At 38.8% G+C, this 72,089-nt stretch overlaps 5 protein-coding genes across 5 annotated transcripts in view; 4 read left to right on the top strand and 1 right to left on the bottom strand.

Annotated features, from left to right (window-relative positions):
- The window catches only part of LOC113023416 (CD209 antigen-like), a 14,640-nt gene extending 13,321 nt beyond the window's left edge, over positions 1-1,319 (top strand). Inside the window, exons 6-8 of the mRNA XM_026169415.1 lie at positions 454-590; positions 717-817; positions 972-1,319. Coding sequence (XP_026025200.1) covers positions 454-590; positions 717-817; positions 972-1,113 — 380 coding nt within the window. The 3' untranslated portion in view covers positions 1,114-1,319. The remainder of the gene's footprint in view (positions 1-453; positions 591-716; positions 818-971) is intronic.
- Positions 1,320-12,885: 11,566 nt separating this feature from the next.
- On the top strand, positions 12,886-16,754 carry LOC113023960 (CD209 antigen-like protein C). The gene is made up of 6 exons (XM_026170461.1): positions 12,886-13,220; positions 13,696-13,797; positions 13,873-14,046; positions 15,273-15,406; positions 15,540-15,640; positions 15,782-16,754. The coding sequence occupies exons 1-6, from the start codon at positions 13,076-13,078 to the stop codon at positions 15,927-15,929; spliced, it is 804 nt and encodes a 267-aa protein (XP_026026246.1). The 5' UTR covers positions 12,886-13,075; the 3' UTR covers positions 15,930-16,754.
- Positions 16,755-22,168: 5,414 nt separating this feature from the next.
- On the top strand, positions 22,169-34,846 carry LOC113023415 (CD209 antigen-like protein E). The gene is made up of 7 exons (XM_026169414.1): positions 22,169-22,196; positions 24,298-24,434; positions 24,537-24,637; positions 24,792-24,921; positions 33,056-33,088; positions 34,353-34,453; positions 34,608-34,846. The coding sequence occupies exons 1-7, from the start codon at positions 22,169-22,171 to the stop codon at positions 34,747-34,749; spliced, it is 672 nt and encodes a 223-aa protein (XP_026025199.1). The 3' UTR covers positions 34,750-34,846.
- An 8,187-nt stretch (positions 34,847-43,033) lies between these two features.
- LOC113023958 (C-type lectin domain family 4 member M-like) lies at positions 43,034-46,558 on the top strand. Its single transcript, XM_026170460.1, has 6 exons — positions 43,034-43,318; positions 43,973-44,074; positions 44,154-44,885; positions 45,768-45,904; positions 46,028-46,128; positions 46,283-46,558. Exons 1-6 carry the CDS (start codon positions 43,174-43,176, stop codon positions 46,422-46,424), a joined length of 1,359 nt encoding a protein of 452 aa, XP_026026245.1. The 5' UTR covers positions 43,034-43,173; the 3' UTR covers positions 46,425-46,558.
- A 6,286-nt stretch (positions 46,559-52,844) lies between these two features.
- Positions 52,845-64,408, bottom strand: LOC113023414 (E3 ubiquitin/ISG15 ligase TRIM25-like). The gene is made up of 4 exons (XM_026169412.1): positions 64,236-64,408; positions 62,730-62,931; positions 60,988-62,636; positions 52,845-54,543 (listed from the first exon to the last, which is right to left on the bottom strand). The coding sequence occupies exons 2-4, from the start codon at positions 62,739-62,741 to the stop codon at positions 52,845-52,847; spliced, it is 3,360 nt and encodes a 1,119-aa protein (XP_026025197.1). The 5' UTR covers positions 62,742-62,931; positions 64,236-64,408.
- Positions 64,409-72,089: the final 7,681 nt, after the last annotated feature.

Below are 72,089 nucleotides of genomic sequence, written 5' to 3'. Positions count from 1 at the left end.
GCATTGACAAGAAACAACCTTCTGATGTTTAACTGGCTTCTCAGCTCCAAAAATAACTCTAGTGTTCTTCATGTTAATAGAAGACATGTTAATACTGTGGTTTTGGTTCAGAGTGTGTTATGCTACAAATTACTGTAACACCATCAAGGATTCAAAACGAGAAGTGGACAGAAGAGAAAAGTTGATTTCTCCCTAACTTAACTTTAATTAACTTTCTCAAGACAGTGACAGTTGCTGACTTGAGCAACATTACCAGACATAAATTATTAAATCCGAGAAGCACTCCCTCTGAGGTCACAAAAATTTAACATTTTTCAAATTTTTTTGTGTTTTGAATTTGTACCACTGATTTCTTCTCCAAAGCAATGGTTTTTAAAGGCTTATGACTGGAGTTGTATGGATGCTACCCGTCCCCCAGTAAACCCAAATTTTTATTCTGATTTTCTTAAACAGCTTATCAACAAAACTGGGCGGCATTCAATGGTAGTTTGTTTCAAGTTTCTTCAGAGAAGAAATCCTGGCAACAAAGCAGACAAGACTGTCTTCAAAAAGGTGCAGACCTGATGATTATTAACAGCCGAGGGGAACAGGTGTGTGTTCAATCACAATACACATGTGAATGAAGCTGCATGAAAACAGAGGATACACTGATGAATCACTTTAAGTTCTGCATGTTTACATTTAGTTTTTCTCTTTCTCTTTCTTTCTAAAAAAAGAACTTTGTGAACCAGCTCAAGATGCGTTTGTGGATTGGACTGACTGACTCAGAGACAGAGGGGACATGGAAATGGGTGGATGGGACTCGCATGACCACAAGGTTGAAATACAAATTAAATTCCTCTCTTGTCCACAAAGTCTTCTTATGTCATTAAGTACATTAACTAACTTATTTTAACTAATATCATGTCACACAAAACCAAAGACTGACTGAATTGTTGAGTTTAACTTTTATAATTTTATTTGTATTTCAGCTACTGGAATAGTGGGGAACCAAATGGTGGCAGAAATGAAAACTGTGGAGAGATTAAAACTTACGACTCAGAAAAAAGCTGGAACGATGAATCATGTTCCAATGAAAAATTCTGGATATGTGAGAAGAGAGTTTCTCCATAACTTAACATCCACGCCCAAAAAATAATGCATAACACAGAGCCATGAGATTAACTCCTGAAATGAAGCAGAACAGAAAGCAGTGGACATTTACAGCGGGTAAAATAAGTATTGAACATGTCACCAATTTTCTGAGTAAACATATTTCTAAAGGTATTATTGAAATAAAATTCTCGCCATATGTCAGTAACAACCCATCCAATCCACACATGCAAGGAAATTAAACCACAGATGTCCATAAATTAATCCATGTTTGATAGCGAAAACTGACACAGGGAAAAAGTATTGAACACATGAAGAAGGTGCAAAAAGTCATGACACCAACTTAAAACTATCAGTAATAAGAAAGCAATCCTGCCACTTAATGCAAATTAATATCACCTGATTCAGTCCCAACTTATGGGCTATAAAAAGGTGATGATGATGATGATGATGATGAAGCCATTTATTTGCCACTTGCAGTTGCCTGCAGCAAGACTTGACCTCTCCTGATCATACATACAATACACAAACATCACGTTGGGTTGACAGGTCAGAACAGGTAGCGTAACGAAAAAACAATGAAATGTACAACACAATAGTGGAATGGAGGAGAGAAAAGGAGAACTCAGACTGAGCTCCTAGTGGGAGATCAGTATAAGAACAGAAAACAAACTCCTCAGCACAAAAAGCACATGAATCTTCACACCATAACACCATGAAAACACATCACAAGCAACAGGGGTGGCTGCATCGAGTGGGGGCAAGCTTTTGGCATATGGAGGGAGGAAGGGGGGTGAGTATATGTCTGTGTCTGTATACGTGTGTGTATGCATGTATATGTGTGTCCTGTGTTCAACTGAGACAGTGTCCCTTCACCCAGATGAGCGAAATTAAACTGTCGTACAGCCGACCCAGGTGGCCTTGAAGGGTGTAGTGTAAAGAGTCGAAAACACAGTCCCGTTATCAGGGAAAGCAGAGGCCTCGGGGGCCTTCAAGCAGCAACGTGGGTAGCCAGATGAGAGAAATGATGGTTGTTTGGGTTTAGTGCGAACGCGCTCCATCCAACTTTAAAGCCGATCTAAATGTCAGTCACTGGTCACCGGGTCTGTCAATTCCCCGTTGAGGAGCTGTGAGCTTCTCCAAGATCCATGTTGCGTTCAATAAGCACAGTCTGAGAACTCACAGCCCTTCCCATCACTTACATCATAGCGGCTAGCCTTGTGGGGTTTTCTTTCTTCAATCTTCGAAAAGCCAGGGCCAGCTCCGATCAGCAAGAACCCAGTTACCATGGTTCTGAATAGGTATAAATCTTCTATGTCCTCAATTGAAAGTCCCACCAGGCACAAACGTCCCTCCGGTACAATCAGGTTGTGAAGAGCTACAGAAAGACCTGAAATTAGCTGATACAATTGTTTCAAAGAAAACAATAAGTGACACATTCAACTGCGATGACCTATATGGATGCTCAGCAGTGGCGGTCCTAGCCTGTTTGGCGCCCCGGGCAAACGTTCCTCTGGCGCTCTGGCGCTCACTTTTTGTGTATAGAATTTCGAAAAAACATCAGTGCAAATTATAAGTTTGTATTATAATGTCTGGTGTTTTCATGTTTGTTGGTTTGTTTTTATTTTGTTTTATTTTGCGAGTTGGTTATTAGATGCCAGAGAATCCCCCGCCGCCCCACCCTCTCCTCCCTGTGCCGCAAGCAGCAGGCGCACCTCACAAACGGAGGGCGCCCTTACTCCCAGCAAATGGGCGATAGAAAACCGATCGGTGCCTATGCCATTTCCAATATGCGCTGGCTGATGTCGGGGCAGCATGAATATGAGCAAATTTATTTTTTTTTGCCGATGCCCATGATGCCGCCCCCCACCACGATGCCACCTCAGGCAACCGCCCGTGTCACCCATATCAAAAACCGCTACTGACGCTCAGCATGCAAGACTCCATTGGTGAAGAAAAAGCAAGTCAAAGTGTGTTTTAAGTTTGCTGAACAACATTTTGACAACTCTGTGAAATATGATGTGAATATAGTCTGGTCAGATGAGAAAAAAACTAAACTCTTTAGATGCCTTAATACAAAGCTTGCTTGGAGGTCAAAAGGCATTGAATATCACCCAAAAAACACCATATCAACAATAAAGTTTGGAAGTGGGTTCATCGTGGTGTGAGGATATTTTTTAACATTCAGCACTGGCACGCTTCATATAACTGAAAGAGGAATAAATAGGAAAAAGTACAGAGAGACCTTTGATTAAGAGAAACTGCTGCTATCTACCGAAGAAATGAGTTTGAACATTCCAATAAGACAATAATGATTTCTCATTATTTAGCATAACCTAATTGATGGGTATCTATGGTTTGCTGTCTTTACATGTGTGGATTGGATGGGTTACAACCAACATGTGGTGAAATTTTCATGTCAATTGCACCTGTAGAAAAATATTTACCTAGAAATGTATTTAATACCTATTTTACCCATTGTATGTGGAAATAAGTGTTTTTGCAATGCAAAGCACATCAAAAGAAATATTGTGCTCAAAATACTCATGTTCATGTTATACAAAAAGATTATGTTGTCATAAGTTTGTATCGGTGTGTGAAATTTAACCTTGAAAACATTAGCAATTTAGACTGTGAGGAAAACATTTACTGAGTCTATCTATCTATCTATCTATCTATCTATCTATCCATCTATCCATCCATCCATCCATCCATCCATCCATCCATCCATCCATCCATCCATCCATCCATCCATCCATCCATCCAGCCAGCCAGCCAGCCAGCCAGCCAGCACATAATAGCAGGGTGCAGGATGCTAGCAGGCAGGGCATACATGGAACGCCATAACCAAGTGGCCGGCATAGTATACAGAAACATCTGTGCCGAGTATGGCCTGGAAGTCCTGAGATCAAAATGGAAGACGCCCCTTAGGGTGGTAGAGAATGACCGAGCTAAGATCCTGTGGGACTTCAAGATACAGATGGACAAACTGGTGGTGGCTAACCAACCGGACATAGTGGTAGTAGACAAACAGAAGAAGGCAGCCGTAGTGATAGATGTAGCGGTTCCAAATGACAGCAACATCAGGAAGAAGGAATACGAGAAGCTTGAGAAATACCAAGGGCTCAGAGAAGAGCTTGAGAAAATGTGGAGGGTGAAGGTGACGGTGGTCTATTAAACCCGATTCTTTGATCCCCATGATAGAACAGAGAAAACCCGACACAGAGTGGTCAAAACATTTATAATTCTTTATTCAATCATCTTCCGGAAGAGAGAGCCCTGCACAGCCCAAAGCTGGTTGCAGAATCTCTAACATTAGAAGCTAAAAATGTGTCTCATATAGGTGTTATTTTGGTACTTTACACGTCACACACAGCCTCAATACAAAAATCTCCTTATATGTTACTAGTTCCTCTTTTTCTGTCAGATTTCCGGTGCAGCTCTGCACTAGACTTCCCCTTTTCTTTACTTCTCCTTTCTAAACTCTATTGCCAGGGCAACTTGTCACCCTCTGACCTAGTTCTTTGTCACCTCTGGGCCTGGTTCATAAAGGCCTAACTGTTTTTTCTCTTGTAGCAAAGGTGCATAATACAAACTGTGGCTAAATATATGCTATCCTTTTACATAAAGTTGATATTCTTTTCACTCGTGACATATGTATTGTTAAATAAGTTTAACCATTTTGTTGTTTGGTATCATGCTAAAGGATATTTCAGCTTGCAGTCTGAAGGAGCCAGGGATCAGACTATTGATCTGCTGTACTGTGTTTTTCTTGCATAAAAAGCTTTGCAATCTAAAAAGTTATAATGTTATTTGTTTAGGTAACAATAATTAAATAAATAAACCTACTGTTAGTTTAGAAAAGACTTCTGTGCCACTTTTCCTAACCTGGAAGCTGAGAGATGGCCTATTCCTGACAGGGAGACAATCCTCTGCACTTTAAATAGATGATACATCCTGCTGGCAGCAATTCCAGAGAGCAATGACCACTTGTAATGATCGTCACATTCTTCATATATCCATGTTGGGCAGAGTGTAAATACGAGGCTGAATGTCCTTTGTACAAGCAACACACTGTGTAGAAAAGTCAGTGTAGAGAAATTCAAGTAGTCAGCCTGTCTCACACTAATCAGAGTGCTCATTATATCACACAGTAATTTGCATTGCTTTCCCCCTATTGCTAAAAAGAATCATGCAGATGTTAAATGGGATAGTTAATCTGTGAGGTTTTGTGACATCACGTGCTCAAGGACACGATAAGCGGTAGCGATCACATCCAATCACTGATACACTTTACATAGAAACTACCACAACTTTTCCCCCTCACGATGCTTATACTCTGCTGTGCCGCCAAGGGCAGCAATCATCAAGGACAAAAAGAGAATCTTTTTTAATCACTGTAGTGATGTGAAAATGAAGCCATGAACCAGTACTGAACCTCCAAAAGTTACTGAAACCCCCCCCCCCCCCCTCGATTCAGAGATGGTCTTTCCCTTTTCACATAAATGGCCTCCTTGACTCCACGCTCAAACCAGCGTTCCTCCCTGTCCAAGATGTGTACATCCTCATCCTTGAAAGAGTGTCCACTGGCCTGTAGGTGTAAATAGACTGCAGAGTCTATTTCAGCCAGGCTGACAAAAAGTCAGAGCTCTTTTGAGTCAACCATCCCTTTAACGTTAACTAGTAATGACTTCATGAACTTCTTCACAAATAAAATTTCTATCATTAGAGAAAAAATTACCAGTAATCATCCCACAGATGTAATATTATCTACAGCTACTTTTTACCATTGATATTAAGTTAGACTCTTTTTCTCCAATTGATCTTTCTGAGTTAACTTCAATAATTACTTCCTCCAAACCATCAACGTGTCTTTTAGACCCCATTCCTACAAAACTGCTCAAAGAAGTCCTGCCATTAATTAATTCTTCGATCTTAAATATGATCAACCTATCTCTAATAATCGGCTATGTACCACAGGCCTTCAAGCTGGCTGTAGTTAAACCTTTACTCAAAAAGCATCTCTAGACCCAGCAGTCTTAGCTAATTATAGGCCAATCTCCAACCTTCCTTTCATATCAAAAATCCTTGAAAGAGTAGTTGTCAAACAGCTAACAGATCATCTGCAGAGGAATGGTTTATTTGAAGAGTTTCAGTCAGGTTTCAGAGCTCATCACAGCACAGAAAGAGCTTTAGTGAAGGTTACAAATGATCTTCTTATGGCCTCTGACAGTGGACTCATCTCTGTGCTTGTCCTGCTAGACCTTAGTGCAGCATTCGATACTGTCGACCATAATATCCTATTAGAGCGATTAGAACATGCTGTAGGTATTTCAGGTACTGCACTGCAGTGGTTTGTATCATATCTATCTAATAGACTCCAATTTGTGCATGTAAATGGAGAGTCCTCTTCACACACTGAGGTTAATTATGGAGTTCCACAGGGTTCAGTGCTAGGACCAATTCTGTTTACATTATACATGCTTCCCTTAGGCAGCATCATTAGAAGACATAGCATACATTTTCACTGCTATGCTGATGACACCCAGCTCTATCTGTCCATGAAGCCAGACAACACACACCAATTAGTTAAACTGCAGGAATGTCTTAAAGACATAAAGACCTGGATGGCCGCTAACTTTCTGCTTCTTAATTCAGATAAAACTGAGGTTATTGTACTCGGCCCTGAAAATCTTAGAAATATGATATCTAACCAGATTCTTACTCTGGATGGCATTACCTTGGCCTCCAGTAACGCTGTGAGGAACCTTGGAGTCATTTTTGACCAGGATATGTCCTTCAAAGCACATATTAAACAAATATGTAAGACTGCTTTCTTCCATTTGCGCAACATCTCTACAGTTAGAAATATCCTGTCTCAGAGTGACGCTGAAAAACTAGTTCATGCATTTATTACTTCCAGGCTGGACTACTGTAATTCATTATTATCAGGAAGTCCAAAAAACGCACTGAAAAGCCTTCAGCTAATCCAAAATGCTGCAGCAAGAGTACTGACAGGGACTAGAAAGAGAGAGCATATTTCTCCTGTTTTGGCTTCCCTTCATTGGCTTCCTGTTAAATCCAGAATTGAATTCAAAATCCTGCTCCTCACATACAAGGTCTTAAATAATCAGGCCCCATCTTATCTTAATGACCTTGTAGTACCATATCACCCTATTAGAGCGCTCCGCTCTCGCTCTGCAGGCCTACTTGTTGTTCCTAGAGTATTTAAAAGTAGAATGGGAGGGAGAGCCTTCAGTTTTCAGGCCCCTCTTCTGTGGAACCAGCTTCCAGTTTGGATTCAGGAGACAGACACTATCTCTACTTTTAAGATTAGGCTTAAAACTTTCCTTTTTGCTAAAGCATATAGGGCTGGACCAGGTGACCCTGAATCCTCCCTTAGTTATGCTGCAATAGACATAGGCTGCCGGGGGATTCCCATGATGCATTGAGTTTTTCCTTTCCAGTCACCTTTCTCACTCACTATGTATTAATAGACCTCTCTGCATTGAATCATATCTGTTATTAACCTCTGTCTCTCTTCCACAGCATGTCTTTTATCCTGTCTTCCTTCTCTCACCCCAACCGGTCGCAGCAGATGGCCGCCCCTCCCTGAGCCTGGTTCTGCCGGAGGTTTCTTCCTGTTAAAAGGGAGTTTTTTCTTCCCACTGTTGCCAAAGTGCTTGCTCATAGGGGGTCATATGATTGTTGGGTTTTTCTCTGTATCTATGAAGCGCCTTGAGGCGACTTATGTTGTGATTTGGCGCTATATAAATAAAATTGAATTGAATTGAATTGAAAGTTTCGGCCTATCTCAGCAATGCAAAGGCCCCGGCATCCAACATCACCATGGAGGAGAGGAAGGCACTCACATCACTTAGTGATGACAACATTATCATCCGTCCAGCACACAAGGGTAAGTGCATAGTTTTGCTAAACCAGAAGGACTATCATGAGAAAATTTTGTCACTACTCAGTGATGAAAATACTTATGAGCCCCTGAAACGAGACCCAGGAAGTGGCTACAGGAAGAGGGTGATAGACTGTCTGAAGCAGTTAGAACAAGACAAGGCTATTGACCGGACCTCATATCACAGGCTGTACCCAGGGGAATCTACACCAAGTATGTATGGTTTACCAAAAATACATAAACAGGGTGCACCTTTAAGACCGATTGTCTGCATGATCAACTCGGTCACCTATAACATCTCCAAGTTTCTGGCTTCGATCCTCAACCCGCTGGTGGGCAGCTCTGAACACCACATCCAGAACACCTTGGATTTTGTTGAGAAGGTGAGAGATGTCATTATGGAGGCAGATGAAACCATGGTCTCGTACGACATTACATCTCTCTTCACTTGCATCCCGGTCACAGAAGCGTTGGAGGTAGTCCGTAAGATATTACAGGATGACACCAACCTCAGCAACAGGACCACTCTCAGCATCCACCAAGTGTGTTTGCTTTTGGAACTGTGTCTTCATTCCACCTACTTCACATACAAGGGTCAGTTCTACAGGCAGAAACAGGGGTGTGCCATGGGCTCCCTAGTTTCACCCATCATGGCCAATTTGTACATGGAAGAAGTGGAAAAGAGGGCTTTGTTATCCTACCCTGGAACACCACCAAGCCATTGGTTCAGATATGTGGATGACACCTGGGTGAAAATCAAATCTCAGGACGTACCACAATTCACGGATCACATTAACGCGGTGGACAGACACATCAAATTCACCAGGGAGGATATGAAAAGTGGCAGGTTAGCCTTCTTAGACTGTGAGATTTCCATCAGTAATGGGGGACATCTAAAAGCTGATGTGTACCATAAACCTACACATACGGATCAGTATTTAAGGTTTGACTCTCATCATCCACTGGAGCACAAACTGGGTGTCATTAGGACGTTACAACACAGAGCGAACACCATCTCCACTGACATAGCGGCCAGGGAGGCAGAAGAACAGCACATCAAGAAGGCCCTGAGTAAATGTGGTTATCCCAGCTGGACTTTTATAAAAGCTGGAAAGGCACCTAAAGAAAGCTCCAGCCGATCCAGGAGAGAAGGACAACCGCTGCCTAAGCGAAAACCTGTAGTGATCCCATATGTGTCAGGAGTATCGGAGCAGTTGAGACGCATTTTTTCTAAACACCGACTCTCTGTGGCTTTTAAACCCCAAAACACGCTGCGCCAAAAACTGGTCCACCCCAAGGATCGGGTCCCCCGACACAAACAGAGTAACATAGTGTACGCTGTTAAGTGCCAGGAGGATTGCCAGGATTTATACATCGGGGAAACCAAACAACCTCTGGCGAAGCGGATGGCACTTTGTTTTTTTGGGACAACACCATCTGTAAGTTGCGTTTGCAGTACTTCAGCATCTAGCTAGCCCTACTGAAGATTAGCGAGCATAAAGGTAGCAATGATTTTTAAGTGGCAGGTAATTTCAAATCCAAAGTTTTTTCAGCTCAGCAAACATCAGCAAACACACAAACTGTTTGTGTGCAGTTTTTGGTCAAGTGTGTTGTTAGCTAAAACTCCAGCTGCTGCAGTTCAAAGAGAGAACAAAGAAAGAGAGCTAACGTCACTCAGAGATGGAGAAAGATAAGAAAGACAGGACAGGAGAGGAAGAAGAGATTTAAAGGTAAGGATTGCTCAATCCTATTTGATAAAGTGGAAATTTAAAGCTTACATGTAAGTCGATGTAAAGCAGACTGTGTTATTTAAAGGTTGCATTAAAATAGCAATACTAATAGGATAAAGAGGTTAGTTTGCTGTAGTGTGATGGATTAAAAATCTTTGTTATTGGTGCACAGGGGCTGTGGTGTTACATGAAGGGTAGCAGACATTAATTTGAATGTTAGCTGATAATGTTTAGTGTCAGTTTTGGCTGGTGGTCATGGGTCACTTCCAATAAAATGGCACGAGGCTGGAGTAAAATACATCCATCAAATGGAAGACTTTATTAAAGAGAATACATGTTGACACATCAACACACAGAAAGAATCCAACCCCCTCAAAAGCAGCTGTCTTCCTTTTATACTCTACCATTCCAGCAAGCATATGGAAAACATAAACCTCCCCATGAGAAAACATCAACGACAATATACCACATGATAGACATATTCCAATGTGTTACAAATTCTATAAATAATTCAATAATATATAAACTTCAATCACTTCTATATAAATTAAAATGCCTTAACCACACTCCCCTAGCCTGGCACATTGGTTTGCTCCAGGAGCTTATAAGATTGAACTGCTTTTACTCTTTTGCTCCACATCCTGCAAAATAAGCCACCGGGAAAGATACGTACTGTTACCACTACAATAATCTATCTAGGACAGCGGTCCCCAACCTTTTTTGCGCCACGGACCGGTTTATGCCCAACAATATTTTCACGGACCGGCCTTTAAGGTGTCGCGGGTAAATACAACCAAATAACACTAGTACCAGTATTGAAAAAAAGAAGATTTATTCATAACACACATGAAAAGACCCAGGAAAACCGAGTTAACGATAAAAACGATAACAAAATAACGCTAAAAACCGATAAAAACCTTGAAAACCATACATTTCACACCCGAGCCTCAACTCTCGCGGACCGGTACCAAACGACTCACGGACCGGTACCGGGGCTGGGGACCGCTGATCTAGGATACTGCACGTGAGAAAAAAAATGATATAATTTCCAAATTTTGACATCTGACGGAGTCTGAGGGAAGGACAGATTTGATACTCTGAAATAAATGTAATTCATGGCAAAACGGTATCAAATAAATTTGTGAGTGTCAGGAGAATCTGAAAACATATTGTCAAAAGGCTTATGTCTCTACATTGCATCATTTGTGATTCGAACACCTGTCCGGGTAGAGACTTCCAGCTCTGATTTTGAGTGACATTTCTTAGCTAGAGTGGTACACTCTTGATTGTATGCAACCCTAGCAATGCATGTATTTTCTAAAGTATAAAAGTTAGAAATAGCAGACTACTGAGCAAGAAAGAGCAGAATAGCAGAATGGTTAAAATAACACAAAATTTGCAGAAGTAGTAATTGTTGGAAAGGCTGTCAGCTGTGTGGGGGCGAGTTGCACATTGAGCACATGTTCCAGTGATCAGAGTTGGAGCTAACACATAGCAAGAGCCACCTGGCAGACTGACTCAGCATGGGATGTCTACACACGGTGTGAGTTGTGTGCGTCGCTAAAGAACTGTGAGTAGACGTGGAGCCATGCCTGGAAAGGACAGTTTTAGTCTTTTATGCCAATTAGACATTTAGTGGATGTAGAAGTGCAATGTGTATCGACCTGTTCGCTATGTGGCTAGTTCATGCTTCTAATGCTACCTGTTATGCTACATACCTGCTAGCTGTAAGCTAAACGATTTGGTGTTTGTGATATATTGTTGTTGGGTGTATTGGCAATCAATGTCATGTACTGTATGGGTTTGGGAGTAGTGTATGAAACTCGTGCATGTAGATGTTCATATAGGAATTCCCATTTGTAGTTCTGGTGAGATTCGAAGAACGCTAATGCATCATAATTCATGACTTAGATGTTTATTACATTCAGTATTCTGTATATGTTCTGTTCACAGACCACACACCCACACCCCTCACCACTCTGTAAGTCTGCGGTTGCATGACTGTGTTGTTGTTGCTGTTAAGCTGAGGACTCACAGTAAAGACGGTATAACCTTTATCTGTGCGTCCTGTGTGTTCTGACCGACACCCCAAGGTGAACACCACTGCTATTCAGCCAACGCCTATACAGTCCTGGGTTCAACCCAAATTAACAAGTAATAGAACAAAACACATACATAAGCAACTGGACGAAAAGAGGAAGAATGCAAATGGACAGAAACAGAACACAATCGTGTGAATTGTTTACAGTAATCACACAATTTAGCTGGGAGACTATAACACATGGGAGACACAGCAAGATAGAGATCACAACACGACACAATGACAAAAAAACTATGAGAAATGCTTTTTGTTTTGTTCATGAATAACACCATGTTGTGACAAAATTCACATTTTTTGAGACAATAAGCAGGCATTTAAGTACAAAGACAAAGCAACAAAACAAGACTGTGATATCTCATAAAGATTGCATTACAGTAAAGTCTTAATGCATGCTCAATCATCCAGGTAAGGAAAGAAGAGTTGATTCTGTTCATCTGGATGTAGCTTTTCAAGTGGGAGAAAAATTTCTTCAGTCATCCAAGTGACTTCTTTAGTCTCAGCTGACTGCAGGTTTCCCCAAGCTTATTAACAGTATATTTGCATAATAACTGAAACTAGCACCACTGGTGAACATTGGGCTGTGAAGTCAGTTTCTTGATTATTAATATGCAAATTGAACATTGATCAAGAACCACTGATCAAAGACCATTGTGCCAAAAATTGGTCCAATCCAAGGATTAGGCCATTCTTTCAATGAGATGGATGCACACATTCTGGACAGGGAGAAACGCTGGTTAAGCGGGGAATCAAAAGTGAAATAGGAAAGAACATCTCTAAATCTAGGAGGGAGCCTGAGGGTACATGTCTTACGATCTCTTGTCATTTTACGATGCTCTAATTGAAGCCATTTCCCAACTTTTTGCATCCCATGTTCCATGGAAAGTATTCACTTTATAAACATATTCTAATATATAATGTTTTAGGATTAATATGCAGTGGCCTTCTCTCCTGTTTTTATTCATACTTATAATGCTTGATATATTTTAAATTCTTTCAAGTAGAAAAAGTGCTGCAGCTAGTACTAAGTGCATATTCAAATACAAAGACAAATGCAGTCATAATCCCAAACACAGCCCTGAGGAGTGCCATCAGATCTCAGTTTCCTGTTAAAAAGAGAACTGCTTGTGTCAGTATATTTTCACACAGTTCAGAGCTACTACACACAACTTCAGAGACTCTTGCAAAGCACTGATCACCTCAGAGACTTAAAGACCCAACTAAACCTCCAATACAGATAAAATCATGGATGAAGTCTATGAGAATGCAGAGGAAGTATTAGGTTGTCGCAGAAAGTCTAAAAGGGAGCATCAAACTGTGGAATACATTTGCATGAATCATGAAGTGATCCAAACCGTACAACGTAAAACAACTGGACCTTCACCCCCAGGTAAAAAACACAAACCTATCTATAGATATTACAATTACGTGTTGCTAAAGTTTTGTGCACAAAACTAAACTAAAAATAAAACAGAGAATTCTATACAAACTGTCTGAAGAAAGTATACATATGCATGCATACATACGTACGTGTACATGTACATAACATTATGGAATTTAATTAAATTTTTTAAAATTTTCTATTTTATCTATTTTGTTACGCGGGCATTTTGCCGTACCACGGGCAGAAATATTGCCGTTAAGTGCCTTCGTAACTTGAATTTTTCGTTAAATGGGGTCTTCGTAAGCCGGGGTTCCACTGTAATGGTATTTGTTTCGCTTCCACCAAGACCCATTCTCAGATGCAATAAGTCTCTCATACTACTTTTTAGATAAAAACAGCAATTGGTGTTATAATAAAATGTATAAGGATATAAAAAAAATTTATGATTAGACATATAACAAATATTTACTTCTACCTGTAGGTCCTGAAATTTTAAAGAAGAGTTCCTGCAGAGCTGCTGTGATTCTTCTGGGTCTGCTGTGTCTTTTCCTCCTGGTTGGACTCATAACTGTGGTTTTTCTTTGTGAGTACAACATGAATGTAAAGCATGCTAAAATCCTCACAGGTGATGTATTTATTTTATGATGATGTCCAACAGTCACCCAAGGCAAATCTCAGTGGGAAATGAAGACAGTGATACTACACAAGCTTTACGACAACGTGACCAGTGAGAGAAACCAGTTACAGACCAGTTTCAACAATCTGGTTAAAGAGAGAGACCAGCTCCAGAAAAGATTGGAAGACATGACCACAAGCAGAGACGACCTTCAATGTAATTATATCTTAATGCTTGATGGCAGATTTACCTCTAAGTCTTTAACACTTTAACAAATGTAGCTTTTTAAAAAGCATGGTGAGGCAAGAATCCTGGTTTTGTGTGGTGTGTGTGAAGTCTTCATGTTCTCCCTATGTTTGCATGGTTTCGCTCATTCTCTAGTGGGTTATGATAATTGGTGAATTCAAAATTCCCCATAAGTGTGAATGTAGTTGCAAATGGTTGTCTGTCTATCTCAGGGGTAGGCAACCTTTCTGATGATGAGTGCCATTTAAAATTTCCTCAGAGGTCAGTGTGCCATATGATTGCATTAGCAATAAATTTAATAACGCTCTATATTAACAGTTACACACTATATAGAACCACTTTATAGAATTATATTTGTTCGCAGATGTTGGCAGCTATCAGCGAATAGTTATCAGCTATTTTGAAACAAAAAAAAGACACTTTTTATCCCTAACAAGAACTCCATAACAGCAAGTGAACTGTACAACAGAAAATACAAATGCTATTTATGGTCTCCTCACAAGAATGATAAGAAAAATAAACTAATCCAATATGGCATGTCTGTTAATACAGAGACACACATGTTATGTGATCTCTGGTTTCCCACTCAGAGACACAGGTCTCCGAGTGTCCAGCATTCAGACGGCTACCTGAGGACATCATGTGAGAGAAAATCTGCTCACACAGATATGTAGAGCCAAATACTGTCAATAAGGCCTCTGCAATGTTCTGAAGACAGTTAAACTTGTCAGGTAGTGATGTCCAGCAGGTGAAACTGCAAGCTCCATGAACACGCACAGCTATGGATTACAGCTGCTTCGATGTTGCATTAACTGGCATTAACTCTGGAGCTTAATGCGAGACAAATCTAGCTGCTCATTAAAGATTTCTGGTTTGATCAGAAACGAAAACATTGGTCCATACACCTGAAAGTCACCCCCCCCCCAAAAAAAAAAAATATATACATACATACATACATACACACATATATATATATGTGTGTATGTATATATATATATATATATATATATATATATATATATTTACTGTATATGTATGTATGTATATACACACACACTTTAACTGAAGTGCTTTGAATTTGTACCACTGATTGCTTCTTCCCATTATGAGCCTTCTTTAAAGGGTCTAACTGCGATTCTATGTATGCTACCTATCACAAAGCAAGCACAAATTATTATTCTGTTTTTCTTCAACAGATCGCCGAGAAAAAGTAATTTTCAGTGATAGTTTGTACCAGGTGTCTTCAGAGAAGAAATCCTGGCAAGAAAGCAGACAAGACTGTCTTCAAAAAGGTGCAGACCTGATGATTATCAACAGCCGAGAGGAACAGGTTTGTGTGTGTTCAAACTTAATACAGATGTGTGTAGAACAAAGAATTAAACACTGAATGAAAACAGCTGATACACTGATGCATCACTTTAAGTTCTGCATGTTTACATTTCATTTCTCTCTTTCTAAAAAAGAACTTTGTGAACGAGTTCAAGAAGAATTTGTGGATTGGACTGACTGACTCAGAGAGAGAGGGGACATGGAAATGGGTGGATGGGACTCAAACGAGCACAAGGTTGAAATAAAAATAAAATCTGTCTCTTGTCCATAAAGTCATTGTGCACTTTAACTAAATTAATTTGGTTAATAGCTTACTGAAAACAAAATACTGACTGAATTGTTGAGTTTAATTCATATAATTTTATCTGTATTACAGCTACTGGAATCAGGGGAATAAAGAGCCAAATGGTGGCACATGGCAAAATTGTGGAGAGATAGATAATTACAATATAGAAGACAGCTGGAATGATGCACCATGTTCCAATAGACAATTCTGGATATGTGAGAAGAGAGTTTCTCCTTAACTTAACATCCACACTCAACAAATACTGCAGAACATGGAGCCATGAGATGACCTCCTGAAATGAAGCTGAACAGAAAGCAGTGGACACTTACAGCGGGAAAAATAAGTATTGAACACGTCACCAATTTTCTGAGTAAACGTATTTCTAAAGGTATTATTGAAATAAAAATCTGTCAGTAACAACCCATCCAATCCACACATGCAAGGAAATCAAACCATAGATGTCTGTAAATTAAGTCATGTCTAATAATGAAAAATTACACAATGAGACAAGTACAGAACCCATGAATTGAACACCAGCTAAACTCTACCAGTAATAAGAAATTAATCCTGCCACTTAGTACAAATTAATATCAACTGGATCAGTCCCAACTGATGGGCTATAAAAAGCTGTGTCATTACCGAGGTTTCACATGAGAAACATCTTATGATGGGTAAAACCCATGAGCTCTCTTGAGAATGTTTCAACATCTCTTCCACTTCTGACTTCTTCATTCTGTACCACATTTCCTCTCTTGGCACCCTAAATATGCTTTCTCTATATCCACAAAGACATTTATGTGGTACTGATCTGGTGGGGGCGTAGTTCATACTTTATCACTGTCCTCATAAATGTCTTGCACATACATCTCTGCCACCCATGAGTTACTTATGTAATACCCCAGTTCCTCTTGTGCCTCTCAGAACAAGTGACAAGTTTTTTTCTCTTGTAGCAAAGGTGCACAACAAAAACTGTGGCTAAATATGTCCTATCATTTAACATGAAGTTTTATTTGATATTCTTTTATTTTACAACCAATGTATTGTTAAATAAGTTAAAGCATTTTGTTGTTTAATATCATGCTAAAGGATATTTTAGCTTGCAGTCTGAGGGGGGCAGGGATCAGACTATTACTCTGCTGTACTCTGTTTTTCTTGTATAAACAGCTTTGCAATCCAAAAATGTGTAATGTTATTTGTTTAGGTAACAATAATTAAATAATTAAACCAACTAATAAATAATTTATTAATGAATAAAAGACGTCTGTGCCACTTTTCTAACCTGGAAGCTGAGGGATGACCTGACAAAGAGACAATCCTCAGCACATTACATAGATGATGCATCCTCCTGGCAGCAATTTCAGAGCAATGACCACTCGTAATGATCTTTATATGCCCTTGTACAAGCAACACACTGTGTAGAAAAGTCAGCGTAGAGAAATTCAGGCAGTCAGCCTGTCTCACACTAATCAGAGAGCTCCTTACATCACACAGTGTGGTTCATTTGCATTGCTTTTTCTCCAACTTAATTTTAATTTAATTTAATTTAATTTAGAAAGAGGGAAAATACATAATGAACATATTAACAAATGTAAATATGCCAGATTATAGCCTTAGGCACATCAATTATATTGCACAATCCCCAATATTATACATGCCCTGACTGTCCTGATATTGATCTGACCCATTACAATACTTGTTTCCCTTTTTGTAATACATTTAACTCTTTTTCATGTCCAATGTAAGGCATGACTAATTAAACATGATTACGTGTTTGTGTGTCCCTCAGCCAACCTTTTAAGTGACTCTTAAAGATGGGGAGACTTGTACTTTCCCTCACTGACAGTGGAAGATGATTCCAGAAGCTCACTCCCTGATATGACAGAGCATTCTGTGAAAAGGAGGTCCGTCTAAATGCCAATTCACAATCACCTTTAATAGTGGCTCGAGTCAATCGAGACCCGGCAACACTGCTAGACTTTTGTTTAATTAGATCACTTATTGTTGGAGGCGCCAGACCATGTATAACTTTGCATATTAGACAGGCAGATTTAAATATTTTGAAATTAGTAAAATTTAGAAACTTGTATTTATCTAAAATTTGAAAATGGTGATATGAGAAAAGTTTCTTATGTAATATTTTCAATGCTCTTTTGTTGCATTATCAGGGACCAAGCAGTAAGGCATAAAGGACACAGGTGTTCAATTTAAAAAAAAAAAGGGGTTTTATTGATCCAAAAATATGAAGATATTTAACAAAGATTAAAAAAACACTTAAACAGGCAGACGAAAATAAAAGAGGTCAACTCAATAAACTAAAATCAAGATAACAATTAACAAAACCTCAAATAAACATAAGACAAACTGCCTTCCCAAAATGATCCACAGGGGAACTTAAATACTGGCTTAGCCAAACCAAATGACACACAAGGGGGGAAACAAAATGGCTGCCATATAACCAACTAATACAAAACAATTAAACAAACTTGAAACACCCCCCAGGCAATGAAGCATGTTGTCAGTGGTACTTCAGCTCTCCCTTTGCCACACTTTTTGCCAGCCAGGAAGGAGAAGCCAAACCCCAGGTAACTCAAACTAAGAAAGATGTATAAATATAACATAAAAAAGAACTTTGACCTTGCAGTGTTACTATGTGTGCACACCATATAAACATTAGAAGGTGTAATGAAAAAATAAAATTATTTAATAAACAAACGATATTGGATAATAAGTAGAATTACATTTAAAGTAGTGACTGCAAAGTAAACTAAAGTGAATCAACTGGTGGTGAGGTGTGGAGCTTACCATGTGTGGCTTGCCATCACTTGCATACTTCGATTGGCCCAATAGCAGCGAGACTAGTATGGGACCAACTTGTAATACAGTATTCAATATGAGCCAGTATCACAGAGTACAGGAATGTAATCGCTGCTGTGTCTGTTCATGATGTGTGGATATGTCTAAAGTTCCGTATGTTAACATTTACACTTTTCACTACATTTTCAACATGTTTTTTTAAAGGGATAATTTCGAGACTAGTAGCACTCCCAAATACTTAAATTCCTCAACATTAATTAGTTCTTGTGCACAAACGACCTTGTGCACAAGGTCCACAAGGTCCATTCATCCAACGTGTGAAACCTGCTGTGAGGCCAATTAAAGTGTGGCCAGAGGGGACAGACGCAGATTTAAAAACACTGGAATATGTTCACCCACACAGACCTGGACCAGTACGCCTCATCTGTACTGGATTACATCTCCAAAACCACAGACAGTGTCACCACCCAGAAACGGATTACCATGTACCCCAACCAGAAGCCTTGGATGAACCGGGATGTTCGTCTCCTCTTGAAGGCCTGCAACACCGCCTTTAGGTCAGGAGATGCACACGCCTACAGTACAGCCAGGTCTAATCTAAAGAAGGGTATCAAAAAAGCCAAACACCATTACAAAAAGAAGGTAGAAAAACACTTCTCCAACTCCAATCCCTGACGCATGTGGCAAGGACTCCAGACCATTACAGACTACAGGACCACCAACCCCTCCCCCACATCCTCTGATGTCTCCTTCCTCAACGAGCTCAACAACTTTTATGCTCGTTTTGAGCGAGGGAATCCCACAACCACAACCAAAGCAGACATGACGCCAGACCAACAACCTCTTACTCTGACTTCAGTTCAGCATTCAATACAATCCTCCCCTCACAACTCATCAGGAAACTGACAGACCTGGGCTTCAGTTCCCTCATGTGCATATGGTTACTGGACTTCCTGACCAACCGCCCCCAACATGTCCGGCTGGATAACCACTGCTCATCTACAATCACAATGAACACCGGTATACCACAAGGCTGTGTGATGATCCCTTTCCTGTACTCCCTCTTCACCCATGACTGCAGACCTGCCGATGGTTCTAACACCATCATTAAGTTTGCAGATGACACCACGGTGATTGGCCTCATCAATGACAACAATGAGGCCGCCTACAGGGAGGAGGTGGATCGTCTGGCTGAGTGGTGTGACACAAACAACCTGCTGCTCAACACCGAGAAGACCAAGGAGCTCATCGACTACAGGAGGAATGCTGACCCACATCCACCCATCTACATTAAGGGGACGGCTGTGGAGCGTGTGAGCAGCTTCAAGTTCCTGGGAGTCCACATCTCCGAGGATCTCATCTGGATGACCAACTGCTCCAAGCTGGTCAAGAAGGCTCACCAGCACCTCTTCTTCTTGAGGACTCTGAGGAAGAACCACCTGTCCTCAGACATCCTGGTGAACTTCTATCGCTGCACCATCGAGAGCATCCTGACCAACTGTATAACAGTTTAGTACCGGGAACTGCTCTGCCTCGGACCGGAAGGCGTTGCAAGGGGTTGTGAAAACTGCCCAGCGCATCGCCAGAGCACCACTTCCTGCCATAAAGGATATCTACAGGAAGCGGTGTCTGAAAAGGGCTGGGAAAATCATCAAAGACCCCAGTCACCCAGCACATGGACTCTTCACCCTCCTGCCCTCTGGGAGGCGCCACAGGAGCCTCCGGACTAAGACCACCAGGTACCAGAACAGCTTCTTCCCCACAGCTGTCAGACTCCTGAACTCTGCCTCCTGACATCTGACCCACGTTAAACACATGGACTGGACATACAAACACCCACAACCACCTACACACACACACATACACACAATAATAACATTCGACCATTCATGTGATTCAGTCAGATAAATAGAATGGTAAATGGCCTGTATTTGTATAGCGCTTTACTAGTTCCTAAGGACCCCAAAGCGCTTTACACATCCAGTCATCCACCCACACACACTGGTGATGGCAAGCTACATTGTAGCCACAGCCACCCTGGGGAGCACTGACAGAAGCGAGGCTGCTGGACACTGGCGCCACCGGGCCCTCTGACCACCACCAGTAGGCAACGGGTGAAGCGTCTTGCCCAAGGACACAACGACCAAGACTGTCCAAGCCGGGGCTCGAACTGCTTTTGATATGCAGTGTTGGGAAGGTTACTTTTAAAATGTATTCCACTACAGATTACAGAATACATGCCCCAAAATGTATTTTGTAATGTATTCCGTTACGTTACTCAATGAGAGTAACGTATTCTGAATACTTTGGATTACTTAATATATTATCATGCTTTTCACAACTACGTGAATTTACTATTGCTGTGTGATTTATTACTGTTACTTAAGGTCCGCGGCTCCGAACCATAGTAAAGGGACCTCTGGCTAATACGTCGGGTTCCCTGTCGGGCTCGTAGCTGAAAAATAGCTTTACTTTGTTGTGTGGGTCAACTTTTCTTGACCCACACAACAAAGTGAGAGGTGAGAGACAGAGAGAGGCGTTGAAAGGCTGCTCCAACAGAACCTATTGTATTGGAGGAAAACACGAACACAGTGTACAGTCGAGTCTTAATAGCCTACTTACAACTGGGCTCATCAGGCACTCTTTTTGGCTGCATTATGATATTTACCTGCTTCCATCTCCCGTTTCTGCTCGATGACAGCTCGTACTTTTCCACTCTCCTTTTTCTCCCTCCTCGCGCTCACAGACACATAACGGGTATGGCAGTCCATTCTCCCTGCAGCACAGACTACACTGCCCGTGAGGCTACATTCTTTAGGGCTATGCCTGTAACACTCTGCCTATTGCCTTCATATTAAATCATTAAAAAAAATATTTCTTCACGTCATTATGAGACACGAGATTGAGATACAGGCATTAGAGCCTCTTAATGCGTGTTTTGTTTGGGTTTCCAAAAATAGAGAGGGCATAGACTAACATATGAAACAGGGAAACACCGCCGTGTAATCCCTGCATTTCAACAAAGTAACAGTATTCTGAATACCACCTTTTTAAACGGTAACTGTAACGAAATAAAGTTACTCATATTTTGTATTTTAAATACGTAACGGTGGTACATGTATTCTGTTACTCCCCAACACTGCCCATGTGTTTCCACTTCCCCTGATCACCTCCTGTCTGTATATAGTCTGTGACTTTTCATTCTTTGTAATGTTGTCTGTTATGTTTTACACCATGTTTCCAGGTTCCCGTGTTTAAAGTCCATTTTTTTTCATGTTTAATTGTAGTTTAACCAGTTTAGGTTAGTGTTTAGTTTCGTATTGGTTCACCTTGCCCTTTGTTTTGCACCTTTTGATCAGCCTTCAATAAACAGCTTGCCTTTTGTTAAGATATAGATTTGCTTCTAAGTGTCTGCATTTGGGTCCTCCTCCTGTCTCCACATGGCCTGCCAGTGCAGACAGTGACAGCACTAGAAGATACAAAACTTTCAGACTGACTCTGCTGGAGGAAACAGGGCCGTAAATTTCTGGGTTTAGAGAAGCTCTCTTTCCCCTTTTCCTTTCTCCCTCCCTATCTCTGTATGCAGGCCTGACCGGAGTGCAAGAGGTGGTTGCCACAATAATGAGAGTGTTTCCTGCAAAAGGGTAATCTCTATATAAGGAGATGTCCAGAGAGGTGCAGAGGAAGAAACGTGAGCTGGTATGAAACATAAGGCCACCCTCAACTGATTCTTCCAGTCATGTTTTCATTCGGTTTCAGTGACCCGCAGTAAAGATGTTTACTGTCTGTGTGTTGTGCTCTTTGTTCATTTGGGCCCCCTGAGTGAGCAAAGAGACACGCTAGCCATTTTTCAGCTTGAACCTTTAACTGCTAAATAAATTTAAGAAAATGCACTTAGAACATATTTGTCTCCTCTGTCTCGAAAATGAACACAACATTTGTCTGATTTTTTTTTTAATTATTATTTTGTGTATTATTCTTCTAAGTTGTGTTTTTGGTGATTTCTTTCAGTGGTATATTATTTTATATTATTTATTTTATGCTTTTTGTTGACTAAGTTGATATTCTAAAACAATTTATTTCATTTGATTTATTACATTATTTGATTTATTACAAGGTCTACAAATCTCCTTCCAGTATGGCTGGAGGAGGGCCGGCCATAGCAGATGCACAACACGTACAGTTCATGGTTTTCTGTATTTCTATATATTACAGTGTTTGAAAGTAAAGAGCCCGGAGATCCAGAACTGTCTTCTGCCTCTTACTTATGAGCCAGAACACAAAGCATTGGCTGGAGTAATGCACACGAATGGGTTACAATAACAATGCATGTGTTTTCTAAAGAGTAAAAGTTAGAAACAGCAGAATATAGAGCAGGAAAGTAGAATGGTTAAAATAGCACAAATTCGCAGAAGTAGTAATAGAATAAAACAAAACACGTATGTAAGCAACTTGAAGGAAAAAGAGGAAGAATAAAGAATAAACAGAAACAGAACACAATTGTGTGAATTGTTTACAGCATTTACAGAATTAATAAACAGCTTGGAGACTATACACAAGGGAGATAGCAAGATGGACATCACAACATGACACCATGAGAAAAAAAATGCTTTTTGTTTTTTGCATGAATAACACCTTGTTGTGACAAAATTCACATTTTTTTTTGAGACAATGAGCAGGCATTTGAGTACAAAGACAAAGCAACAGAACAGGCTGTTACAGGCTGCCGGATACTGGCACCACCGGTCCCTCTGACCACCACCAGTAGGTAACGGGTGAAGTGTCTTGCCCAAGGACACATTGACTGAGACTGTCGGAGCCGGGGCTTGAACCAGCAACCTTCCGATTACAAGACAAACTGCTAACTCTTGAGCCACGATCGTGCATTTATCTCTAACAACATTTTTGTCTCTTTAACACTTTAACAAATGTAGCTTTTTAAAAAGCATGGTGAGGCAGGAATCCTGGGTTTGTGTGGTGTGTGTGGAGTTTGCATGTTCTCCCTATGTTTGCATGGTTTCACTCATTCTCTAGTGGGTTATGATCATTCAAAATTCCCCATAAGTGTAAATGTAGTTGAAAATGGTTGTCTGTCTGTGTGTTAGCCCTGTGTCAGACTGCCAATCTGCCTCTGAACACATGCCAATCCCCCCGCGGCCGAGGTAAGGATAAGTGCTATAGAATGGATGGACAGATCTTGAGAAAGGCCTTTGAAAAGTAAAGTTGTAAATGTAATGTCAATTTGAACTAAATCTAATGTGAGTGAAAATATCAACATTCTATATGTTCACATTTAGACAGTTTCTAATAGCTTGTTGATTGTTAAAACCTGCATAGACAAACAAAAACAAAAAAAGAGTTTAGCTGACTTCTTAGCTCCAATTATATCTGCAGCCTTCTTCAGTTCTCACACAGCTGAATATAGATGTGGTGATGCTTGTAACACCATCAAGACTTCAAAACAAGAAGAGGACAAAAGAGAAAAGATCATTTCTCTCTAACTTCTCTCTAACTCTAAGTGGTGGTTTTCAGTGACAATTGCTGACTCGAACAACATTATTAGAGACAAATTATTAGATGTGAAAGCACTCCCTCTGAGGCCACACAACACAAAATTGTAAAATGTTTAACATATACAGCACATACAGTTTCAGGGAATTTAGATCTAGATTTTACATAAGACTTGATAAATTGTGCTTAGTCATGTGTATATTTACTGAAGTGCTTTTAATTCTATGTATGCTACCTATCACAAAGCAAGCACAAATTATTATTCTGTTTTTCTTAAACAGATTGCCAAGAACACTGGGTGGCCTTCAGTGATAGTTGGTACCAAGTGTCTTCGGAGAAGAAATCCTGGGAAGAAAGTAGACGAGACTGCCTTAAAAAAGGTTCAGACCTGATGATTATCAACAGCCGAGAAGAACAGGTTTGTGTGTGTGCAAACATAGATGTGTGCAGAAGAAAGGATGATGATACATCACTTTAAGTTCTGAATGTGTACATTTAATTTTTCTCTTTCTAAATAAAGAACTTTGTGAACAAGTTCAAGAAGCATTTGTGGATTGGACTGACTGACTCAGAGACAGAGGGGACATGGAAATGGGTGGATGGGACTCAAATGACTACAAGGTTGAAATAAAAATTTAATCTCTTTCTTGTCCATAAAGTCTGTTTATGTAATCAAATACATTAACAAAAATTATTTGGTTAATATCTTGTTACTAAAAACCAAAGACTGACTGACCTGTTGAGTTTAACTCTTATAATTTTATCTGTATTTCAGCTACTGGAAGATTCAAAAACCAAATGGTGGCAGAAATGAAAACTGTGGAGAGATAAAAACTTACAACTCAGAAAACAGCTTGAATGATGCACCATGTTCCAGTGCAAAATTCTGGATATGTGAGAAGAGAGTTTCTCCATAATTTAACATCCACGCCCAACAAATACTGCAGAACACAGAGCCATGAGATCAACTTCTGAAATGAAGCTGAACAGAAAGCAGTGGACACTTACAGCGAGTAAAATAAGTCACCAATTTTCTGAGTAAATATATTTCTAAAGGTATAATTAACATAAAATTCTTGTCATGTCAGTAACAATCCATCCAGTCCATACTAGTCATTATTACAAGCATGTATAATAATGAAAAATGACACGGAAAAAGTATTGAACACATGAAAAAGGTGCAAAAAGGCATGGAGAGCTGTGACACCAGCTGAACTGTATTAGTAATAAGAAAGCAATTCTGTCACTTAGGCAAGTTACTATCAGCTGGTTCAGTCTCAACTGATGGGCTATTGTTAGATTTGTATTGTTGATTATCATTTATGCTTAGAAATATCTACTCATATATGCGTAGAGTTTTATAATCAATGTCATGTTGGTAGAGGTTTGAGCCTTACTAGTCTGCAAACACTTTGTGTGCATTCCAGAGTGTTCTGGCATTCCCACCCACACCCTGGGAGCATGGGAGAGGTCGTACCTTCTCTTATTGTTTTATGGTAGGATAAACGTAGCTATGTCAGTTTTAGGCTAAGTGCCTTTTGTTTAGATGAACTGCTGGACTTCCAGACCAGCAGGTTTAGCGAAGTCGTTTATGGGGTCACACTCTGACCCCCCCCCACACACACACACACTTACACACACTTACACAACGCACAGGCAAGGTACTCTTTGTTTGTATGTAGATTTCATATGTTAATGAAGCTATGTATATTCATGTAACCTCAATAAAAGAGCAGTGTTACGGGGGAGCAGACGAGAGCGACTGGGGTCAAGTGAAAGAACGGCGCTTGTCGTGGTTCTCTCCCTCATATATGAGTAACACAAAGAACTTTGCCTACTTGGTGTTTAATGCTTTTTGCTGTGTAACTGAATCGTCTTGAACGTTCCAGCGAATGGGGTTAAGCTACAAACCTATCAACTATAAAAAGCTGTGTCATTACTGAGGTTTTGCTCAACAAACATCTCATGCTGGGTAAAACCAATGTGGTCTCTTGAGACTGTTGCAACACATATTGATAACATTGGTTACAGAAGGATTTCTAAACTACTGAAGGTTGCAGTGAGCACTGTTGGGGTAAAAAAAGAAGTTGAAAGAACATCATTTCACCATAAATCGATCAAGACCTGATGATCCCAAAAAGATTTTAGACAGAGAAGTGAAAACGATTATTAAAAGAGACGTTCAAGGCCAAGGACCCCTTGCAGAAAGCTACAGAAACTAGCTGATACCAGTGGCGGAGCGGGGAGGTGGCTTACTGGGCTTAAGCCCGGGTTGTTTTTTCAGAAGCCCGGGATCTTTTGGAGTGTAATTTTTTCATAGTTAGATGCCTGGCTGACAACTGTATAAAACAAAAACTACACACAACATTCGAAGCACATAGTGCACACTGTGGGAATTTACGACTGTGCGTAAATCCCCCCTAATATTGGTATGATCCGAGCTCAGACACTAAGTGACTGAGCGAGGGGGCGGGGGGAGCTGCTGCCTGCGAGTGCGCTGTTGGAGAAACGGAGCCAGTAGTGATGGTAAATTTGATTCTTTTTACTGAATCGAGTTTTAATGAGTCACTCACCAAAGTGAATCGGTTTTTGAGTCATTTGATTCACTGAGTCAGTCGACCAGAGAGTTCAAAAAATGTACATTTTCACTCAAACTTAATTTGTTTCTCTTTTCATCTAAATCCTACTGCTAAGATGAATGATTCTAAAAGAAAACAACTATTTTATAGAGCAAAAAAGAGCAAAAACATTTCTAAAATTAAGCAATTTCCTATCAAAATTGCTTAATAAACATTTATTTATTTTTATTTTATTTTATTTTATTTTATTTTAATATATTTTTATTTTTTATTTTATTAGTATTTTCCTTAAATGTGTTAAATATATATTTTCTCATCTAAATGTCCACTGAGCTGTGAGCCAGGGGGCGGTAATGTGCCTTAACATTGGTTGCCAACCAAGAAGAAGAAGAAGCTGTGAGCCAGGAGGGAGGGAGGGGGTGAGTGAGTGAGTGAGTGATTCGTTCGCTCTATGATTCAGCATAGGAGGGAGGGGGTGAGCGAGTCCTGAGTGATTCGCTTACGCTTACGATTCAGCACAGGAAGGGAGGGTGTGAGTAGCTCAAATGTGCTGTTAGCATGTTAGCAGAGCGATGCTACTGTGAACCGAGCTATTTTCTTGATGTGAGCTTCTACTCAGGGTTTTTTCTTCCAGTTCAGAGCAGAATTTTTTTTGTTACGATACTGGATGTTTTTTTTTTCTCCACAATTTTAATTATAAGCTAGATACATTGCTGCTAACAGCAACAGGGATGACCCAGTGAGTCACTTGGGCTTGTGAATCATGATTCATGAGCAGTGTTGGTCAAGTTACTTGAAAAAAGTAATCAGTAACTAATTACTGATTACTCCCCCAAAAAAGTAATCCCGTTACTTTACTGATTACTTATTTTCAAAAGTAATTAATTACTTAGTTACTTAGTTACTTTTTAAAAACACGATTTACAACCTGAAGAGGTGATAAAGTGATAGATCTTTCAGCCCAATTCTACTTTTTCTACATAATCCATCATACAAAATGTAATCAAATGGAAAAGTCTCTTTTTTTAACTTGTTTTATCAGTTTTAATCTTTTAACTTTATGCATCAAGCAAAACATTTAATTATATGCAACATTCTCTGACTTGAATAAATTAGTTTAACATTTAAACCTATTTTCTACACATTCCAGCACATAAAATAAAATATTTTTTGTGTTTTCACTCACTCTTTCAAACAGATGCAAGTAAAACACAGCAGAAAATAAATAAAGTCAAAGACTCAGCGGTCCTTTTGCTCTATTTTCACCTGTAAAGCAGGAGCAGGGTAGGCGGAGGGTTACCCTGGTGCAGGTGTGCTGCGGTCAGTTGAAGAATCCGCGCGAGTGTCTCTGTGAGTTTCCCATCACGTCGTAGCTACTCGGTGCTTGCTCGGAAGTTTAGGGTTTTTTTTCGCTGTAAAAAGAAGTTTTCTTCCCACGCACGATGGACGCTAATGTTTTTGTCACTTTTTATGGAATCAAACTCAAAGTAAGGTCAGTACTTCCACGCTTTAAACGCTGCACGCTCATACTCTCTCCCGCACTCGATATATTATCCATTGTTGATCTGCACACAGCTGCTATCACCAACGTCGCACTTGCTTACGTCACTGTCATGAGACATTCTCGCAAAAAAAATCACGGTTTTAGTAACGCAGTAACGCAGCGTTCCTACGGGAAAGTAACGGTAATCTAATTACCGATTTTGCAATAGTAATCCCTTACTTTACTCGTTACTTGAAAAAAGTAATCAGATTACAGTAACGCGTTACAAGTAACGCGTTACTGCCCATCTCTGTTCATGAGTCAGTAAAGTGATGCTCGAGTATTGAACGATTCGTTCATGATTCGCGCATCACTGGGAGCCAGGCAGACAGAGGAGAACTGAAGTTCCACCAGGTACCAAAGCAAATCATTCGTACTGTACAAATAATGTAAATATGATGGTGTATCACGAAAGATTGATATCAAACTGATCACTTGACCCATATTACGTTACTTGCTCTTCAAGTGAATCAACAAACGGCAAAGTGAAAAGCCGAACAGTCTTAGCTTACATGTGTGTTTATTTCATATTTTCAGTTGTTACCCTCCACGGCTAAATAAATCGGTTTCAGTAATGTACTGATATACAAGAATGGACATAAGTGGCTTCTTTCAAAGAAAAAACTCTGGTAGGTGTTATTTTATATATTATGTTTTGTATGTTGTTCAGTATATTTCTATGCAAAACAAGAGGAATTTCAATACACAGCAGTATATTCACAGTTTAAACCAGATATTTACATACACTTTATGGAAAACACAAGAACATTTTTTTTTACTGTACAACATCAATTTAGAGTAAACTTGTTTTGTTTTGGATAAATAAATATTGAAATATCTTTTGAATTAGTTAAATGTCCGAATAAAGAGAGACAGAGCTGTCTATTTTCTATCACTTTCATGAAATTTAGGAGTACATGTACACTAAGTTTATTGTTAATTAATAAGAAAGCTGCAGACGATTCCATTCTGAGCTGAAGAAGCTTCTGATAGGTTAGTAGAGTCCATGTGAGTAAATTGGTGGCACAGCTGTGGATGCATATAAGGCAAAACACAGAGCCTGTTTCTGTGACATGGGAACATCAAGAGATGTCAACCAAAACACCAGGAAAAGAACTGTGGAGCTCCATAAGTGTGGCTCAATTTTGAATACATTTTGGTGCCATTTACAATTAAGAAATACAGATAGTTTCTCTCTTTACTCTTAAAGTTAACAAATATGTTTTTTATATTTATCAATCTAAAAAAATAAACATTTAGTCGGATTTGATGTTACAATTAAAAAAGTATTTGTGTTTTTATCTGACGAGTTTGTAAATATCGGGTTTCAACTGTATATTTGATGATGTTGGTGTTTGGCTTGATTGTCAGCACACAGAGAGAGAGAGGAACAGAGATGGAACAAGAGCAGGTGACACAGACATGTTAGTCAAATGGTTGTTTACCAAAAGTATCACCGTATCATAGGTACTCATGTATCTCGTACCTAGTGTTTCTTTTTAGGTTTGTTATTTTTCAAATTCTATATTTATTACGTTTTGCAGCTTGTTTGCACAACAAGTTCAAATAATTATATAAACTTTTCTCAATCTAAATAGTGGACTTTGGTAGAATTAAAAAATAAGTGTAGTGCAGGTCTATGATGATATTTAGTGCTACTATCATCTAGTTTTGATTCTGATTCTTTCAGTCATTTCTAACCCCCCTACCCCGCCCCCCACCCCCAAATTCCACATGCGTACTACCCATTAGGGCTAAGCCCCGGGTGTATCAAATGTCTGCCTCCGCCTCTGGCTGATACAATCATTTTGAAGGAAATAAGTAATGCACGCAACTGCCGTGGCCTGTGTAAACGTTCAATGTAGAATACTCCATTGGTGAAGAAATAGCATATTAAAGCGCATTCAGAGTTTGCTGAACCACACTTTGACAACCCTGCGCGCAGCTGCTTAAAGCTGTAGCGTCCAGATTACTTACGTAGTCAGCTACTTCCATGCAACTGATATAAGATGCGTTAAGCTGAACACAGCTTCAACCGTCTGTTTGTTGAAAAATAGTAAGGGACCGCATTTTCTTGTTAGTAACTGTAATGGCGTTGTAACGATAGGAGTAGTAATTAGTTAGATTACCCGTTACTGAAAAAAGTAACAGCGTTACTGATGGCAACTAACACCGTTATTCCCATCACTGCTTATAATGTGTGATATATTTTAAATTCTTTCAAGTGGAAAAAGTGCTGCAGCTAGTACTAAGTGCATATTCAAATACAAAGACAAATGCAGTCAAAACCTCTAACACAGTCCTGAGGAGTGCCATCAGATCTCAGTTCCCTGTTAAAAAGAGAACTGCTTGTGTCAATATATTTTCACACAGTTCAGAGCTACTACACACAACTACAGAGACTCTCGCAAAGCACTGATCACCTCAGAGACTTAAAGACCCAAATAAACCTCCAATGCAGATAAAAATCATGGATGCAGTCTATGCGAGTACGGATGAAGTATTAGCTTGTCGCAGAAAGTCTAAAAGGGAGCATCAAACTGTGGAAGACATTTATGTGAATCATGAAGTGATCCAAACCATACAACGTAAAACAACTGGACCTTCACCCCCAGGTAAAAACCACAAACCTATCTATAGATATTACAATTACGTGTTGCTAAAGTTTTGTGCACAAATCTAAAAATAAAACTGAAAATTCTATACAAACTGTCTGAAGAAAAAAGACTTAATTCAGGAAAAAGTAATCTAGAGTCTGGCTTGCTGTAGTGTTACTGTAGTTTTGGATTTTTTGCTGGGTGTTAATTTTGATCGAGATATACAGTTTTGTTTTGTTTTTATCTGGGTTTACACTCAGCTGTTTTCCAGAATGTGTGGGTTTTTCAGTTTAGTTTTTATTTAATGTCTGTATTTACTTTAGTTTTGATTAGTTTCAAGGTTAATTTAAACACCATTTGGAACGAGCGCTGAAGAGAAAACAATACAATACAAATACTTTGAAACTAACAGTATTTGTGTCGTTGCCACCAAGACTCATTCTCAGATGCTGATTTTAGATAAAAATAGTAATTGGTGTTATAATAAAATGTATGAGGATATAAGGCTGTGCGATATGACCAAAATCTCATATCCCGATATAAGAATTCTATCATCCCGATAACAATATAAATCACAAAAATGTAACATTTTCTGTAAATTCTGTGAATCTCGGGCAGCTCGACTTGCGGGAAGTGCTTCCAGCTGCACGTCAGGTAGCTGGAGTCGAGTGATGTAACCGATGCATGCAGTGGCGGTCCTAGCCTGTTTGGCGCCCTGGGCGAACACCCCCCCCCCCCCACACACACACACACACACACACACACACAAAACATATTAAGTATTGTACATTAACATAAAACTGTTATACACACACACACATATGAAGAGAGAGAGAGAATGCATTGTATGCAAACGGCTACCAAACAGCCATCATAATTCGTCATACAATGAGAACAGGACAAATCAAAAATTGACAATGACTAATTAATATTAGAATCTGTAACATAATGTATTGTTCAAGAGTTTAGTCTGTTACTGTTACTATTTTTACCATTTCTTTTTGGAGCAACTGTAATCCACATCATTTGCTTAGGGATTAATAAAGTATTCTGATTCTGATTGTTTCAGGATGACCTGCCATTATCCACTGATACATCTGCTTACCTGTATCTTTTGCTCGTTTCTCCTCCACTTCTTTTCTCTTTTTTCTAAACTGAGCACCTGATGGCTTTGAACTTTTCTTGTCCATCTTCCATAGTTTTTAATTTTGCACTCCAGTATGAACACCCATCCCTCAAACCGAGGATCACCACAACATAATCTAACACACCTACACCTTAGTTCACAGAATTACTTTGTCTAGGGTGCATTTCTGAGATTTCACACAACCCAGGATTCAAATCATGAATACATAATGGGCTTGGATTTACATCATTATAAATGAAATGTGCTCTATTTGGAAGCAGCCACCCCCCTCCCCTTTCGACGGGTTGTGTGTGAAACTTTAAACCCTCAAACTGTAAATTATAAATTTTAAATTGTTATTGATCCCTTTACCCCTGGTCCTAAAGTGTATATTTATTTTCTTACTCTTCTTATATTTATTGTTTGTTTACTTGCACTGCTGTAACTGGAGCCTCGTCGTCTCGTCTCTCTATATACTGGACTGTATGTAGTGGAGATGACAATAAAGTTTACTTTGACTTCAGCAGCAAGCAGGCGCACCGAGGGCTCTCGCGCTCACTTTTCGCGTATAGAATTTTGAAAAAACATCGGTGCAAATTATAAGTCTGTATCATAATGTCTGGTGTATTCGTGTTTGTTGGTTTGTTTTTATTTTGTTTTATTTTGCGAGTTGGTTATTAGATGCTGCTCCAGCCGGTCAAAGAATTTTTGCGACACCACGAAACAAACGATAGCATAAAATGAAACAATAGACGTTTTTATATCGTCATCTGATATATATCGTTATATCAAACAGCCCTATGAGGATATAAACATATTTTATTATTAGACATATAACAAATATTTACTTCTACCTGTAGGTTCTGAAGATGTAAAGAAGAGTTACTGGAGAGCTGCTGTGATTCTTCTGGGTCTGCTGTGTCTTTTCCTCCTGACTGGACTCATAGCTGTGGTTTTTCTATGTGAGTACAACAGAAATGTAATTAGCATGCTAAAATCCTCACAGGTGATGTATTTATTTTATGATGATGTGTCCAACAGTCACCCAAGGCAAATCTCAGTGGAAAATGGAGACAGTGATACTACACAAGCTTGCTGACAACGTGACCAGCGAGAGAAACCAGTTACAGACCAGTTTCAACATTCTGGTTAAAGAGAGAGACCAGCTCCAGAAAAGATTGGAAGACATGACCACAAGCAGAGACGACCTTCAGAGAAAGCTTCAATGTAATTATATCTTAATGCTTGATGGTAAATGGCGTGTATTTGTATGGCACTTTACTAGTCCCTAAGGACCCCAAAGCGCTTTACACATTCAGTCATCCACACATTCACACACTGGTGATGGCAAGCTACATTGTAGCCACAGCCACCCTGGCGCGCACTGACAGAGGCGAGGCTGCCGGATACTGGCGCCACCGGTCCCTCTGACCACCACCAGTAGGTAACGGGTGAAGTGTCTTGCCCAAGGACACATTGACTGAGACTGTCGGAGCCGGGGCTTGAACCAGCAACCTTCCGATTACAAGACAAACTGCTAACTCTTGAGCCACGATCGTGCATTTATCTCTAACAACATTTTTGTCTCTTTAACACTTTAACAAATGTAGCTTTTTAAAAAGCATGGTGAGGCAGGAATCCTGGGTTTGTGTGGTGTGTGTGGAGTTTGCATGTTCTCCCTATGTTTGCATGGTTTCACTCATTCTCTAGTGGGTTAGGATCATTCAAAATTCCCCATAGGAGTAAATGTAGTTGAAAATGGTTGTCTGTCTGTGTGTTAGCCCTGTGTCAGACTGCCAATCTGCCTCTGAACACATGCCAACCCCCCCGCGGCCGAGGTAAGGATAAGTGCTATAGAATGGATGGACAGATCTTGAGAAAGGCCTTTGAAAAGTAAAGTTGTAAATGTAATGTCAATTTGAACTAAATCTAATGTGAGTGAAAATATCAACATTCTATATGTTCACATTTAGACAGTTTCTAATAGCTTGTTGATTGTTAAAACCTGCATAGACAAACAAAAACAAAAAAAGAGTTTAGCTGACTTCTTAGCTCCAATTATATCTGCAGCCTTCTTCAGTTCTCACACAGCTGAATATAGATGTGGTGATGCTTGTAACACCATCAAGACTTCAAAACAAGAAGAGGACAAAAGAGAAAAGATCATTTCTCTCTAACTTCTCTCTAACTCTAAGTGGTGGTTTTCAGTGACAATTGCTGACTCGAACAACATTATTAGAGACAAATTATTAGATGTGAAAGCACTCCCTCTGAGGCCACACAACACAAAATTGTAAAATGTTTAACATATACAGCACATACAGTTTCAGGGAATTTAGATCTAGATTTTACATAAGACTTGATAAATTGTGCTTAGTCATGTGTATATTTACTGAAGTGCTTTTAATTCTATGTATGCTACCTATCACAAAGCAAGCACAAACTTTAAGTTCTGAATGTGTACATTTAATTTTTCTCTTTCTAAATAAAGAACTTTGTGAACAAGTTCAAGAAGCATTTGTGGATTGGACTGACTGACTCAGAGACAGAGGGGACATGGAAATGGGTGGATGGGACTCAAATGACTACAAGGTTGAAATAAAAATTTAATCTCTTTCTTGTCCATAAAGTCTGTTTATGTCATCAAGTACATTAACAAAAATTATTTGGTTAATATCTTGTTACTAAAAACCAAAGACTGACTGACCTGTTGAGTTTAACTCTTATAATTTTATCTGTATTTCAGCTACTGGAATAGTGGGGAACCAAATGGTGGCAGAAATGAAAACTGTGGAGAGATAAAAACTTACAACTCAGAAAACAGCTTGAATGATGCACCATGTTCCAGTGCAAAATTCTGGATATGTGAGAAGAGAGTTTCTCCATAATTTAACATCCACGCCCAACAAATACTGCAGAACACAGAGCCATGAGATCAACTTCTGAAATGAAGCTGAACAGAAAGCAGTGGACACTTACAGCGAGTAAAATAAGTCCCCAATTTTCTGAGTAAATATATTTCTAAAGGTATAATTAACATAAAATTCTTGCCATGTCAGTAACAATCCATCCAGTCCATACAAGTCATTATTACAAGCATGTATAATAATGAAAAATGACACGGAAAAAGTATTGAACACATGAAAAAGGTGCAAAAAGGCATGGAGAGCTGTGACACCAGCTGAACTGTATTAGTAATAAGAAAGCAATTCTGTCACTTAGGCAAATTACTATCACCTGGTTCAGTCTCAACTGATGGGCTATAAAAAGCTGTGTCATTACTGAGGTTTTGCTTAACAAACATCTCATGATGGGTAAAACCAATGTGGTCTCTTGAGACTGTTGCAACACATATTGATAACAGAAGAATTTCTAAACTACTGAAGGTTCCAGTGAGCACTGTTGGGGTAAAAAAAGAAGTTGAAAGAACATCATTATACCATAAATTGATCAAGACCTGATGATCCCAAAAAGATTTTAGACAGAGAATTGAAAACGATTATTAAAAGAGATGTTCAAGGCCAAGGACCCCTTGCAGAAAGCTACAGAAATTAGCTGATACAATCATTTCAAAGGAAATAAATAATGCACACAACTGTCATGGCCTGTGTAAATGTTCAATGTGGAATACTCCATTGGTGAAGAAATAGCATATTAAAGCGCATTCAGAGTTTGCTGAACCACACTTTGACAACCCTGTGAAATACTGTTAGAATATAGTCTGGCCAGATGAGACTAATACATAGCATGTTTGAAGGTCAAAAGTCATATAACCCAATAAACACCACACAAATAATGAAGTTTGGAGGTGGGTTCATCATAATGTTGGGTTATTTTATTTTTCAACATTCAGCACTGGCATCTTTCATATTATTGAAAGGAGGATGAATGTAAAAATGTACTGTCGCGAAATCGATCAATGTAGAGCAGTGTCACAATCCACGGAGGCCCCAGAAAAGTGCAATCAAACGGTGAGTTTATTAACAGCTAGGAGAAAACATCAGCATATGTCTTCTGACAAAAATACATATGCAGCGGGAGAGCTGCAGCGGGAGAGCTGCAGCGGGAGAGCTGCAGCGGGAGAGCTGCAGCGGGAGAGCTGCAGCGGGAGAGCTGCAGCGGGAGAGCTGCAGCTCTGAGTGCGAATGTACAGCAACCGTGTAGGGATTAATAAAAACTTATCAAAATGCCACTGGGTCTGCCGTGTATGTTTACAAAGACATTAGTTACAGTGAATGGTACATCTTGTACATCTTTAATGGCTATAAACAGACATAGAACTTCTCTTTTCTATAACACCTTCCATACAAGGTAATAAACTTCAAGCCCTTAGGGTCTCTGGGGCAAATTATTGACTCTGGTCATCTGTTACCAAGTAGACTAAAATACAGTTAGAAGCTAAATGAGTTAAGGCCTCAGGCCTGACACATTCCTAGATTATATGTGTTATTGTAAGCATGTATTGCAGTTATCCTTTATGCTCTAGTCTCTAACACAATAGATTGTGAAGACGTCGCGCTTCACAAAGCTTAAGACCCTCTGTAGACTAAGCAACAACTCTTAATGAGCACAAATACTATGCAATGTGTATGAAATACTTCTGACTGTACTTGTAAAAAAAGTTAACATAATGGAAGGATCCTCAAATGAACATCTTCAATAAACAACTTTAATGCAATATCAATACTGTGAGAAATATTATTAGATGAAATAATGCTGTAAAGAATGTTATCAATGCGATTATAATGATGCAGATTATATGGCAGCAATAAAAGAATTTCTGTATCTCCACAGTACCAAGATTTTCTTGATAAACATCTGCTGCCATCTACCAGGATGATGAAAATGAAACGAGGGTGGATGTTTCAGAAAGACAATGATCCCAAACACAAAGTTAAAGAAACTCTTAGCTGAAAGAAAATGGAGCTGCTAGAACAGCCCAGCCAATCGCCTGACCTGAATCGAGCTGAAAATCTATGGAAAGAAGCAAAGCTCAGAGTTCACAGAAGGATCTACAGAACCTTCAGGAGTTGAAGATAGTTTGTGTGAAAGACTGAGCCAAAATCACACCCAAGCAATGTAAGTAGGCATCGTAATTAAAGCAATCATCGCAGACAAAGGCTTTTGTATGAAGTATTAAATACATTTGAGTAAGCATGTTTAATACTTTCCCCCTGTGTTATTTCTCACTTTTAAACATAACCTAATCTATGCATATCTATTGTTTGATTTCTTTACATGTGTGGATTGAATGGGTTGTTACCGACATCTGATGGAAATTTCATGGCGGTTGCACACCTACAAATACATTTACCTAGATGTGTGTAATACTTATCCTTATATCCAGGATCTTTAACCAGCAGGGGATCTGCTTTAACGTGACTTGTTATTACACTAGATTGTAAGCTATATTTGATTTAAAAATTACACATTTAAAAAGGAGAATGCTTAATTAATCAATGCTGTGCTTAAACAAGCACAACATTGCTCACTATCCTCATAACAGTTTTTTCACTACCCTCACATACATGTCTGCCACTCATGACTTACTTATGTATGCTGATTCAAATTCTGATTACCCCAGTTCCTCTTTTGCCTCTCGGAACAAGTGACAGTTTTTTCTCTAGTAGCAAAAAAACTGACTAAATACAGGGAGTGCAGAATTATTAGGCAAGTTGTATTTTTGAGGAATAATTTTATTATTGAACAACAACCATGTTCTCAATGAACCCAAAAAACTCAACCACAACCACAGCCTCCCAGACACTGTTCAGAGAGGTGTACTGTTTTCCCTCCTTGTAAATCTCACATTTGATGATGGACCACAGGTTCTCAATGGGGTTCAGATCAGGTGAACAAGGAGGCCATGTCATTAGTTTTTCTTCTTTTATACCCTTTCTTGCCAGCCACGCTGTGGAGTACTTGGACGCGTGTGATGGAGCATTGTCCTGCATGAAAATCATGTTTTTCTTGAAGGATGCAGACTTCTTCCTGTACCACTGCTTGAAGAAGGTGTCTTCCAGAAACTGGCAGTAGGACTGGGAGTTGAGCTTGACTCCATCCTCAACCCACAAGGCCCCACAAGCTCATCTTTGATGATACCAGCCCAAACCAGTACTCCACCTCCACCTTGCTGGCGTCTGAGTCGGACTGGAGCTCTCTGCCCTTTACCAATCCAGCCACGGGCCCATCCATCTGGCCCATCAAGACTCACTCTCATTTCATCAGTCCATAAAACCTTAGAAATATCAGTCTTGAGATATTTCTTGGCCCAGTCTTGACTTTTCTCAGTTCATGGGCAGTTATTTTGCGCCTTGGTTTTTCCACACGCTTCTTGCGACCCTGTTGACTATTTTGAAAAAAACGCTTGATTGTTCGATGATCACGCTTCAGAAGCTTTGCAATTTTGAGACTGCTGCATCCCTCTGCAAGATATCTCACTATTTTTGACTTTTCTGAGCCTGTCAAGTCCTTCTTTTGACCCATTTTGCCAAAGGAAAGGAAGTTGCCTAATAATTATGCACACCTGATATAGGGTGTTGATGTCATTAGACCACACCCCTTCTCATTACAGAGTTGCACATCACCTAATATGCTTAATTGGTAGTAGGCTTTCGAGCCTATACAGCTTGGAGTAAGACAACATGCATGAAGAGGATGATGTGGACAAAATACTCATTTGCCTAATAATTCTGCACTCCCTGTATGTGCTGTCATTTAACATGAAGTTTTATTTGATATTCTTTTCACTTACGATGTATGTATTGTTAAATAAGTTAAACCAATTTGTTTTGTTCAAACAAAACAAATCTCCACTGTCTTCTGGGCATTCAGCACCAGGTTGTTGTGGCTGCACCAGGACACCAGACGTTCAACCTCCCTCCTGTAGGCAGACTCATCCCCGTCCGAGATGAGTCCAATAACGGTGGTGTCATCTGCAAACTTGATTAGCTTGACAGACTGGTGGGTGGAGGTGCAGCAGTTAGTATACAGGGAGAAGAGCAGGGGAGAAAGAACACAGCCCTGAGGGGAGCCGGTGCTGATGGTCCAGGAGTCCGAGACATTCTTTCCCAGCCTCACATGCTGTTTCCTGTCCATCAGGAAGTCAGTGATCCACCGGCAGATGGGATCAGGCACATTCATCTGGGAAAGCTTGCCTCGGAGATGGTCTGGAAGGATGGTATTGAAGGCAGAGCTGAAGTCCACAAACAGGATCCTGGCGTAGGTTCCTGGGGAGTCCAGATGCTGCAGGATGAAGTGTAGGGCCATGTTGATGGCGTCATCTACAGACCTGTTGGCTCTGTATGCAAACTGCAGGGGGTCCAGGAGGGGGGGCGTGAGGGTCTTGAGATAGGAGAGAACCAGGCGCTCAAAAGACTTCATGACCACAGATGTCAGAGCCACGGGTCTGTAGTCATTTAGTCCAGTGATCCTGGGTTTCTTGGGGACAGGGATTATGGTAGAGGACTTGAAGCAGGCAGGCACATGACATGCCTGCAGTGAGGAGTTGAAAATGCCAGAAAACACTGGGGCCAGCTCGTTTGAGATATATAAATAATGTCTTAATAATCATGTGCTGAGTGTAATGAAGGTTTGTGGGAATGATATAAATACAACTTTGGAAAGACTGATTGGCTGGTCAGTTTGAAGAAGTTGTATGTTACCAGCGGGATAGGAGGGACTAACATGAAGTTAAAACAGTGAAAGAGGAGTCAAGATGGCAGTTTTCAAAGGTTTATTTCCTGCTAGTTTTAAAGTTCTGGTCCAGACTGACATTTTGGACTTTCGTTTTGGATAACAGTCAAAAACAGAGGTAGTCACAGGAAGAGTAAAACTAGTATTCTCCATGGTAGGACAGTCTTTAGTATGAGCAACACCAAATAATTGTGAAGAGGAATAAGACAGTCTGAGGAAGGCGTCTTTGGTGGCTTAATGACTGCACCTCTGCTAATGGGATTGCTGATGGCTGCCCCACCAACAGTCATTTTGTTACTGTGTTTTGACAGGAGTATTCTCAGTCTTAGATATTTCATAATTGCGAACATTCTTTTCATAGCTGAGCCCATAAACCAGCAAATCAGGATCCGTTTGCATGGCCTCCATAGAGAAAATGTGACCAGCAAAAAATAGTCACCCACCTCACGCTGTTGTAAGCCGCGGTGGTGATGTGGATGGTTGTGGAGGCACCCCCCCCCCCCCCCACACACACACACACAACACACATCAAAGTAACAGAGCTCTACTCAAAAGCAGGCAACAAACAATACTACTAACTCAAACAAACTGACCTACCTAAACAAGAAAAAGGGGAAACTTAAATAGTGGTCAAGACCCAAATTGCAGTTCTCCATATGGGCTTGCTCCATCCCTTTTCCACCTCTTAGCTTATCCAACAAGGGACTGGGAGCAGATTCCATTGAGGTAACTCAGAAAACAAAGACAGACTAAATCATAGACATAACAGTATAAACTAAAATTTGTGCACTTATTTTAGAATACAGTATTATGTGATTTTATAAGTAAATTAGTTCTAAACCAAAACCAATTCTTTATTACCCAGTAAATAAATTTACATATTTAAAGAAAGACAAATATGTAAGTGTAGTGTTATTGTACATCTTTAATGTAACACTGATGTTTAGTTGATATTACCACTGTATCTGGCTGTAATTGCAGCCGTCACAGCTGCTGTTAGCTGCTGTAATTTAGAATTAGCCGGCATTACTGAAACCTTCTTTTAAGTGGATCAAGCAATGTTGTACTTGGTCACTTAGTGACTTTCATACAATGTGAGAATATAATCAAATTGTTTATCAGAAGGAAAGCATGATTTTTTTCCAGCCAAAAATTTCCTGCTATAATGTTAGCTTATCACCCGCAGAGGTTTTTCTTATTTAGCAGGCTTGTTTTCAGCTGTCTTGAGACAAAAAGGTGTCTAATCTTCTGATAATAAGTCATTGTCACAATATCGGGAATAAATAAGCATGCATATGCAGTTATTTGTATGTTAGTTTCCTGACTTCGGTTAAGGTGAAAAGGTTAATATTTTATCTAGATGCCAGTTAGGTTGTTAGGACGTCTTCTCAGATGGTAAGAGATAGAAATGATCCTTCACATCTGGAGTCTTAAGGTGCAGACACAAATTAAAATTTGCCCCTACAGTAAACAAATGCCCACAAATTTTATTCTTCTCCTCATTTGGAATACAATGTATGTGGCTGGTCTCTAGCCAAAAGTGCAAATAAATAGAAAGGTGGTGCACACTTCAGCTAGTGTATTCAAGATGGTGGGGAAACATGGTGGTTTCCACTGGTAGCCATATGTAATTTTAAAGGGTTAATTCTAAGTTTATCAGAGTGCATCAGTTTCATTTTTCTGTTAAATAAACTAAAAAAAGAGAGCGATACATCCAACTTAGTTCACTGAATCAATTACAAAAATGATAATGGCTGCTTATTGGTGGTGGGTTCACCTAAAGAATGAAGTATATGTCCATCTCTCTGACCTGTCTGTAATGTAAAATATAAATTTTGCATCAAAAGTAGTCTGTGCTGTGAGAAGAAGTTACAAAATTAAATTATTTAATTATATATATATATATATATATATATATATATATATTAGGGGTGCAACGATACACAAAATTCACGGTTCGGTTCGATACTTTGGTGTCACAGTTTGATATTTTTTCGATACAAAAAAAATGTTCATGCTTTTTTAATTTGTCATTTATTAAAATTATAAATATATATTTTAACTCAAACGTACAGTTTTTAAATTTAATGTTGCTGAAACAACAAGGGGATAAAATAATAATTCTATCTGATTGGGAAAACACTTTGGAAAAGAGAGTTTATTACAGAGAAATGGCTCTTTCCAAAATAAAAGCTATACTATATGCTTCTTCCAGGGGATACTCTCAGCAGCATATTAAACATATTAGGTCCCCATAAGGAGAATCATGTGCTAACGGCTGTCTAAATGACTCGGGTAAAGTTTGTAGCATGCATGCTTGTTGTTTTTGTCTGCTTCCACTTATCTTTGCACTAGGATGATGTCGGCATAAATGTGCAGTCATATTCATTTTGTTCCCACTAGTGCTGTCAGCGTTAATCTGAAATGACGTTAACGCCACAACATGGTAAATCTCCGTTAACGAGCTACCGCCGATCGCCCCGTGCATGGGGCTGGACGACGTCAACACGTTAACAAGCTAACTGCGCTAACACAGTAGTTCCCACCCATGTAATTGAGCATTGCGTGGCACATTCGACATACTGTTTTACTTTTGTCCATGACGTGCTTACCTTCAGGGTCATACTTCACATGAAGACCAAGATAGTTCCAAAGGCCAGATCTGAATGAGGGTGGGGGAGGTTCAATTTGCCATGTTGCAATGAGCTTAGCTCCTGTCTTGCTAGCTTGCGCTGCGCTCAGTGGATCTGCGCTCGACAGTGCAGCCTAGGCGGAGTAGTCGAAAGCAGATCCACTGAGCTCGCTACACAGACAGCATCGTCAGAAGAAAAGTTGATCAAATAAATTAAAAATTTTGTATTGTTCGATACATATGCGTACCGAACCGAAAGCACTGTGTCGAACGGTTCAGTATCGATACGAGCATCGTTGCACCCCTAATATATATATATGGGATTTCCAGTGGTGGCTAACCAACCGGACATAGTCAAACAGTAGTGATAGATGTAGTGGTTCCCAATGTCAGCAACATCAGGAAGAAGGAACACGAGAAGCTCAAGAAATACCAAGGGAGCACCAGGTGTGGTGACCAAACTAGGCGAGTGGCTCCAGCAGATCCCAGGAACAACATCGGAGATCTCTGTCCAGAAGAGCGCAGTCCTAGGAACAGCTAAGATACTGCGCAGGACCCTCAAGCTCCCAGGCCAAGGACCCGAGCTTGAAAGATAGACCGCCAGCAGGGGCGAGCGGGAGAGGAAGTGTATATATAGACAAAAAGTGTTCTTACTGTGCCAGCATGTGTGCAAATGAACTCCCATGCAGTGGTCATTTCTACTGTTCTACTTGTACTCCAAGTATGACATACAGTAATTGGTTTCAGTTGAGTGTTGTCTGTGTATTCAAAGGCAAAGACAAATGCAGTCATAACCCAACAACAGTCCTGAGGTGTGCCAGGATTCAGGGAAATGAAAGCAGCATTTCATTCCTCTAGCTCTTAGTTTCCTGTTAAATAAAGAATTGCTTGTGCCAGTGGATTTTTACACAGTTCACACGCTCACAAAATGCTGATCGCCTCAGATACATAAGGACCCAACTGAGCCAGCAATACCAGTAAAATCATGGATCAAGCCTATATGGGCATGGAAGAAATATCAGGCAGCAACATAAAGTTGAGAAGGCTGGTAGAAACTTCAGAAGAGAATTATATCGATGATGAAGTGAGTCAAACTGTGCAATGTGAAACGACTGGACTTGGACTCCCAGGTAATAAACAAAAACAAGTAAACATATTAGATTTAGATACTGCATTGATATGTGATGATGAATTATTGTGCAGAAATAAAACAAAAAGTAAAACTAATACCGGGTAGATGTAGGGTCCGGTTTGCTGCAAAGTTACTGTAGTTTTGGATGTTTTGTTTTTAATTTTAAAGATTTATATTTTAAGGTATTTTTTTAATCTGTATTTGATTGTGCTGAAATGACTAGTTGACAGGTGACCCTTGGCCCATAATTTTGATTAAATTATAATTTTTGTTTTTAATTCAGGACAGGCTCAAACACATTCAGCGTGTGTTTATTTCAGTTCAGTTTTAATAGTTTAATAAACCAAAAATCTTTGGTTTTTATTAGTTTCAGTGTTAGTTTTTATTTATACTGTGGTGTGTGGTTGCCGGATTCTAAGTTCAAAAGAGAAAATAATACAATAAAATACTGTGCGACAATCACAGTATTTGTGTCACAGCCATAATCACACAGAAACAAGTTTGCTTCTTTGTGGTCAGATGTTGATTTCAAGAGCAGAAGTTCACATGTTACTTTGTAGAGAAAATAGTATTTTATGTTATGATAAACTATATGAGGATGTAAATATTCTTCACCTTTAGCATTGTAACAAATATAAACTTTTACCTGCAGAGTCTGAATTTGTAAAGAAGAGTTACTGCAGAGCTGCTGTGGTTCTTCTGGGTCTGCTGTGTCTTTTCCTCCTGATTGGATTCATAACTGTGGTTTTTCTCTGTGAGTACAAGAAATATGTAATTAGCATGCTAAAATCCTCACAGGCAATGTTTTTATTTGATATTGGCATGTCCTACAGTCACCCAAGGCAAATCTCCTGGTGAAATGGACACAGTGTTGCTACACAGTCTTTACAACAACTTGACCAGCGAGAGAAACCAATTACTGACCAGTTACAACAGGCTGACAACCGAACGAGAACAGTTACTGACCAGTTACAACAACTTGAAAACTGAAAAGGACCAATTGCTGACCAGTTACAACAACCTGACAACCGAACGAGAACAGTTACTGACCAGTTACAACAACTTGAAAACTGAAAAGGACCAATTGCTGACCAGTTACAACAACCTGACAACCGAACGAGAACAGTTACTGACCAGTTACAACAACTTGAAAACTGAAAAGGACCAATTGCTGACCAGTTACAACAACCTGACAACCGAACGAGAACAGTTACTGACCAGTTACAACAACTTGAAAACTGAAAAGGACCAATTGCTGACCAGTTACAACAACCTGACAACCGAACGAGAACAGTTACTGACCAGTTACAACAACTTGAAAACTGAAAAGGACCAATTGCTGACCAGTTACAACAACCTGACAACCGAACGAGAACAGTTACTGACCAGTTACAACAACTTGAAAACTGAAAAGGACCAATTGCTGACCAGTTACAACAACCTGACAACCGAACGAGAACAGTTACTGACCAGTTACAACAACAAAGTTAAAGAGAGAGACCAGCTCCAGACAAGATTTGAAGACATGACCAAAAATAGAGACAATCTTCAGAGAAAACTTCAGGGTAATTATTTGTTTCCATTTTATCTCGTACAGAAATGTTTTCCTTTACATTTGAAGTTAACATTCAAGTACATGACGGTGTTGTTGTTGTTTTTTTCTCATTTAATGCATTCTTGAATCACAGCGTTAACGATACTGGTTAAGACTTAAAGTGAAATTCAGTGTCCCTTAAACCATATTAACATCTGGACAGTTCCATACTATTAAAAAAGAAAGCCTCAGTAAAACCTAGAATTAAATGTAAATTAAGCTTAATGTGAATATATGAATATTTCATATGTTCTAAGTCTATTTAGATATAGCTGATACTGGTGCTTTAATCCATGTAGAGAAGGAAAAAAGATTCTCGTCATTTTTATCTTCAACTTCAACCAGTATGTCTCAGCTGTTTTTTTATTTCCATATTTAGTTGTGAAAGACACCTAACCAATGACAGAAATTTTAATACTGCAGTTTCAGTTCACAGTGTGTGTTATGTTAGAAATTACTAAAGCACTATGAAGCCTTCTAACTGAGAAGTGGACCTTGGACAAAACCTCGAGTTTCTCCTTATTTTCAGTGGTCAGTAACAGTTGCTGACTCAAGCAAAATCCTTAGATAAAATATATATTTCCCACACACTCCTTCTGAATGCACAAAAATGATGCATTTCTTTTTATGTTCTTTTAAAACACAAAACCAAAATAAACCTTTTTTATTTGATGTAAAACTAGACATATTGTGCAACAATAGGACAGTGTTTTTTTTCTTTCATATGTTAAAGCTTTGTGAATTTGTACAACTGACACTTGTGTAACAAATATGTGAGGCTAATTATGAGATATTAGCCTTAAAGATAAGATCCTAACAAAGCCCAAATTATTATTCTGTTTTTCTTAAACAGATTGCCGAGAAAACTGGGTGGCCTTCAGTGATAGTTTGTACCAAGTGTCTTCGGAGAAGAAATCCTGGGAAGAAAGCAGACAAGACTGTCTTCAAAAAGGTGCACACCTGATGATTATCAACAGGCGAGAGGAACAGGTGTGTGTGTGCAAACATAAATTAATGTACTATGTTCAGAATAAAACACTGAATGAAATCAGAGAATGCACTGACACATCACTTTAAGTTCTGTATATTTACACTTACTTGTCTTTCAACTAGAATTTTGTGAACCAGTTCAAGAAGTCTTTGTGGATTGGACTGACTGACTCAGAGACAGACGGAAGATGGAAATGGGTGGATGGGACTCGCATGACCACAAGGTTGAAATAAAAATTAAATTCCTCTCTTGTCCATAAAGTCTTCTTATATCATCAAGTACATTAACTAACTTAATTTAATTCATATCTTGTTACTAAAAACAAAAGGCTGACTGATCTGTTGAGTTTAACTCTTATAATTTTATCTGTATTTCAGCTACTGGAATAGAGGTGAACCAAATGGTGGCAGAACGGAAAATTGTGGACAGATAAAGGTTTACGACTCGCAAAACAGCTGGAATGATGAAACATGTTCCGATAAACACTTCTGGATATGTGAGAAGAGAATTTCTCCATAACTTAACATCCATGCCCAACAAATAGTGCAGAAAACAGAGCCATGAGATCAACTCCTGAAGTGAAGCTGAACAGAAAACAGTGGCCACTTAGGCTACGTCCACACATACACGGGTATTTTTGAAAACACAGCTTTTTCTATGCGTTTGGGCCTTTTGTCCACTGAAAACTGAGATTTTTTAAAACTCCTGCCAGGGTGGAGATTTTCGAAAAACTCAGTTTTTGCGTTTACATGTGGACGAGCAAAATGGAGATCTAGCCACGCAACGTCAAAGGTGTGCGCCTTTTTTAACGTCAGATCTGCAGTTTTTACATGCTTACATATACACACGCAGTTGCTGCCCCTCCACTTGGAAAGACAGAGTGAACTTTGGACGTAGCTTTTACATTCAACACACTCTCACAACCTAAGTGTAATATTAAGGAATAATTCCACCTCACTGTCTGTCCACACATAGGACTCATTTCTGCTTCTATGCACCATCTAGACTTCTGATTGGCCAACATTTCGACACAGCATTATATCATAGAGATATTTTAATAAAAAGGAACGTGTGGAAGATGATTTTTTTTTTATTAAACGAAAATGGAAAATCTCCACTAACAAAAATACCCGTCTATGTGTGGACATAGTCTTAGATGGAAACAAGTTTAAAGGGTTTTCGCTTTGCTTTCTAAATCAAGAATATCTTTTGTTACTATATCCAGGATCTTTAATCAGCCGGCGATCTGCTTTGGTGTGACTGGTCATGACAATTTTAAGACGTGTTAGATTAAAAAACTTGCTCAACAATCCCATGCTCAAAAATTCTCATCTTATAGAAAAATATTCTGTTATCATAAACTTTCCATCTGTATTTACAATTAAATCATTAAAATGTTGACAATTTGGACTTGTTTTACTCCACCTGACTCATTTATTGAGGAAAGACTGAAGATTTAGGAAAAAATCCTCTCAGTGTGCTGTGCAAAAATGCAAAACCCAACCCAAGTTTTCGCTCTCATGTATTCATTTCTAATATTGTTCATCCTAGTCCTAGTGAAAGTCTTAACATATACAGCTCTGCCTCCCATGTTTTTGTTAGTGCAAAAACCATAACCTGAACCATACATCACAGTAGGCCTGCTGCCATCTTGTAAACCTTCCCTTTCACGCTTCCTGCTATTCTTCTGTCCCAAATCACACCTGACACTGATCTCCACTCACTCTCCAGTGCACTCTGAATTGTTAAACCCAGGAATTTAAACTCATCTATCTTTACTACTTCTACTCTTTCTATCCTCACTCATTCTGTCTTACTTGCATTCCTCTTCTCTCTAGATTATGGCTCCACCTCTCAATAGTCTCTTCCACCTGGTTCTGCTCTCACTACAGATAAGTATCGTCTGCAAACATCATTGTTCACAGAGACGTCTGCCTGACCTGATTTGTCAACTTGTCCATCACGACCGCAAACAAGATCTCTGATGATGGGCTCAGAGTAGATCTCTGATGCCCTCCATGCCCACCTTTAACCCGTCTGTCACTCCTATTCCACTCCTCACGACTATCTCACTGTCCCACATTACCCTTTGTTCTTCTCTGCCACTTCTGACTTCGTGCAATACCTCAGCTCCTCTGTTTTTTCTAAATTCATAAAAGACACAGTGCACCTCTTCTGACTTTCTCCATACCGAGAGAAGCACTCTCACAGCAAACATCAGCCTGTAGTGCTTTTTCTTGGCATAAAGCCATACTCCTGCTTGCTGATCATTATGTTGCTTAAAGATGGTATGGTTCATCAACTTTATCCCTATTCAATCTTTTTTTCTTGCAAGTACCCAACAATCAATAAATGCATCCAAGTATATAAATTTACTGAATATTTTTATTCAGTAAACTTGTATACATCAATAATAAACACAGTTGAGACAATTAAAGCAGTAGTGTTATTCATCTGATTTATCTGCACTGGTTTTTATTTTGGATCAAAGTAAGAGTCATTGTACTACAACTATTGTAAATAGAAAAACTATTTAATCATTTTGAAAGCAGCATGCTAGGTTACCATAATGATAATAAAAGCTGAGCTGCAGTGGTTTCTGATTGCGTCCAAGCTGCAGTAATACCACTTATTGTGATATGTAGGAGGAAAGAAAGTTAATTATAGTGCATATAGTAAATGAAAGCTTTTGACCGTACTTCAGCCAAAGTAAAAAAAAAAAGCAATTTAAAATTAAAATTACAGAAAGAGAATTTTTCCAGGATAACAATTCTGTAAAAACAAAAATTTTGCATACAGGAAGCTTAAACTAAAGCATTAACTTCAGGATTAATGCTGGGTTTTCAGTAGTGCTCTGGTTTTACTGAACATACTTCATAGTGCATGCTACAGCTGGAACTTGTTTGTATTGAGTTTTAATAGTTTAAATAGCACTTTCCTGTTTAATAGACAACCACTTGTGTTAGTGGATATTTGGAACTACAACTTGCAAATTCAGAAACTCACAAAACGCTGTTCACCTCAGATATCTGAACACCCACCCACCTGAGTTAACAATGCAGATTCAAATCATGGATCAAGGCTGTACAAGCACAGAGGAAATATCAGGTGGTCAGAAAAAGGAGTTCAGAAGAGTAAAATAATACATGTAATGACTGGGACCCACACACTGTTATTGTGCATGTTTATTGCAGTTGCACACATATTGTTAGAGAGTTATCTCTAGGATGCCAGTGCGATGGCTTCCTCAGGACAAGGACTCTTTCCAGATATACTTTAAGGAGCATTAACTGGTTGAACAGCAGGCCAATAGGTATAGCAATTGGCATACTCAGTGAGATAGTGATGTGTCGCAGCTGTTCTGATATTCTACTTATCTATGTGATGTACTTCTGTATGTTTTATCTTTTACGGCAATTTTTACCTCTACATTTGAAGCTAACACTTTGATAAAATGATCTTTTTATCATAATTGTGACATAAAGCAGACATGATATCTCATTTAATACAGTGGTCAAAATAGAGTATTAAACATCTCAGGAAAAGCCTTTGATAAAAAAAAAAAAAAGTCCCAGTTCATACTATTAAAAAAGAAAACTTCAGGAAAACCTCAGAATTACATGTAAACTGAGAATAATGTGAGTGAAAATATTAATTTCCCATACATGAGTTAAAACTGAAGTAGATCTGAACATCTCATCTGTTCTGTATTTCCATGTTTAGCTGGAAAACACACAACTTAGTTCAGGAATGTTAATAAAGAGAGAAGTGGACCTTCGAGAAAAGCTCACTTCTCTCTAACTTGACCTCCAGCTTTTTCTGAATTTTCAAAACCTGTGGTTTTCAGCCACAGCGGCTATTGTACTGGATTCTTCTGTGACCTCCTGGATAGGGTTCTCTATTTGTGGGAAATGTCTCTCACCGCAGTTTGAGGGTGTCCCGAAGCCTTTGAAATTGTTTTGTAGCCCTTTTCCAGACTGACAGGGATCAATGACTTTGTTTCTCATCTGTTCTTGAGTTTCTTTAGATTGTGGCATGACACAGTTCATACTAGTACTTTAACCTGAATAGACAAGAAACAACCTTTTGAGGTTTAACTGACTTCTCAGCTACAACTGAGATAATTCATGATGTCTCAGCTTTTCTATATTTAGGATAAATGTGGAAATGTTAATACAGCAGTTTCAGTTCATGGTGGGTTATGCTAGAAATGACTGACCCTTCAAAGTAATAAGTGGACAAAAGTTCACAAAAGTTATTGTAATGCAAGCTCACTTTAATTATTTGGTAAACTGCAGTTTTGTGGGGCAATCATGGTAACCAGTTTGACTGAGGAATGCATCTCAGATTTTGGGAAGTACCCCTCATATTTCTTTAAAACTGGAAAGAGGTCATTAATCAGCATATGTAGCTAATCTAAAGCATAATTAAAAAACTGCAAAGCAAAGAAAAATGTGTTGCACTCACAGCTGTCCCAGTGAGTGGTGAGTTCATTGCACTTTTGCACCAAGAGAAAATGTCTCTCCTGTTTGTTTATTTATTTGACTCAACAATATGTCAGATATTTTTCCACTTTTACAATTGTGGCTTTACTTGAAAGCTTTTTCAGTGGGAGTGGGATAGCAAAGTGGCTTTAGCCAAATTTGCCATCCACCCTTGGCAAATTTGCACCCTGCCCATTGTGATATAACCCTTTAAAGTTCACCCAAAAAGCATTTGTTCAACTTTTCTCCTTTGAGTACTGAGAAAGAAGATGACCATCCAGTGAACTAATACTTGCTCCTGTTATGCATCACAGTTATTAAAGCAGTGGAATCTGATATTGAAACTACGATATCTGCTCATGATGTTTGCCAGGAAGAAAAAAATGCATGATTTTAGATTCAAAACCTGAGACTTATAGGTTTGGTTTATTAATTTACTTTAAAAAAAAAAATCATTAAATGTGTTCTTTTTCTGCCTTAAAAAGTGTGGGGGAGTTAAAAAAAAAATGAAAAATGCTGGATAGTTTTTGTTTCTTACAGTATGAAGGTTAAAACTGTCGTACAAACAACAAACAAATCCTCTGATTTTGAAAAGGTCCAGTGGCAACCTCAGATTTGACTGATTTTACAGGGAGCGGCACAATGCTGTTCAAGTAACTTGCCTAAAAACTTTCATTTGTCACAATTTAGCGTTTGAACCAATGAATAAGTGTAAAATAGAAAGGTATTCTAAGAGCATGTTCACATGGTTGTCTCCTAGTTTTTCATGACAGTGACAGTAAATATCTACTGTACCACTTTATTTTTATAAAGCCTTACTCTACTCTCAGATTTATTCGTTTTATATTCTACTGTCTAAAGCAAAAGAACATTTACTGTTACAATAACAGTAAATGTATGAAGAGATAAATGTATTTAAATTTTTTGGACTTTGGATATTTTTGACAAATATCGATTCTACCTCCAAATTCAAAATTTGTAAAGAATCAATTAATTATTTTTTAAAAGCTTTCTGGGTTGTGTTGGGTTCTGCTCAGAGGAATGCAGCTTTCTCCAAAAGGTTTGAGCTGCACTTTATTAAAAGTGCTTGTATTTGAGCTGCTCGTTTGTTAGAATAGCAATCAGTTTTAATTTCTAATTCATTTTGTTGTTTTTCAATTGTAATGGTATTCATCATTGAACAAGAAAAAAATAATCCACCCTGTCTAAAAGAAAGTATCAAAAAATGGGTGTTAAAGAAGTGATGTAATGAGTCGCCCTCTTGTGGTGGGTTTGATTTGTGATTAGATGTTTAATGTCAGGAAGATGGGTGCATGATCACTATGAGCAGATTGTTGCATTTACTTACTTGCTGTGAGATAAAATTACTGAGGAAAAGTTCTGAAGGAAAGAGGACAAGTAAGTGTCTTCTCTGGAAGAGGAATTTCTCACCTTATCCATAATTAATGTTTTTTTTATTATGTTTGCAAATATTATGTCTCCAGATTCTTGAACTACCGAATGAGTTTGAATGGTGAGCTAACGATAATTAGAGTCTCTAACTAGTAAACTCTGCTGAATGGCACTGTGATAAAAATTATGCATGAAAGATGGGAGTTTTTGAGAATGTGGATAGTTTAATTTTAGAATAGAGACTTTCATTTATAAACACTGGCAATCCGCCCTGTTTACCACTAAATGGTTGAGAGAATATTTTGTCATACTTGCAGATCTTTTGCTTTTTGTGGATTTGTGATGCAAACACAATTTATTTATCCTTTATGAGTGAATAACATCATCACAGGCATGACCAAAAGAAAAAAACAAGGAAAAAAACATTCTCAATTGTCAACAGTCTTTTGTCATTTTAAATTTGCCTTTTTGTATTTGATTTTTCTACATTTATTTGAAATATATCAGTTCAGGAGCGAATGTTCAGAATTTAGACTTCAAATACAGGAAATTTTATTACAGCAAGTTAGCGAGAGCAATGCAAAACCAAAAGCAAATAGTAAAAATCACAAAACCGTAATCAGCCTACTTCAGCTATACTGAGCTAGTTAACCTTCTCTGAGCTAATGCTGATTTTGTTCTTGTCTTTTGTGAGGAGAGGTTTGAGAAAGGATGAGCATGTCTGGATCCAAAGATGCACTTATCCCAGTGTTCCTAGTTGATGATAATTACTCAACAGGGAAGCAGCACATAATCCAATTTTTCATTTATATATTGATAAAACGTATTCTTCTATTTATCTTTTAATAAAGAACAAAAATGTTTTGTAATTAGAAAAAAATTTAAAGACTATTTTGCCTCAGTCAAAATCAGCATCACTCAGACTTTAAGCTCAATTTAAGATGAATATGACATAAAAACACAAAGAAATCAATCAGAATCAGAGAAGAAAAGAAGACCAAATCAATCAGTGTCACCAACGAATGTGTTCTTAACACAGACTGCTACATATAAAATCATTTTTCTACTCAATGTGATTAATGGGAGGGATGAGGAGAGGTGCAGAGTTTTTGCCATTGTCGTTATTACAGGGATTGAAGTATGGGTAGAGTTTCTCAGTGAAGGAGCAGCCAGTAAAGGAGTAGATAAGAGCTGCTGCATCTATATCATAAAAGGAAACCACACCCTCCTCATAATCTACAAACACTCCCACCTTCTCAGGACCAGACGGACGACAGACACAGACATCATGTTCATCGAGAGCTTTGTACTCATTTCCATTTCTCAGCACTACAGTCCAGAATCCATCCTCGGGACTAAGAGTCATTATTTTCTTCCTGTCGATCGACTCTCTGGCCACTCCCAATTCCCAGTCAGTCTTTCTTTTAACTTGAGCCTCATAGTAAAATCTGCCTGAAGAGAAACTCTGCTTTCCTAAAACACAAACACAGTAAGAAAATCTCTCCGGGTTGTCAGGAAGATTGTGCTTTTCATCTCCATGATTCACTTGTTTTCCATCATCAGACAAGATGAGCTCAGGATGTGCTGTATCAGCATCAAGACTCACATCCACAGCATACTGCTGGAGCCTCCTCAGCTCAGCCTCAAACAGCTTCTTCATTTCTATCCTCAGTGTCTCCTCCAGCTGAGCCACAGCTCTCATCACAGTCCCCTCATACGTTGGTGGAAGAACGATGACCTCTGTCCAGTCCTTGGTAGGTGGAACAGCTTTCAGAGATGAAAAGTTTTGAACAAAGTGGAGGTGGTCTTCAGAGCGTGAGGCCTGCTTCAGCTCAGAGCTCCTCTTCTTCAACTCAGAGATTTCCTGTTCCAGCTCTTTGATGAGATCTTCAGCCTGTTTCTCTGTTGTTTCCTGTTTGTCTTCTATCTCCTTTATGACCTTCTTCAGGCCTTTCTCAATAAACTCCTTCAGAACAGTGAAGATCTGAACACCTTCTGTTTTCTGTTTGTCTGCAGCATCTTTACTCATCTTCACTGACTCATTGATCTCCTGAATCTTCTGTCGTCTCTTCTCGATCATTTGCTGAATTTCATCATCCATTTTCCTCAGCTCTGTCTTCTTTTCTTCAGATTCTTCTCTCAGAGGTACAAACTCATGAGTCTTGTGGTCTAAAACAGAGCAGAGCGTGCAGACACTTGTCTGATCGGTCTTACAGAACAGCTCCAGATGTTTATCGTGCTTCATACACATCCTGCCTTCCAGGTTCTCCACAGGCTCAATCAGCTGATGTCTTTTCAGACCTTTGACTGTCAGATGAGGTTCTAGGTGAGTCTCACAGTAGGAGGTCAGACACACCAGGCAGGACTTCAGGGCCCTCAGTCTGGTTCCAGTGCAGATGTCACAGGGAACTTCTCCTGGTTTGGCAGCTTGTTGCTCTGCGCTGCTCCTCTTGGCTTTCTGTTGAGTTTCATCTCTGAACTGAGCAACCACCTCAGAGAACAAAGTGTTAACCTTCAACAGAGGTCTACAGTAGAAAGCCTCTTTGCACATGGGGCACTGACAAGGAGCATTTCTATCCCAGTGCTGAGTGATACACTTCTTACAGAAGTTGTGTCCACATGGTGTGGTGACTGGATCAGCGAACACATCCAGACAGACGGAGCACAGAAACTGATCTTCAGATCGCAGATTACTGGCAGCAAACATATCTGCACTCTGGGAACAAAAGTCAAAGCATGATGAGTTAAAGTCTAACGATTTTCTGTGAGTGGTTTAGAACTGTCGAAGTGGGATCATGACAGCAATTTCAGATGAGGCAAAGAACTTGAAAAAATCTTCAAGGTATAACTATCTTATGTTGCATGGAGTCCAAAAATCACAGAATCACATCAAATAATTTAAGAGTAGAGTAATCCACTGAGAGACATCACCTGCACACTCACTTTATGTTTCTACATGTAGAGCTTACTCACTAAGTGCTGCCGTTCACTACAATCTCCTGACTGGAGGACTCACCCCGAGCTAGTTTTAGGATTTTTAGAACTGTGTTATATCAATCAGGTCTAAGAAGTTAATCCCAGGACTTTATGTTTGTTTACAAGTTTAAATAAATTTCTCATGTTATCCTGCACTGTTTCAGATGAGAGTGTGACTATGTTTGGTTTCATAACCACTTCTTTAATTCTAGTCATAGTTTAGTCCATGGAAAATCATTCATCATCTCTCTTCAGCCGTTTTTTCCGGTAAAATATCTTTAATATATTTATAAAGCCATGCATATTCTTTTTTTTACTTCACACTTCCTGGTTCTTAAGTAAGTGGGGGTGAATTGGAATTTGGCACTCTTAAAGTTTCAAGATTTTTGCAGCAACTTTTAACACTCATAACTTCATATGGATACAGGAGGAGACTGAAGCATGCCGTTTTCAGCTTTAAAAAAATTACATTCAATTGAATTCTACACTGGTGTCATGATTTTTCTGTAGCATACTTTGAGGATCAGCATCGTGGGATATCAGGATATTAATAAATTGCACCAGTTTAATGTTGGTGACGTAGAGAAACAGAAACAAGTATCGGTACCCTGTACTTTCTATGTGTTTTCTGATCATTCACTGGAGGAAACTTAAAAAAGGCAATTCTGGCTACATTTTGAAGGCTTATGTCACCATGTGGTATAGGTGGTTGCTCAGTGTTTAAGGACAACACTTTCTCAGCATCTTTTCAACAGCAAATGTTGTAAAATCCAAAATATGTGATATAATTCCAAAAAATAAAAATCAGGTCTGCTTGTCAAATGCAAACAAAACACTATGCATCATGTGTAAGCTGACAGAAAAAAAGTATCACTTTAAGAGAAAAATTAGCTGATTTTGAATTTGAATTCAACAACATTTCTGAGACTTAAAAAAAGAAGGAGAAACATTCATGAGAGTTAAGTTTAATTTAATATAGATAATTAAAACAAACCACTGTAAAAAATGTACTCTTAAAATTTTAGCACTTACAGTATAAGTGAAGTTTTGAGTTAGTGTGGCTCGTTCTGTACTCACCAGTATTTGAGTCACTTGCTTAGAAACAAAAGATGAACACTGTTTGATTTTGAGACACAAATCCAGAGCTTTCGGCTGTAGTACTGCTATTACTGCTATTACTCACACTAACATTAAGTTTCATTTCAAGAATTTGACGTTTAATTTCCTATTATTTCTCCAACTCTTCCTGCAGGTGTTTGTTAAGGTTTTGGTTCCTCTTTCAGGTCCACAGATGATTATAAAGTGCTAGAAAAATGAAGGTAACACTCGATCACAGACTCAGTTAAATTCATAATCTTTCAGTCCTATTGAGGAGATACTAAGGCTGTTACACAAGAAGAGATGGGCAAGGATGAGTGTATAAACCCAGCAGTACCAAACTGTCAGAAACAGACTCTGTGAGGGTGGCATGAGGGACTGACGTCCTTTAGTGGGTCCTGTGCAGAGCCGTGCAGCTTGATTGACATTTACTTGTGAACACTAGAACCAGCAGGTTGTCCAATGGTGTGCCGGTTGTCTTCACAGATGAAAGGAGGGTCACACTGAGGACATGCAACAGAAAGTCTGGACCTTCAACGTCTTCCACCATGACCAGTTTGACAGTATGCTGAGTAGGCAGTTCACTGGTGATCAAAGCACTGATGAGAGAGGATGCTGCAATTTGCATCAATGGAAAATAAATTTGACAGTCGTCTGCATAATAATGGAAGCAAATATTATTTTTCTGTAAAATTATTCCAAGTAGTAACAGGTACAAATAGAAAAGGACAGTTCCAAGAATAGAGCCTTGTGTAATCCCGCCAGAGGAGGGCAGCAGAGGTGTAGGTAAAGGTTCTATCAGAAAGGTGGGTCCTAAACCATTGGAGAGCTGAGCCAGTGATGCCCACCCACTGCTCCACCCTGGACACGCGGATCTCAAGGAACACAGCGTTAAAAGGCAGCTGTTCAGTCCAAAAGCACAAGTAGCACACAGTCACCAGAAGCTATTGCTAAAAAATATAACATTAAAAAAGCCTTAATAAAACATACTGATTGCTTTGGTGAGCTTTTAGTCCTGGCTGGAACACTTCCAGAATTGCACATTCACCCAGGAATGACTTCAGTTGGGTAAAGGCAATTTTTTGTAGGAGTTTAGAAAAGAAAGGTAGCCTGAAGACAGCCCCTGAAACAAAACAGAATGGTCAAGGCCTGTTTTTTTTTCAGCGAGAATTGCCCAAAAATATTTTTACAAAAGGTCAATGTACTGTTAATAATGGCAAGAATAAAAGGACCAAGGGTAGGAAAAACCTTCTTAAGGAGTTGAGGAGGAATAACATCAAAGGGGAATCCTGATGGGTTTATACTGGAAATGAACTGTTCTGATAAGGAGAGACAGGCTCAAAGTGGTCAACAAAAGCCAAACAGGGTGTTGAGATGGATGGATCATATGAAGGCCCTAGTGCTTACAACTTTCTCCAAAAAAGTGAAGACATTTGTCACAAACTGAATTGGAAGTTTCCAGTCCTTCATCCCTCCACATGAACAGTTTCATGAACAATAAGAACAGAATTTTTAACTTTGATTGTTTACAGTTTAAGTTAATGCTACTTGAGTTATTCTGACATGTCAGTGTGAAATGAAAGGTGTAAAAGTCCAGCAGCAAATTTGATTGGTGCATTTTCTTTTCGTAAACACCACAGTGCCTAACTTTTCCTCCCTTTGTGTTTAACCCTCCGTTGCAGACATTTTCATTGCTACATATCTAAAATTGACTCAACATTATCTAATAGTTCCTTTTCAGTAGATTTAATGATATTATTGATTATTAGGTCGAAAGGGAGAAACACTTTTGTTTTGTACTGTGTTTCATGTAGTGTGTTACCACAATACTTTTTATAGTATTAGCTTTTATATGCTCAACCTGATGAGATCACTCTTACTAGATTAGATTAGATTAGATTAGATAGAACTTTATTAATCCCTCGGGTGGGTTCCTCTGGGAAATTCGATTTCCAAAAAAGCACAGCACCGACAGAAGTTACAGAATATTATATATATATATATATACAGTGGGGCAAAAAAGTATTTAGTCAGCCACCGATTGTGCAAGTTCCCCCACTTAAAATGATGTCAGAGGTCAGTAATTTGCACCAGAGGTACACTTCAACTGTGAGAGACAGAATGTGAAAAAAAAATCCATGAATCCACATGGTAGGATTTGTAAAGAATTTATTCGTAAATCAGGGTGGAAAATAAGTATTTGGTCAATAACAAAAATACAACTCAATACTTTGTAACATAACCTTTGTTGGCAATAACAGAGGTCAAACGTTTACTATAGGTCTTTACCAGGTTTGCACACACAGTAGCTGCTATTTTGGCCCATTCCTCCATGCAGATCAGTGATGTTTTGGGGCTGTCGCCGAGCAACACGGACTTTCAACTCCCGCCACAGATTTTCTATGGGGTTGAGGTCTGGAGACTGGCTAGGCCACTCCAGGACTTTCAAATGCTTCTTACGGAGCCACTCCTTTGTTGCCCGGGCGGTGTGTTTTGGATCATTGTCATGTTGGAAGACCCAGCCTCGTTTCATCTTCAAAGTTCTCACTGATGGAAGGAGGTTTTGGCTCACAATCTCACGATACATGGCCCCATTCATTCTGTCCTTAACACGGATCAGTCGTCCTGTCCCCTTGGCAGAAAAACAGCCCCATAGCATGATGTTTCCACCCCCATGCTTCACAGTAGGTATGGTGTTCTTGGGATGCAACTCAGTATTCTTCTTCCTCCAAACACGACGAGTTGAGTTTATACCAAAAAGTTCTACTTTGGTTTCATCTGACCACATGACATTCTCCCAATCCTCTGCTGTATCATCCATGTGCTCTCTGGCAAACTTCAGACGGGCCTGGACATGCACTGGCTTCAGCAGCGGAACACGTCTGGCACTGCGGGATTTGATTCCCTGCCGTTGTAGTGTGTTACTGATGGTGACCTTTGTTACTTTGGTCCCAGCTCTCTGCAGCTCATTCACCAGGTCCCCCCGTGTGGTTCTGGGATCTTTGCTCACCGTTCTCATGATCATTTTGACCCCACGGGATGAGATCTTGCGTGGAGCCCCAGATGGAGGGAGATTATCAGTGGTCTTGTATGTCTTCCATTTTCTGATGATTGCTCCCACAGTTGATTTTTTCACACCAAGCTGCTTGCCTATTGTAGATTCACTCTTCCCAGTCTGGTGCAGGTCTACAATACTTTTCCTGGTGTCCTTCGAAAGCTCTTTGGTCTTGGCCATGGCGGAGTTTGGAGTCTGACTGTTTGAGGCTGTGGACAGGTGTCTTTTATACAGATGATGAGTTCAAACAGGTGCCATTCATACAGGTAACGAGTGGGGGACAGAAAAGCTTCTTACAGAAGACGTTACAGGTCTGTGAGAGCCAGAGATTTTCCTTTTTTGAGGTGACCAAATACTTATTTTCCACCCTAATTTACGAATAAATTCTTTACAAATCCTACCATGTGAATTCATGGATTTTTTTTTCACATTCTGTCTCTCACAGTTGAAGTGTACCTCTGGTGCAAATTACTGACCTCTGTCATCATTTTAAGTGGGGGAACTTGCACAATCGGTGGCTGGCTAAATACTTTTTTGCCCCACTGTGTGTATGTATATATATATATATATATGTATATATATATATATATATATATATATATATATATATATATATATATATATATATATATATATATATATATATATATATATATATGTATATATGTATATATATATATATATATATATATGTATATATGTATATATATATATATATATATATATATATATATATATATACACACACACACACACACACACACACACACATATATATATATATATAAATACAGAGACAATATAAATAAAATATACGAAGGGGATAAATAGAATAAATAGGAATAAAAATAAAAATATAAGTGAATTGCACATTTCAAGTATTGAGTCTATTGCACCGTTGACTATTTACAAAAGTATTGCACAAAAGGTATTGCACAGTGAGGTGAAGAGGCACTACAGCTTAGTTGTTCCCCCCTCCTTTGTCCTCCTGTTTCCCCTCCCTCTCCCCTCCAGAGAGGAGTTAAACAGTCTGATGGCGTGTGGGACAAAGGAGTTTTTAAGTCTGTTAGTTCTTGTCTTTGGGAGAAGCAACCTGTCACTGAACAGACTCTTCTGGTTGTTAATGGCCGTGTGCAGAGGATGCCTGGCATTGTCCATAATGTCCATCAGTTTCTTTAATGTCCTTTAATGTACTAACACCGCCAATGAACACCTACTGTAAAGTTACAGCAGTGCAAACTACATTAACAGTGGAATTTGCAAGCATTCATTTCTTGATGCAGAAAATGTTGAAATTGTTCTTATGGGTCATTTCATGAGAGGTCATCAAATACTTCCATCTCGACCATCATAGATTCCCCTGAATAAAATAGGGGAAATATATTATTCCTAATAGATATTACACAAAGGTTCAGGTCACCTGTGTCATGATTTTTCTTAAAAACAGTATTTCAAGGGACATAAGAAAAGTCACGTGTTATAATAATGATTTTTATAATACATGTGATATATAGAGTATAAGATTTTATATAATATACAATACATTTTTTGATGCATCAATGCTGCTATTTATCTGAGTGCAAAGAAAGTAACAACCATTGACTGTTGTCTCTGACTGGGGTTTAAGGTTTATCCTGTTAATGTAAAGAAAGTCTGTTTATCATTATTAAATCTTTTATTTAAATAGATAATTTCATTGAGATCAAGCCCTCTTTTTCAAGAGAGACCTGTGTACAAAACATATATATAAAAAATATACAGACAGGCACATGATGATTGAGAAAACATGTCCTATGGTGGAGACAGCATTGAAACACATCATTATTGAAGACATAATTACAGATTGGCTGATTGGCTACAAGGACATTTCCTAAATGTTTTTGCTCCATTGGTTTAAACGACACTAGACTAGACGTCCTGTTTTCCCTCTTAAAGGGAGAAAAATGTAATTGTGGGGGAGTGTGAAATTATGAAAATTCAGTATTGAGAAACATGTTGTCAAAGAGAACAATAAAACAGCATTACAATCTTTTCACAGACCACTTTCAAATAAAATGTAATAACCTTTCTTGTCTAGTTAATGCGATTGATAGGAGTGATCACAAGAGGTGCAGAGTTTTTACCATTATCATTATTACAGGGATTGAAACATGGGTAAAGTTTCTCAGTGAAGGAGCAGCCAGTAAAGGAGTAGATAAAAGCTGCTGCATACACATCATAAAAGGAGACCAAACGCTCCTCATAATCCACAAACACTCCCACTTTATCAGGAGCAGACTGAAAAGAGAGAACGGCTGCTGGGCCAGTACATGCTGTGTACTCGTTGTTGTTCCTCAGCCATAGAGCCCAGAAACCATCCTGAGGCTTTACTGAGTTTCCTCCCTTCCTGTTCACTGACTCTCTGGCGACTCCTAAAATCCAGTCAGTCTTTCCTTTAACCTGAACCTCAAAGTAAAATCTGCCTGAAGAGAAACCCTGCTTTCCTAAAACATTTGCAAAAACTGTGAATCTCTTTGGATTGTCTGATAGACTCTGATTCACATTACCAAAATTCACTTGTTTCCCATCATCAGACAAGATGAGCTCAGGATGTGCTGTATCAGGATCAAGACTCACATCCACAGCATACTGCTGGAGCCTCCTCAGCTCAGCCTTAGCAAGCAGCTTCTTAAAATGTTTTTTGAGTGTCTCCTCCAGCTGAGCCACAGCTCTCATCACAGTCCCCTCATACGTTGGTGGAAGAACGATGACCTCTGTCCAGTCCTTGGTAGGTGGAACAGCTTTCAGAGATGAAAAGTTTTGAACAAAGTGGAGGTGGTCTTCAGAGCGTGAGGCCTGCTTCAGCTCAGAGCTCCTCTTCTTCAACTCGGAGATTTCCTGTTCCAGCTCTTTGATGAGATCTTCAGCCTGTTTCTCTGTTGTTTCCTGTTTGTCTTCTATCTCCTTTATGACCTTCTTCAGGTCTTTCTCAATAAACTCCTTCAGAACAGTGAAGATCTGAACACCTTCTGTTTTCTGTTTGTCTGCAGCATCTTTACTCATCTTCACTGACTCATTGATCTCCTGAATCTTCTGTCGTCTCTTCTCGATCATTTGCTGAATTTCATCATCCATTTTCCTCAGCTCTGTCTTCTTTTCTTCAGATTCTTCTCTCAGAGGTACAAACTCATGAGTCTTGTGGTCTAAAACAGAGCAGAGCGTGCAGACACTTGTCTGATCGGTCTTACAGAACAGCTCCAGATGTTTATCGTGCTTCATACACATCCTGCCTTCCAGGTTCTCCACAGGCTCAATCAGCTGATGTCTTTTCAGACCTTTGACTGTCAGATGAGGTTCTAGGTGAGTCTCACAGTAGGAGGTCAGACACACCAGGCAGGACTTCAGGGCCCTCAGTCTGGTTCCAGTGCAGTAGTCACAGGGAACTTCTCCTGGTTTGGCAGCTTGTTGCTCTGAGCTGCTGCTTGCATTCTGTTGAGCTTCATCTCTGAACTGAGCAACCACCTCAGAGAACAAAGTGTTTATTTCCAGTTGAGGTCGTCTCTTGAACAGTTTGTTACATAGGGGACACTTGCACCTAACATTAATGTCCCAGTTCCGGGTGATGCAGTTTTTGCAGAAGTTATGTCCACATGGTGTGGTGACTGGATCAGTGAACACATCCAGGCAGATGGAGCACAGAAACTGATCTTCAGGTTGCAGATTACTAGCAGCAAACATGTCTGCAGTCTACAAAACAAAAGTAAACATTTTAGGGAAAAATTTTTTTTTTTTTTACAGATGTCTGATTCAACGGGTTTAAGAAAAATATTTGGGAATTACCTTGTCTCTCATTTGCAGAAGCTCACAGGTAATGGGACAATTAGGTAAGCTGTTTCATAGCCAGATGAGGTCTGTTCCATCATGATTTCATGAAAAATGAAATTGCTTCATACTGTTGATTCTTTTTTATAGCTTTTCATTTTTCACTTTAGAATATGAGGCCCAAAGAGATGTCAGTGCAACTGAGGGATCCATGATTAAGCTGAACAAAACAAACAAAAACAAACAAACAAATTAAATCAAAGTAGTAGAAAAAACTTCAGGAGTAGGCAAATCAAAAATCTGGTACTTTCACTGAGCAGCTCAGCAACACCAAAAGGCCCGAAAGACTTCAAGATAACTAAAGTGTACGATGATGGAATTATTTCTTTTGTTTAAAAGAAAAAACAACTTCACATCCAACCAAATCAAGAATATCATAGATGAGGTATCACTGTTAAAAAAAGAGATGCTTTTATGAATGTAAACACAGAGGATTTACAAAACTGCACAAATTGCACACACATAATTATGCAAAAAACATTAAAAAAGTAAGTTTTAATGTCTAGGCCTAGACCAAATCTAGACCAAAACACTAAATTTTGCTCTACAAGGGGTGGAGGGGTGAGGGGAGGGGTGGGGTGGGGGAGGGTATGCCCCCCACACCCCCGTTGCCGAGCTTAAAAACTGGCATCTTTTGCACGTACACATGCACTCTCGTGCACGCGCGTTCACTCATCCGAAAAGGGGCACTTCCGGGCCATGCGGTCCCACTGCGCACGCTCTGTCTTCTCCTAGCGGGATGTGTTTTAATAAGGTTCATCAGCCGCTGTTGGCATTTTGGCTTTTCATGGTAAATTTATACAAACAGGAATTACTTTGTCTTTTTACACTGACACTATAGAAAGGCTTTTGTTGTCAGACAATCGAGCTGAAACGGCAGCGTGTTTTATAAGCAGATTTTCGACGGTTAGTTAAACGACTACCTGTGTGTGTATATATATATATATATATATATATATATATATATATATATATATATATATATATATATATATATATATATATATATATATATATATATATATATATATATATATATATGTGTGTGTGTGTGTGTGTGTGTGTGTGTGTGTGTGTGTAGACTTTTGTGGGATGATCATTCCATCTCACAGCAGCACTCCGTTTTTACAACGAATTCGAAACAAATTCGAAGCGGACCTTTAGTTTTGCTTTTGTTTTGTTTGTTTGTTTTTCGGGAATATTCCACATTTAACTTTGATGATATTACCTCCCATTTTGCTCAACACAGCCTGCGACAGACTGGTGACCTGTCCAGGGTTTACTCTATGATAGCTGGGATAGGCTGCAGCCCCCCGGCGACCCCGACAAGCATTAATAGAAGAGAATGGATGGACCTTTCTTAACATCAGTCTCCAGTTGAACTAATCTGACATTTCACGTGAAGTAACATTAAGAGAGAAACGGTGCCTGTTAAACACAGCAAATCTGATCAGCTGCACTCACCTGCATTCCAGTTTGTTGTTGAGAGAAAAAAAATTTCCTCTTAATCTTCTTTAGATACGGAGATTGACCTGTCTGCAGCTCTAATTTTACTTTGACTAACTTCCACTTTCATTTCAGTAATTTGATGTTGAATCCTTATTGCTCCGCCTCTTCGGCTTTGTCTTCTTCTTCCGGCTTCAGGCGGGTTTGACACGTGGAGGGCGTTTTGCTGCCCTCCTCAGGTGCTACGAAGTATTTCGAAGCATGTGAGGAGAAATCCTATAGTCCATAGTCTATAGAATTGTCTAGTACGTCGCAAAAAGTTGAATAAAGAAGTTATGGTTTCCAATTAGTCCAAGCTGAGTATTATGTCGCTTACAGTTTTCTCATAGCTCAATTCTAGCAGAAAAGTTATTCTCACCACTCTTAAAGCAGATCTTTAAACAGTAGCATAACAAAACACTGAGACATCTGTGTGAAAGACACTACAACAATCAAAACCTTTTTCACAATTGTGAAAACATGAATAGTCATGCAATCACTTCAACGCTGTAATTAATGAATAAAAACATTTCACCGCCTTTTAAAGACTGAGCATTCAAAATGTTTAGTTTTTTTTCCCTCAAAACCAATTTGCATCAGAAAGCAGACAAAGCACCAACTACTGTGTAGTCCACCAACTTCACACTACATACATTCAGCAACCAGTTGATCAGGTACGCCTGCTCCAGTGGCATGGTTTTTGATGTCACTTAAGCTGGTGTGAGTATTTTAGAAACTGATGATGTCCTGGGATTTTCCTGCACGACCATCTCTACGGTTTACAGGGAATGGTCTGAGAAAATATCCAGTGAGGAAGAAAATTTGTAAATGCTGCCCGTGCTTCTGTGAACTATGAAGCAGATTATTTGTTTTTTTGGTTTTTGTTGTTGTTGTTTTTGTATCAAATCTATTGTCTTTTGTTGTTGTTGTTGTTGTTTTTGTATCAAAAGCTAAATTATTGTTGAATAGTTTAAACTTTTTACTTAAGCTAATTGTTTAAAATGCAGCATTTTCTGCAGCAAGCATTGATTTTATCACTTACTATAGCAGATTTACAGAATAACTAGAGGTTATGGTCTGAATAAAGAAGAGATATAGCATTTGAACTACTGACTGTCAAAGTATAACCTGACATTCTAAAGAGACCAAAGCCAACAATGAATCAGTTATATTAATATGTTGTTGGATTGGTCTTCTGCTATTTCTACTCAGTAAATTTAAATTGGCTTAAATTAGATTAAGGGCTGCAGTGAGTGTAGTCAGCCCATTCAAAAGCAAAGACGAATGCAGGCGTAATGATTACAATTTTAATGGCATCCTAGCCCCTGCACTGTCAGGATTTATTACATGCCATGTGAGCACAAGCAGTATAATGTTTTCATCTTACCAGACCTCAGTTTCCTGTTAAATAGAGAATCACATGTATCAGTTTCACACAGTTCAGTACAACAGTCTGCAACTTCAGAGACACTCTTAGATCTTTTCTTCAGAAACCCAAGACACAGCTGAAACCAGCAACGCATCTGAAAATCATGGAAATGCGCTACAGGAATCCAGAAGAAATACCAGGTAATCACAGAGTGTTGAAAAAGGGGCAAAGGTCAGAAAGCCTAAAGAGGACCAAACCCTTAAGTTTAATAACATTTATTCTTTATTATGTTTTTTATTAAGTTTATGCTGTTACAGTATTGTAATATTTTTAATTTAAACCTCACAAACTAACCCATACTATAATAAAAAAAAAAAAGAAATCATGTAAAACAGCTACATGCAGGTGTTTCAGTTGACAAAATTACAAATGTTTTTTTTAAATTTACTTTTGTGAATTTAGTTTTAGGTTTTAGTTTATTTTAGTTAGCATAATAATCTTCATTTGTGGTCACGGCTTAAAAAGAAACACGCAAATTTTAAAAAGCAGTCACTGCAGGCAATATTACAAGAAAGATACAATGAGAAATTCCCCATTTAGTATCATTATTCAGTATTTTTAGTCAAAATCAGTCTGTGAAATAAGTATAAACCCTTTATAACTGCATACATTTTAAATTCTCAGGACAGAAAAGCCAATACATAACATCGACCTTTCAACTTTGAAGATGTATTTCCCAAACAGCTCATATATGAGCATACTAAGTAAAGCCATGCAAAACCTTTTTACCTTCATACTATAAAATGTGCCCAAATTATAGCTCTTGAAAGTATGGGTGGGTAGGTTGAAATTTAGTGGTTTTAATTTTTCTGTCATTTTTGAGCCCCCAAAACTTCTTAAGTATAGGAAATAGACAAATTCCATTTTTCTAAAATGGAAACAAATTTAAACTCTGTTAAAAAATGTAACCAAATAAATTTTGGCCAGCTTTGCTACAATACTTGCTACAATTAGCTCAAATTTCAGTTCATTAAGTAAGACCAATAACTCGATTATAAAAAAAATTCTCACCTTCCAAGGAGACAAACTAAAAATGCCTTCTCATTTTATTTTACATTACTGTATTTAGTTGTATTTAACTATTTCAATCTTTTTGCATTTAAGAAAATGTTTTCTTTTAAATTTTTTATTCTAACATGTAAATACAATGAAAGGGTTTAGTAGGGGCCCAGCAACCCTGGCAAGGATATGCGGAAAAGAATGGATGGATGGGTTTAGTGGGGTTTTTTTGTATGTACTGATCATTAATGAGGTAAAATGTATTACTTACCCAGTTCCCTAATTAATACATAGTCGATAGCTGCAGCCCTAAATTAAGTTGAACATCTGTCATGTTGCTCTTAGCTGATTTTTTTACTGCACAACAAACTTCTTAAAGTATGTTTAAAAAGAAAAATGACACTCTCGGAGTGGTTCGTGTTAAATGTGCTAATTATTTTTTTTGTTGTGACAGTAAATGTCTGCCGTACCAAATTGCTTTGACAAAGATAAACGCTGTTGTGTATTGAAGACAATCATCCTCTTCAGGCGCTGATTGAAAAACAGATGGTTTTTTTTTCTACTTTGTAAATTAAAAGAGCAGTTGCTAGTGTCACCGTTGTTATTAGTCGCCAAATATGAGGTTGTTAATGTCTTATGTTTGCACACATGTTGAAAAATACTGACTTCTAGCCCCAGGTACTACATTTGTGAAGAAAAGTTCCTGCAGAGCTGCTGTGATTCTTCTGGGTGTGCTGTGTCTTCTTCTCCTCACTGGACTCATAATTCTGGCTTTTCCTTGTGAGTACAGCAGCTAGATAGCATGCTGATGATGTCCTAAATGGGTGTTCATTAATAGAGCTTGTTCATTTAATGTTCACATGCCCAACACAGTCAACCAAGACAAATCTGAGTGGGAAGAGGAGGTGGGCAGACAGAGAGCATTACAGATCAGTTACAACAACTTGAAAACAGAACAAGACCAGTTACAGAAAAACTACGACAGTGTGGTTCAAGACAGAGTCCAGCTCCAGAAAAAAGTTGAAGCCTTGACCAAAGAAAAAGATGATCTTCAGAAAAAGTTTCAAGGTAATTATTCCTCTGTCAGTGCGCCCCAGGGCAGCTGTGGCTATAATGTAGCTTGCCATCACCAGTGTGTGAATGGGTGAATGACTGAATGTAGTGTGAAGCGCTTTGGGGTCCTTAGGGACTAGAAAAGCGCTATACAAATGCAGGCCATTTACCATTTTATTTCATTCAAAGAAAATATGTTCTTGGGTCTAGCCTTTATTCTGATGATTCAATAATAAACCAATAGTTTATAAACTGCAACAAACAAAACGTGGTAGATTTAGCACAGACCCTGCCTACAAGACATCATAAATAAATATCATAGTTAAATGTGATTGCAAAATGTTTTAAATTCACATTTTTCAGTTTGTTTCTTTGTTTGTTTTTACTAATTTCTTGGCATCATAAGGAGCATGGCTGCACTGTTAGACAATAACAGTTGATACATGAAGTATTTCAGAGCTCTGAGATAAAATTTCCCAAAGGATTCATACAATAACTTAATGCCACTGGACTTAGAAAATAAACAATCTTTTGATGCTGTTCAGGTGAATTCCTGACTCAAACTGAACTCACTCAGTTTGCCTTCACTCTTTTTCAATTATGTACTTGAAGTTGCAAATAATAATAAAAAAAGACAACCAAATACAGAGATGACTGTACCACCAACATTGTGGCTTACGCTTAGGGCTTCTTGTGTAAGAAATGAAAGCAGCATTAGAGTCTTGCCACATTGATGACAGTGATAAGCAGCTTCCTTTCCATGCCTTTTTTTTTTACCTACAGCTGCTGATGCAGATTACAGCGGAAATCACTTTATCACATTTTACACATCTTCACTAGAAGTCACCAAAGTTCAAATAGTTTTCCTATATAATCTTATATCTTTCTCATCTTCTCAGCCCTGAGAGTTACTATTAACTTTGTGCACAATTGGAGTAATTAAGTGCACATTGTTAATGAACACGAAAACAAATCTAAAAATCAAAGTGCTGAGAACACTGACTTGAACTATGTCTTAGGAAACACATTCTGACAAATTGTGCAACTATGACAGAAAGTTTTTTTCACCACCAAAGTGTTTTGAATTTGTGTCACTAACTCCAAAGCAATGGCTGTGAAAAAGCTCATCATTAGGGTTAAGTGAAAGCTACCTCGTACAATGTAACCCCAAATTGTTAACATTCTTCTTCTATTTTTTTTATATTACATTTTCAGCATAAATGGGTGTATGTTAGCGGTAGTTTCTATTACATGTCTTCAGAGGAGAAATCCTGGCAAGAGAGCAGACAAGACTGTCTTCAAAAAGGTGCAGACCTGGTGATTATCAACAGCCAAGAGGAACAGGTGGGAGTGCATTAAAAATATTTAAATGAAAATTAAAATGAAATCAAAGTTCAGTTAAGTGGAGGCTATATAGATACATCAGTTTAAACTCAGTATCCTTACAGTTGGTTTCTCTCTTTTTTAAAAAGAACTTTGTGAATCAGTTAAACAAGTATTTGTGGATTGGACTGACTGACTCGGAGACAGACGGGACATGGAAATGGGTGGATGGGACTCGAATGACCACAAGGTTTAAATACAAATAAAATCCATTCTTTAGTTTGCATATATTTAAGTAAAAAGATACTGTTCATGCTGTCTCATTAGTATCTAAGTTACAGTTACTGAAAAGAAAAAACTGATCAGATTGTTGAGTTTAACTCTCATAATTTTATCTTTATTTTCAGCTACTGGAATAGCGGTGAGCCTAATGGACTCAAAAATGAAAACTGTGGGCAAATAAAAAATTACAACTCAAAAAACAGCTGGAATGATGAAAAATGCTCTATTTTACACTCCTGGGTGTGTGAGAAGAAAGCTTCCCCATAACTTCACATCAAGTCCATCAAATAATGCATAAAACAGAGCCACAAGATGCATTCGTGAAATGAAGCTGGACAGAAAACTGTGGAAATTTACAAAGAAACAAGTACACACAGAGGCTTTTTGCTTTGCTTTCAAAATCAAGAACTCTTTTGTCGCTATGAACCTTCTCAGTGATGGAGATCTGCTCTGGTTATAACATTGTTAGCTGTATTTGATTAAAACCAATCCCCCGCTTAAAAATACTCATCCTATAGAAAAAGACTCTCTAACCATAAGTTTTCTATCTGTATGTATATTTTATTCTTTTTACTTAGTGTGGCTCTCATTTACTATCTATCTTTTTGTTGTATTTGAACTACAATGCAGTGGTAGAAATTAAAAGTACTTGTGCATGTATTATTTCGCTAGTGCTTTTCATGTGTATGCCTTGCCTACCTTTTTATAACCTTGTGTGTTTGTGGCATCTCAGAAGCAAGGAGGGAAATAGTGAACACAAACAGATTGTACTGATATGACTGAACTACACTTGTTGACTGAATATCAGAGGGGTGCATAACCTAAAAGTGGCAGAATTATTTAATTTCTGTTAAGTTTTAGGCTTGCAAGAATTAATTGGTTGCTAGCAATAATGAAACACAGCAGCTATGGGAACAAGTTTAATATTATATTTGGAATGGGCAATATGACATATGCATGATATTCAATAAATATTGGATCTGTTATTTCTTAAAGAAAGATCTTTACATCCTTTTATGTCTGTCTGCATAAATATTGCTATTTTAACATACTTTTTTCAGGTTTTGCAGAAATACTAACCAGATAGCCACAAACACAGTCCCAGGAAAACAATAGATTACTTAAACATACTGGGCCATGCTTGTGGTACTCAATACTACTGTGGTTATAACTGACAGGAAATATTCTGTCAGCAAACTGTATTCAGATATTTCCCTTGTTGCATATGCCCCACAGCCAAAATTGATTAAAGCTGATAACTTAGAGAGAAATGACATTGCTTAAAGAATTTCTTAAAGAAAATTAAAATCCAAACTGGCAGCTGATTCCACAGAAGAGGGCCCTGAAAAGTTCTGCCTCCCATTCTACTTTTAAATATCCTATAGGATGCACAAGTAAGCCCTTAGCGTGAGATTGAAGTGCTTGATTTTGGTTGGTCTATGGTCTTTGAAGTCTTTAAGATACACTATGATAGACACAAGTTTGGTAGAAATTTAATAATTGTTTTGCCTCCCTTTGTCTGGTTTCCATTAACCCCTGAGTGCTGCTCAGACGGCGTGGCTCAGAGCTTTTGTTCAGCGCTCTTTTTGTTTGAAAAGATGTACAAATGACATGTAAAAGATATTTCTTCATAAGGAAAAATTTGAAAAGAAAACAGACAAGACTGTCTTCAAAAAGGTGAACAAAGTCAAACAGCTGTTCAAACAAATTCAGTTCAGTTTGATTTATATTGTAGTATGAACAGTGCATCACACACACACACACACACACACACACACACACACACACACACACACTGCTTTGATGCAGCTGCAACCTGTGGGCAGAGCACAAATAAAGTGGCCTATTATTATTTCATCCCACCAGACCTTCATTTCCTGTTAAAGAGAATCACACTTTTTCACACAGTTCTCAAAACTTTGTTAATCTCAAGTTCCTGTTCAGGTTGTAACTGAACCACAGCACAGAATAACATCATGGATGACATTTATTTAAACAACATAGCAATTAATCACAGAAAGCTAAAAGGGGACCTAAATTCCTCAGAAAATATTTATGTCACTTATGATGATATCCAAACTGTGGAGATGAACAGGACTGGACTTTCACCTGCATTCACAGGTAATAAACAAATAATTTGACACTGTTACAATTTTATGCACAAACACAGGCAACTTTACTAAACAAAAAAAAACCCATTCTTTTACCTGTTTTAGCAATTTTGTATTTTGATGAATGAGAATTGACTGACCTGACTGAATAACGCTTGCTTTTGGCTACAATGTACAGTGGGGCAAAAAAGTATTTAGTCAGCCACCGATTGTGCAAGTTCCCCCACTTAAAATGATGACAGAAGTCAGTAATTTGCACCAGAGGTACACTTCAACTGTTAGAGACAGAATGTGAAAAAAAAATCCATGAATTCACATGGTAGGATTTGTAAAGAATTTATTCGTAAATCAGGGTGGAAAATAAGTATTTGGTCACCTCAAACAAGGAAAATCTCTGGCTCTCACAGACCTGTAACGTCTTCTGTAAGAAGCTTTTCTGTCCCCCACTCGTTACCTGTATGAATGGCACCTGTTTGAACTCATCTGTATAAAAGACACCTGTCCACAGCCTCAAACAGTCAGACTCCAAACTCCGCCATGGCCAAGACCAAAGAGCTTTCGAAGGACACCAGGAAAAGTATTGTAGACCTGCACCAGACTGGGAAGAGTGAATCTACAATAGGCAAGCAGCTTGGT

This window comes from Astatotilapia calliptera, chromosome 6 (assembly GCF_900246225.1).
Source record: "Astatotilapia calliptera chromosome 6, fAstCal1.2, whole genome shotgun sequence".
In the NCBI taxonomy this organism is placed as follows: Eukaryota; Metazoa; Chordata; class Actinopteri; order Cichliformes; family Cichlidae; genus Astatotilapia; species Astatotilapia calliptera.
This window is presented reverse-complemented; position numbering and strand designations above follow the sequence as displayed.

What these genes read in the sequence shown, in the direction of transcription:
- LOC113023415 (XM_026169414.1), top strand. Translation starts at nt 22,169, where the DNA reads ATGTCCAGAGAGGTGCAGAGGAAGAAAC. An exon ending in AGAGGTGCAGAGGAAGAAAC is followed by an intron (nt 22,197 to 24,297) that starts GTGAGCTGGTAT and finishes TTTCTTAAACAG; the next exon opens with ATTGCCAAGAACACTGGGTG. An exon ending in CCTTCAGAGAAAGCTTCAAT is followed by an intron (nt 33,089 to 34,352) that starts GTAATTATATCT and finishes TTCTAAATAAAG; the next exon opens with AACTTTGTGAACAAGTTCAA.
- LOC113023960 (XM_026170461.1), top strand. Translation starts at nt 13,076, where the DNA reads ATGGATGAAGTCTATGAGAATGCAGAGGAAGTATTAGGTTGTCGCAGA. An exon ending in AACTGGACCTTCACCCCCAG is followed by an intron (nt 13,221 to 13,695) that starts GTAAAAAACACA and finishes TTCTACCTGTAG; the next exon opens with GTCCTGAAATTTTAAAGAAG. An exon ending in GGGACTCAAACGAGCACAAG is followed by an intron (nt 15,641 to 15,781) that starts GTTGAAATAAAA and finishes TCTGTATTACAG; the next exon opens with CTACTGGAATCAGGGGAATA.
- LOC113023958 (XM_026170460.1), top strand. Translation starts at nt 43,174, where the DNA reads ATGGATCAAGCCTATATGGGCATGGAAGAAATATCAGGCAGCAACATA. An exon ending in GACTGGACTTGGACTCCCAG is followed by an intron (nt 43,319 to 43,972) that starts GTAATAAACAAA and finishes TTTTACCTGCAG; the next exon opens with AGTCTGAATTTGTAAAGAAG. An exon ending in GGGACTCGCATGACCACAAG is followed by an intron (nt 46,129 to 46,282) that starts GTTGAAATAAAA and finishes TCTGTATTTCAG; the next exon opens with CTACTGGAATAGAGGTGAAC.
- LOC113023414 (XM_026169412.1), bottom strand. An exon ending in ACTCCTATCAATCGCATTAA is followed by an intron (nt 54,544 to 60,987) that starts CTAGACAAGAAA and finishes AACCACTCACAG; the next exon opens with AAAATCGTTAGACTTTAACT.